Below are 57,322 nucleotides of genomic sequence, written 5' to 3'. Positions count from 1 at the left end.
TTATAGCACATCTCAAGTGCTAAACTTTTACAGACTCTGAAGCAATGAAAAATAGGACAGATCCTAATATTTTTTATATCTCCTACAAGGTTTTTTCATCCATTTACAGAAAATGTTTCTTTCAGGAAACAGGTAAAGGATTTCTGCTTCCAATATTACTAAACTCCTATCAGATCAGCCTTCCTGCAAATAACTATGAACACTGGAGGGGAAAATCTTTGAAGGCACTGGAGAGTAACATTCACAGATTTTGGAGGAGAGTCAACACATGGACGAAGGGAATTTCACAGGGTGAGTTTTCCATTTTTATAACTTTAAACCTGAGGACAGCCAACAATTGGCACCTGGCCAAAAACTTACATTCTCTGTGGCCTGAAGAGACAAAAGACAGAGTTTGGGAAAAGCAAAACTGCTATGAAGTGAGTGAGGATCCAAAAAAGGAGAAAGCCAGAGAGTGAACGCAAAGTTGGGGTAAATACTCTGCCAAAATTACTTGCTGAATCCTAAACCATAAATGAACAATTGTTCTGAAGAACAAAGAAGAAAAAGTGGAAAAAAAATTAATAGAGTGTTATGTACCTGTATGAGAAGATCAAAGTCTAGCATGTATGTAATGCAAATCCCAGAAAAAGAAGACGGAGAGGGAGACAGTAAATGGCTCAAAACTCCCCAAATTTAGTGAGAGACATAAATTTATAGATTGAAGAGATTTAATGATATAAATATGAAGAAAATAATGACTAGCCACATCACAGTCAAATGGCTTAAACCAAAGATAAAGGGGAAATACTGAAAGCTTCCAGAGATAAACAATACATTATATACAAGGAAACAATGATTAGAACTTTTACTGACTTCTCATCAGAAACTATGGAGATGAGAATATAGTAAAACATTTTTTATGTGCAGAAACAAAAATACTGTCAATCAAGAATTAGACCCAGCAAAAATAGCCCTTGATAATTAAAGGAAAATAAAGATATTTTCAGATAAAATAGGACTAAGGGAATTTTTCACCAGAACTTTATTATACTATATGCTAAAGTAAATTCTTCAGGCTGAAGAGAGATGATTCCAGAAGGAAAAATGGATGTTCAGGGAGGAATGAAGAATATCAAAAATGTTAACTATTTGACTCAGTATAAAATATTTTTTTTGCATTCCCTTAAAACACATATGACTGATTTAAACAAAACTATAAATTATCTTGTGATTGTTTAATGAATATAGAGGTAAAACACATGACAAAGGATGGGAGGCAGGCAAGTCTACGTATAAAGTGGTAAATTTTTTCACTGCATTTTATGTGAACAGATACAATGTTAACTTTAAACAAAAGGTACCATTGTGGACAAGGAAGGAAATTATTATACAGCATTACACAATGGAAGAAATAATACCAAGCACTCCATGTATAAACTGTTTGGTAGAATGATTGTGTTTTCTTCTTGAATTTTTTTATGTAGCTAGGCCATTCTCTTACTTGGTTAACCAGCACTTCAGGAATGGCACAGAAGAAAGGTCAGAGCTAAAAGTCCATTAAAAACAAAACAAAACAAAACAAAACAAAACAAAAACCAAAAAACAACTTCTAGGCTTTATCAGTCATTATAAAGCTTTTGGCTTTTTTTCAGAGGAGATCCAAAAGCAGAAGAGGTAGGAGATATGCCTTATCTTGCAAAAGATCTCTCTGATGTTCTGTTGAGAATAAACTGAAGGCAAGACTGAAGCCAGGAGGTTTGATTGAGAGGATGTTATAATAATCCAGGTGACTGATGGTGGGAGTTGGACCACAGTGACAGCAGTAGAGAGAGTTAAATATAGCTGTATTCTGGATTTATTTCAGGATGGTAACATATTAGTGAAATGAAGAAGTCTAGTTAGAGACCAGAGAGGTGGGCAAGATAACACAAGTTTAGGCAAATAGGAATGGGATGTTCAGCTGCCTTCAACCTTGGCATCTGAAACTGCTCAGACATTTCCTCAAGGACTTTGTCTAATAAGCAACTTCTTTAACCTTATCCAGCTACCTGACTATATGATAATTAAATGAATCGCTATTGCTTTATCTATTTGAAGATCTGTGTTATAGTTTCCCTTGAGAGGAGTCACACAGATCATTTCAAAGTCTATGCCAACTTCAGTTGGATCTAGCTGCACAAATAAATAGTGTTTATGTATATACATGCTGGACTATGTTGTACTGACTGTATGGTAGAAATATGGCAGCAGTTCCAAGGTATGCCTCAAATAGTACTGAAATGCTTCATGGAGAAAGGGTCCTTGATCCGTGATCTAAAGATGAAATCATACATGGAGAGATGGAAGCAGGAGAAGGTTTTCCAAGTGAACTCAACAAGGAGACTAGAACCATAACAGTTTCATGAGATACTAACACCCTTCTCTGAGCTTCAAATCTTCTTTATATTGAGATGAGTGATTTTCACTGCAGTGGGAGTTGGAGACTTTTAGTGGGAACTCCCTTTAAGGGAGAATGTCCCATAATTTATGGAGGATGGGTAGTTGGAAGGAGCACATCTGACAAAGATCCCAGCTTAAATCTAAAAGTATGGGTTCAGATGATTTACAAGGTGGTTCAATGAATGGAAATATAAAGTCAAGAACTTTTACTTTCTAAGGTCAAGTGGAAATGTTTAGCAAGAGTGGTACTACACAGTCTAAAGAAGGAGAATGTGATCTGCTATTTTTTAAGAAATTACTATGTGTGATGGGCTGATGGCTCAGAGCCTGGAGCCTGCTTCGGATTCTGTGTCTCCCTCTCTCTCTGTCCCTCCCCCATTCATGCTCTGTCTCTCTCTGTCTCAAAAATAAATAAACGTTAAAAAAATTAAAAAAAAATTACTATGTGTGAGATACTCTGCTAGGTGCTTTACACTGTTATCTCGTTTAATATCCCAAACAAGTTATCCCAAATACCTACAAGGAGTAGGTATTTTCACCCTCATTTTACAGATGAGGAAATCGAGTCTCTGTAAGATCATGTAACCGATCCAAGACCTGAAGCTTGGATTCAGACACAGGTCTCCCTGATGCTCTTTCAAAGTGCTAATGCTTTTTCCACCAGTCCTTTTTTTTTCCCCCAGCGGCCGAGCCCCTTAATTCAAAGTATTTTTCTCCTGTTTTGCCTTAAAGTGCATATAGATAGATAGATAGATAGATAGATATAGATACAGATATCTATAGACACATATATATGTGTCTATAGATATATATGTGTGTGTATATATATACATATATATATGCATACACACACACACACACACACACACAATGATAGAGATATGTGTTGATATGGACAAGAAGATAAAAATGAATTTGCTACTCATAAAAAAAGTTAAGTGTTCTGTAACTTAAAGCACATAAGATTTCATATCATTGCTTTCTTCTACCCTAACATCTAATGTGACATATTTTACTATTTTAAATGATAACTAGAGTTTACAAAGCACTTAGCCCCATAACAACATATAATGGATGTTTATGAAATTTCATTGTCTAGCACCTCCTACAATTTTGTTTTTACAATATATTGTTTGTCTTAAATGAGTTATTTTCTATCACTAATTATAACACAGATCCTTGGGAGGAAATGTTCTCCTTTAGAAGTTGCTGCTTCGGATTGTGGTTTCCAGGAGTATAGCAGGGTTAAAAAAGCAGGGACTGAACATAGTTTCATTTCAGAAAACATCTGGAAAAGAAATGTGATAACCAGCATTAAATTTCTCCAAGACAGTTCCTTCTGAAAGCAATGTAAGTTTCTTTCTTCTATGTGCACAGCTATCCTTGAAGTATATATCTTTGTCCTTAGGAGAGCACTCAGAAATGGGACTGCCATCTCTAGAAACACCCACAGCCACAAACTGCCACTTGTTCATATTTCTTTTTTACCACCTAGTTGTCCTTTCTTTCCACCTCCTTCATAAATGCCTTCTCATTCGCTGTCCTCTCTACAGATCCTTTTATGCTTGTTTCCCAAAGCCTTTAACATCACCTGCCCTTATAAGCTCTAGGTGATTTATGATTTAATTCTGCTCAAATTTCCATTCCATTCTCTGTTCTCCATTAATATGTTCAGCCTTAAGACAACCAGGAAATCACGTGCCCATCCTTCCTACATATTTTGTGAATAATGGCATTTTGGTTGATCACTTCTGTGACCTGGCTTCTTACATCTAAAGCTCTCCAAATGCCAGAGCTCATGCTCAGACGCTCTCATATTTTAAATATGTGCAGAAGCCCTATAAATGCAATGACCTCTTTCTTCCTCAGCTAAATTTTTGCATTAAATATCTTACTCCTTTTTCGTTTGTTCATAGATCTGCATCTACCAAAATCTAGCCTTCCCGTATTTAGGCATCTTTCCAGTTTTCATATTATTTTACATTATTGTTATAGCCATATTATAATGTTCCCATTATTGTTTCATTTCAGAACCAAATGTAATCCCGGCTGGCTTAACAACATTACCATTCACTTTCTCTAATGTTATCTTCCTTGTTTCAGGGAAAAACCTTTCTAATATAATTCAAGGTTTAACTTTCTATATTCTGGATGCAATGTGATTTTCAAATATTTTCTCCTAGTCTGTGGTTTGTCCTTTCATTCTCTTAACTGTTTTTTTTTTTCAGAGAAAATGCTTTAAATTTCAACATATACATGAATGTTTATATCAGCACTATTTACAATTGCCTAAACTTGGAAATAACCCAAATACACTCCAATGAGTGAATGAATAAATAAATGGAGGTACATCCATACAAAGCAATTCTATTCATCAATAAAAATGAATTAATTACTGTGTATTCAAGTTACACAAGAACTTGAACCTCAAAGGCATTTTGCTGATTGAAAAAAATGTCAAATCCCAAAAGACTACATACCATATGATTCTATTAATATGACATCCTGGAAAAAAATTTTGGAACAAAGTACAAATCAGTGGTTTCTACGGGTTAAGGGTAGGGTAGAGGTTCTGACTTATATTTTGTTTTAAAGTTTATTTATTTATTTTCAGAGAGAGAAAGAGCTAGCGGGGGGGGGGGGGGAGTGGGGAGAGGCAATCCCAAATAGGTACTGTGCTGTCAGTGCAGAGCCTGACATGGGGCTCAATGTGGGGCTTGATCTCACAAACCGTGAGATCCTGACCTGAGCTGAAATCAAGAGGAGCCCATCTCTTAACCTACTGAGCAACTGAGGTTCCCCAAGAGGTTCTGATTTAAAAAGTCAACAATGGGGAAGTATCTAGCATATTGCAATTGTGCTATAATCAGGTGAGATGGTAGCTACAAGAATCTATACATGTGTTAAAATTCATAGAACTCAATGCCAAAAACAGTGAATACTACTGTGGTGATTTTTTTTTAAGAGTAAGATACTAAACGCTGAAAGGAAATCAACTTTGACTCTACATAGGCATCTATCAGCCCCATCTAGTAGTTTCCTCCACATGGTTATAAAACCCAAGAAAGGAAGCACTGGCGTCTACACTAGCTAAACAGTTTACACTGACAATTGCAATTATGTTTAAATCAATTACCAGAAGTCATTCCAATTGAAAAATAAATACTTATGGGGCGTGTGGGTGGCTCAGTCGTTGAGCGTCAGACTTCAGCTCAGGTCATGGTCTCCTGGTCTGTGAGTTCAAGTCCCGTGTAGGGCTCTGTGCTGACCGCTCAAGTGACTGGAGCCTGCTTCAGATTCTGTGTCTCCTCTCTCTCTGCTTCTCCCCCACTCATGCTCTGTCTCTCTCTGTCAAAAATAAATGAACATTAAAAAAAATATTTTTAAGAAAAATAAATACTTACAACCATCATAATCATATAATTATTATACTATTCATATTAGAAACAATATGACAGTTTGACTAACTTAGGATGGTATCCACATGAATCTTTTTTTTTCTGAAGTCTTTGGCCTTCCACCTGCAGACTTAACAGCTGTGTATCTTTTACTAATTTCCCTTAGCCTGTTTCCTCTGGGTTTACTGTCATTTCCCATGTGCCTATTCCAAAATTCAATAATTTTATTTCCTTCTTTCCATCAAATTGAAAACTCACTAAGAGGATAAACAATATCTTAACATTCCTTTTGTATCTGCCACTTCACCTAATTCAATGCTGGGCACACCAAAGAGCTCAGTAAATACTAGTATTTGATTATTTACTGTATATGTCCTCTGTCACTAGATGACTCAGGGCACTTCTGGACCCTGTTCCCAGACTGGAACCTGGTTCTCTTCAAAATTTAGATTGGATTGTTCTACAACATATTTAGATATTTACATATCGATGTATGTTGGAGTCCCTTTAATTTTTAGTATTGTGTATCCGCCACACTTGAACCAGGGTCCTTACTAAAGCTGGTATTTTAATATTCTTATTATCATTAGCTAGCATTTATTGAACAATGATTCTGTGTCTGACATTGTGGTAAGCATTTTATAGTCATTATTGCTTTCATCTTGTTGGCTGCCTTCTGAAGTCTTTTCTTAAGAGGATGACAGTCATCCTGGTGGACATTTGAGTTATTAATGGGAAAAGCCTGAACAGAATAATCTGTCATTGGTCCCATTTGCAACTTTCCAAGCATCGTAATTAGTTGGCATAGACTTTTGAGTAAGGCACTGGTCATGAAAAGATAGATACAGATTTAGAATACAGGGCTCAGCTCTTTTTTTTTTTTTAAGCTTTGCTTTTGTTTTTGCATTTCCCCATTATGTGAACTCAAATGCACATCTCAGACATCGTTTTATACTTTTATTTATTCATTTTTTTCTTATATGACGTGAAAAACAGCACATGAAATTAATGGAGTGGTCGTCAGTCCTCATTTATAAACAATGATTTTTGTGAAATGTTTATTGGAACATTTAAGTGCCTAGCAGTTGATAAACACTTAACAATAGTAATTGTATATTAGTAAATTTCATATTGATCATCCAGTTTCTAACCTATTTATTCATGTAACCCATGGTAGTATCATAATGAAGGGATATTGAAACATAAAAATAATTACTGCTGAACTTGAAAATATCTTGGAAGAGTCATGAATTAGACAAGGGCTCTATTTCAGCTGAACTTCTTGGTATAGAAAAAGAATTACTACTTAGTAACATGAAAATCTGGAATTGGTGCTATCCAATATAGTAACCACTAACAGTATGTGACTGTTTAAATTGAAATTAACTAAAATGAAACATAAAAAATTCAGTTCCCATTCACACCACCCACATCTCAAACACTCAATAGCCACAAGTGGTAGTGGTTGCCTATCAGAGAACACAGATACAGAACGTTTCCCTTAGTGCAGAAAGTTCTATTGGTGCACCACTAGACAGTGTGCCTGAAAACACATAAATGAAGAGCTGTTGCTCTTTGGAGTAAATCTGTAACTTAATTTATAAAGTAAGTTTAAAATTGCTTAAATCTGGAATTCTGTTAAGTAAATTTTGGCTGACTAATAATTATACTAAAAATTTTGCAAAGTACTAAAGCCAAAATTAACTTCAGTAGTCACTAAATATATAGAGAGTACCTCATAACTAAAATATTTTCAAGGAAAATATTAAAACCTCAAAAGTTTCTAAGACTTCTAAGACTTTATACTGGTGTAAAAACTGTAAATCCAAGTCATTATGTAAAAATGCATTTTGTCCTGTAAATAAGAATGCTTAAATGTCACAAGAGTAACTATACATTTTTATTGTATTTTAAAAAATTTTTTAAATGTTTATTCATTTTTGAAAGACAGAGAGAGACAGAGCACAAGCAGGGGTGAGGCAGAGAGGGTGGGGTACACAGAATCGGAAGCAGGCTCCAGGCTCTGAGCTGTCAGCACAGCTGATGCAGGGCTTGAACCCACAAACCGTGAGATCATGACCTGAGCCAATGTCAGACGCTTAACCGACTGAGCCACCCAGGTGCCCCCATTTTTATTTTGATCAAAAATAATACTTTGCTATTTTAAAATTATCTTTTAAACTGTAAGTTAAATTCTTCTTCACTGATATAGTGAATTTTCCATGTCAAGAATTAAAATAATGTATATACATAAGCCCTTGCCAAAATCAGACATTTGCTATATTTGAATCTTGAGTAATGCAATATAATCTTGGATGTTTGATCATTCATTCAAATGGAGCTGAAATGTACCAATGCACTCTCTATAAAGAATGGCTTTGCTAAACAAATTGATTTCCCAAAATGATCTCCAAAGTCATTTTTAGCACTAAAATTCTTTTTTTTTAATTTTTTTTCAATATATGAAGTTTATTGTCAAATTGGTTTCCATACAACACCCAGTGCTCATCCCAAAAGGTGCCCTCCTCAATACCCATCACCCACCCTCCCCTCCCTCCCACCCCCCATCAACCCTCAGTTTGTTCTCAGTTTTTAACAGTCTCTTATGCTTTGGCTCTCTTCCACTCTAACCTCTTTTTTTTTTCCTTCCCCTCCCCCATGGGTTTCTGTTAAGTTTCTCAGGATCCACATAAGAGTGAACACATATGGTATCTGTCTTTCTCTGTATGGCTTATTTCACTTAGCATCACACTCTCCAATTCCATCCATGTTGCTACAAAGGGCCATATTTCATTCTTTCTCATTGCCACGTAGTACTCCATTGTGTATATAAACCACAATTTGTTTATCCATTGATCAGTTGATGGACATTTAGGCTCTTTCCATAATTTGGCTATTGTTGAGGGTGCTGCTATAAACATTGGGGTACAAGTGCCCCTATGCATCAGCACTCCTGTATCCCTTGGGGAAATTCCTAGCAGTGCTATTGCTGGGTCCTAGGGTAGGTCTATTTTTAATTTTTTGAGGAACCTCCACACTGTTTTCCAGAGTGGCTGCACCAATTTGCATTCCCACCAACAGTGCAAGAGGGTTCCCGTTTCTCCACATCCTCGCCAGCATCTATAGTCTCCTGATTTGTTCATTTTGGCCACTCTGACTGGCGTGAGGTGATATCTGAGTGTGGTTTTGATTTGTATTTCCCTGATGAGGAGTGACGTTGAGCATCTTTTCATGTGCCTGTTGGCCATCCGGATGTCTTCTTTACAGAAGTGTCTATTCATGTTTTCTTCCCATTTCTTCACTGGGTTATTTATTTTTCAGGTGTGGAGTTTAGTGAGCTCTTTATAGATTTTGGATACTAGCCCTTTGTCCAATATGTCATTTGCAAATATCTTTTCCCATTCCGTTGGTTGCCTTTTAGTTTTGTTGGTTGTTTCCTTTGCTGTTTTAGCACTAAAATTCTAAATCCAATTCCACATTTTTAAGAAAAATAAATTGTATGGACTTTTAGAAGGCTTAATGCTTAAACCAAAGTAGATGCAACTATTTACAAATGTAGTTCATCAGTCTATTTATTAAAGCAAGAACATTGATATTTCTATCTAGAATCATGTTAGCAATTAAATTACTGCATGTACTTGAAATCAAAAAAGGTTCTTTTCTGTATGATTCCTTAATGTACACGTTTAACATCATTTTATACAATTAATCCTTTCAGCCACACCCCAAAATAATGAGTTTTTACTGTAGTAGTGTATAAAAACAGGATAAATATTAAGGCAGATGACCATAATTGGGAGTATTGAGAATATTATCTTTTTTTTAACATTTATTTAATTTTTGAGAGACAGAGAGAGACAGAGCATGAACAGGGGAGGTGCAGAGAGAGGGGGAGACACAGAATCAGAGGCAGGCTCCAGGCTCTGAGCTGTCACCACAGAGCCTGACTCAGGGCTCAAACTCATGAACCATGAGATCATGACCTGAGCCAAAGTCGGTCGCTTAACTGACTGAGCCACCCAGGCGCCCCATTTAGAATATTGTCTTAATGAAATATATAATGAAAGTATAATGAAAATGAAAGTAATTTTGTCCGGATAAGGCAATCTGCAGAGTTCTCAGAAAACTGATGGTTACTTTTAAACTTTTCAAATGATTAAAACAAACAAAAAAGCTATTTTGAAGGAATCAATTAATAAAGCTAAGTTTGTTACATAAATTAAATATACATATATTTATAGTGATTTTTCCCCCAAATTTGGTTGTTGGAATAGCTATATTTTTTCCAGTTGAGAATGTTGATTTTAGTCAAAGAGAACAGTTTTAGGACATGATTTTAAAATTGAGTAGAAAAACTAATGAATGTGATTTCAAAGTCAGAAAATGGGTGCCAATAACTTTATATAACTGCTTATCTTTGCTATATTAAATGATTTCTTAAGTAGCATAATTTCAGAAAGGCCTATTGCCTATGTTATTATTTTAATGTCTATTACTTTTGTCAACTATGAGGAATTATCTTTATAACAAAAAAAAAAAGTCTATCATTTGTTTTTGGCTCTTTCTTAGGATTGCCATCTGTCTGCTTACATTGCCTACCACTATTTTATCCATTAGAATCCTTAGCGTATGCATCATGGTTATTTTAAATTTCCAGTGTGATGGCTTTTTTTTTAAATCTTTTACATTTTATTTTATTTTAGACAGAGAGCAAGTGCACAAGGAAAAGGGGCAGAGGAAGAAAGAGAGAGAATCTTAAGCAGGCTCCAAGCATCATGGGAGGCTTGATCCCACCACTCTGGGATTATGACCTGAGCTGAAATCAAGAGTTGGATGCTCAACCAAGGCCACCTCCCAGCCCATCTGATAATTCTAACATCCCTGCCACATTGTTCTGATGCTTGTTTCTGTCTCTTCAAATCGTGTTGTTTGCCTTTTAGTATGCCTGGTAATTTTTCTTCTTAAAAAAATTTTTTTTTCAATGTTTATTTATTTTTGACAGAGGAAGAGAGCACAGGAGCGTGAGTGGAGGAAGGGTGAGAGAGAGGGAGACAGAATCTGAAGCAGGCCCCAGGCTCTAAGCTGTCAACACAGAGCCCAATGAGGAGCTGGAACTCACAAACTGTGCGACCATAAGACTTGAGCCAAAGGCGGACACTCACCTGAGATACCCAGGGGCCCCAATGTTTTCTTGATAGCTGAACAGAATGTGCCAGGTAAAAGGAACTGCTTAAAGAGGACATTAGTAAGGTAAGGTGGTGGTAACTTGTGGGGGAAGGGGAAACAGTCTATAAATCCTGTGAGTAAATCTCAGCCTTTTAGTGAGCCTATCTATGCTCACTAAATTAGTCGAGCACACAAATTAGGTTTATTTGTTTTTTACTTTCCCCCTTGGTAGGACAGGAGGCTGGTGGGGGCTGCAGTTGGGTATTTCCCCTCCCTGTGGTCAGTTAGGCTCTAATAATACCCCAGCTGGTAAGACCTAGGTTAATTAGCTTACCCTGAGGGCAGGCTTTGTTAAGAAGAACAGAGCTCAGACTTACTTCAAAATGGTTCTTTTTCCCTTACCTATGCCACCAGTACAAGAGGATTTTACTCCATTATCTACTGTGGGAACCTGGTCAACTTTTTGCAGGTAAGTCTCACCATATTGTGGGGGTCCTATGACCGGGTCCCCCTGGAGTTTTTAACTCTCTGACATGTCCACACTGAGCCTCCACAGTTTGTCAATTACGTTCAAGTTTTCCTACCCAGTGCTTGTTCAAGTGGCGGTTTCTGCTTGTGAATCCCTAGTAAATCCTGACTCCTGAATTCTACTGTCTCTCTAATCTTGAAGAAAGAGGTTTGTGCTGTGTCCTCCCCTCTCTTCAGGATCCAAGAAGAGTTGTTAATTTTTCAGTCTGTTCAGCATTCTGCTTGTTAGGACACAGTGGTGACTTCCAAGTTCCTTACATGCCAGAAACTGGAAGTCAGCAGTTTATTCTGGATACCTAAAAAACTAGAAAGCGCTCATGTTACAGCAAATACTCAGTGCCCAGGAAGAGACAAGCCACACGCAGTCGGGGAATCAGGAAAACACTGTTTATCGCACACCGGTGCTGGCCCAGCAGAGTCACCTCCAAAGCCTGAGCCCAGAACCTTGGCATAGCCCTCCTTTTATGGTTGGGATGGTAGGGAGTTGTGTGACAAAAGAAAAAAGGGAGGGGGCACTTATCAGTGGTGCTCCGCGGACAGTTGGTGGGCAGTTGGTGGACACAGGAGGCAAGCCAGATTATAGAAGCCAAAAGCATGCAAGGGGAGTATCCAGCCTCGGACATCTGGCTGGCCCCTTTTATCTTGTTTTTACTGGTTTTTCTTCTCACTCAGATGTCAATTAATAGGAAAATGGATAAACAAGATGTGTCATATTCTAAAATGGAATACTCTTCAAAAAGAAAAGATAAAAAAATAATAACACGTGCATAGCATTGGTGAATCTGTGAACAGTATGCTGAATGAAGGAAGCTTTACTGAAAAAAAGCTTTACTGAAAAATGTACATACTGTATATATAAAGTTCTAGAATAAACAAAGCTAAACAAGGGTAGAAAAAAATCGAAATCATTCTGATGGAAGAAGAGGATTTACTGGTAACAGATGATGAGGTTCTGGGGGTGACAGTGGGGTTTGTGAGGTGCGGAGCCAATGACCAAGAAAGAATTCTTGAAGGTGTCTTTGGTGCAAAAAGGTGATTTTATTGAAACACGGGGACAGGCAGGAAGAGCTGCCCTGGGACCATGAGGAGAGACTGGTTTTATACTATGGGGCTGGGGGAGGAAAGTCCAGGGGAAGTTTCCAATGAGATTTTCAATGCTAAAGAAGATCACAGCATATTGGAGGCCTAGCTATTGTCAAGCTAAGGTTGTTTCCCCTCTAGCAAAGCATTAAGACAGTAGGGAGTTCCTGGAGAAATATTTTATTCTGCCAGCCTCAAATATTTGCCAATGGGCTGCAGGTGATAAGGAAATTTGGCTCTGTCTGCAATTTCCTTCTGCCTTTGTTTCCCACATCAAGAGACATGAGGAATCTTCCTGAGTAATGTTCTGTATCTTGATAGGGATTTGGCTTGCACAGATAAATGCATTTGTAGGTGCTCATCCCTTGGTATACTTGCGATTTGAGCATTTCATTGTATATAAATGTTACATTAAGATATAAATAAATATTAATCTCTAGTTGATATGCATGCTGAAGTATTTGAGGGGAAGTGTACAGATGTCTGTGACTCACCTTAAAATGCATAAATTAAAAAATAGATTGATGGATGAATAGAGATCTAGAAAGATAGTATGTGATAATGCAAGTATGAAACACAGGAATCCAGGTAGGGAGCATAAATAAATTCATTCAAGTTTTCTGATGTTTGAAATTTTCTTTCTGGAGTAAAAAAAAAAAAGGAATTATAGGAATATGATTACACAGAGCTTTGGCCTTAAATTTAGAAAAACTGAAGTTTAAATGCCACCTCACATCTATGAATTCATGAACAAGTTACTCTGACACTCGGACAACAGGGTTGTAAAGATGTTTAGCCAAGGGAAGACATTGGCCCTTAGCTTCAAATGCCTCACCACTCCTTGAAGTTATAATTCCAGGGATCATCATACTTTTAGAAAAGATTTTTTTGCAGTGACTTACAGTATTTGAACTTAGGGACCTCTACAGGTCTCTTTCAACCAGGATTTCATGTTTGGACAAGTCAATGATTCCCAACTGAATTTTTAATATTTTTTATGAATGGCTTCTCTACATTTATTTTTCTTTATATATGTGCACAACTTATTAATCAGGACATTACTCAACTTACTGCTGTGTACCCCCTCCACTCATTAACAAGATAACATGTCACACAACACTTTGAAAATGCATAGCAAAATTGTAGCAGCCCCCACAAAAAAGACCTAGGAAGTACATTTCTTAATCTAATACTTGATTTAAAATTTTTTTCTCAAGATTATTTAAGCTAACATAGCACTTTGAACAAAGAAGAAATCTTTGATAGAATATAGGAAACTCAAGTTCTGAAAAATAAACCACTTTTAAACCTCCAAAACAAGAAAAGAACTTTGAGATTTATGGACCAGCAAAAGACAATAAACAAAAAACAAAAAACATCATGTCTAGAATAGAGAGTTTTAGTTTTTTTTATGATTTTCTTCATTCATTCTAAACACTTAAAAGACTCTGACACAGGAGTGATGGCACAAAACTCCTTGAATGAGCTTACATGAGAAGGGCTCTCTTTATCCTTTGTCACAGTCATTGCCACCATCAATTATAGCTTCTTACACAGTCTCCAAAGAGAAAGAGCCTACCAGGGAACACCAACACATCTGGGAAACACTGAAGATTTGGCATGAGAAAACATTTAATTTTTGCTGCTTTCTATCAGAAGGGATTTTACAGCAAAAAGTAGTGTAATAGATGTACTTAACATAGTCATAAAAAAGGTTTAAATTTGAGATTGCTTATCTTTTGGAATGAAGCCTTAGGGGAAATAATGGAGTAGTTTTTTATACTATGACTTTTAGGAATGTTTTAATAATGAAGAGATTTGATTAGCAAACTAAATATGGAGAATATAAAGTTCATTGTCTTAAAACACAGGAAAATTCTGTTTGGATACATCTTTTAAAATATTACCTTTTGAGTAAACCCGATTTCTCTGTATCTTAAACAAACTACCTCAAAATGCTGACATTTTGAATTTTATTACAATTTTTATCTCTCCTTTCTCTTTGGTGCTGAAACAGTAAAACATTTCTCTAGTTTTGTTCTTTAAGCTAAGCTCCACTTTTCATTTGAATTTCTGTTCTCAGATGTAATAGAATAATAAATGTATATATAAACATGTTCATGTAAAAATAAACAAGAAAAGCTACATTCGTATATATTTCTGGTTAATCTAAAGGTTGTCTTCTTAAAAGATCCTCCTCTAAGGTTTTTATCCGTACAGCTAAGAGAGACTGCTGTAATACAGAATGCCATCAATGCATTTTTCCAATGCTAAATGATTCTTCATACAAACAAAAGAAGGAAAAAGGGGAATATAAAACTTTCAGTATGTGTTGTGCACATTAACAACATATCCTAAAAGAAATTCAATTATGAGTTACATTAGCTTCTTCTAGAACAGTAGTTCTCAACTGGAGGTAATGTTTGCCCCAATTTGGTGAATGTCTAGAAACATTTTTGGTTGTCATGATGGGGGCAAAGGGATGCTTACTGGCATACAGTGGGTAGAAACCAAGGATGCTGCTAAACATCCTACAGTGTACAGGACAGTCTCCTAAAACAGAGAAGTATCCATCCCAAAGTGCTGTTAGTTGCCACAGCTGAGAAACCCTGCTCTTGAAAAAGAAAATAGGGCACCTAAGTGGCTCAGTTTGTTAAGCATCGACTTTGGCTCAGGTCATGATCTCACATTTCATGAGTTTGAGGCCCACATCAGGCTCTCTGCTGTCGACACAGAGCCTGCTTCAGATCCTGACCCCCTCTCTCTCTACCTGTCTCTCTCTCTCTCTCTCTCTCTCTCTCTCTCTCTCTCTCCCCCTCTCTCAAAAATATATAAACATCTAAAAAAAGGAAAAAAGTCAAAGTCCAAAGCCCATGTAGTCCATTAAATGTAGACAATAAAACAATTGATGAAGGTGGTAGCATACATAACAATCTACAGTTTCAAATTCTACCAGTTCCATTTTACATTCCCACCAACAAGTATACAAGGGTCCCCTTTTCTCTGCATCTTCACCAGCATTCCTCTTTTGTCTTTTTGATAATAGACATTCTAACAGGTATAAGGTAATATCTCATTGTGGTTTTGATTTGCCTTTCCTTGATGATTAATGATGTCAAGCATCTTTTCATAACTATTGGTCATTTGTGTGTCCTCTTTGGAAATATATCCATTCAGTTCCTTTGCTCAGTTTTTAATTGAGTTATTTGGTTTGTTTTTGTGTTTGTGTTTGTATGTGTGGTGTTTTTCTGTTTGTTTGTTTGTTTGTTTGTTTGTTTTGCTATTGAGTTATATGAGTTCTTCATATATTTGGATATTAGCCCCTTGTTAGATATGTGGTTTGCAAACATTTTCTCCCATTTCGTAGCTTGCTTTTTCATTTTATTGATGGTTTCCTTTAAGAGTTTTACAGTTTCAGCTCTTACAGTCAAGATTTTAATCCATTTGAATTAGACTTTAAGATAGGGGTCCAATTTCATTCTTTTGCACGTGAATATTCAGTTCTCCGAGCACCATTTTATGGAAGAGAGTATCCTTTCCTTGTTGTGTATTTTTAGAGCTGTTGTCAAAAATTAATGGACTGTATATGCATGGGTTTATTTCCAAGTTCTCTATTCTGTTCCATTGATCTGTGTCTGTTTTTATGCCAACATCATACTGTTTGGAATACTATTGCTTTGTAATATAGTTTGAAATCACTGCAAGGTTTTGCAGAGGTCCTGGTAAGCCCTTGGCCATTAGTAATGAAACAGTAGTGATAGTCATTCTCCCAGTCAGCCTGCTCCACTGGCTTCTGCAGAATCCATAGAATCCACAGCACACATGGGGCATGAGAACCTTCGGGGATGATGGGAATCCTGGTTGTAAGGACCTACTGCCTCTCTGAGATGTCAATATGGGAAAATGAATCATTCCCAAACCCACAAACCTCTACCCCTTCCCAGTCCGTAGGCAGTTTTCCTGTCTCTCTGTGTTCAGTAGCCTTCCCTCTAGCATCTCTTCTTCAAAAGGCTTAGGCTGTGGGGGTCCAATTTCATTCTTTTGCATTTGATATCCAGTTTGTCAAACACCATTCATTGAAGAGACTATCCTTCTTTGCTTTTGTCAAAGAAGAGAAGAGCCTTTGAGTTCAGGCCCTTCTGCTTTACATCCTTGCCAACTCCTGAGGCAAGATATCACCAAGACTAGCAAGCATGCTTAAACTGGAGAGGAAAGAAAACTACATACTCAAATTAATATTTTAGTAGATTGTCCTTTTACACATAGTTTATTTATGACTTCAGTATGTGAGCTATAACTTTAGTATGTGAGCTTCACCAGGTGTTAAATGCAGATTTAGTCACATCAATATTCAAATCGCAGAGTTCCAATTACCCACCTGCTAGGCTATGGGAAATTCAGGCTTTGTCATTAGAAACCCAATCTTGTGTGTACCTGTGCTAACAAATCAGAACTGTCTTCGCTGTCCCACAGTCATGATAACTGAGCTCTACAGCAGATCTGGAATTCCACTGTCCTCTTCCTTGTTGTCACACTACAGAAACGGTTGCCAAGAGAAGCTTGAAATCTACTACATCCAAGTTGACAAATGTAGTGCTACCTTTGAGATCACTGTGACTGTGGTTACTAAGTAGAAAATCTATTTTATTGCTCTTGAGAAGAAGAATGAATCTTCTGTGTTATATTTAATAGAGGTAGGGAAGTTATCCTGTTGTTTGAAATACAGAATATTCTGGTGACTAATGAGAACAGCTTTTCCATTAGTCGCCAGAGCAAACCAAACTGAGATTTCAAAGCTCAGGATAGGACAATTTCGTGGAGTGGCTCTGCCCCATATTGTAGACTACTTCCTCTGGCTCCAGCACCACCAACAATGCCACAACAGCATTTCAACAAAAATTTCTCAAGTAAGGAGATAAAGAGAGTAAAATTGTCAAAAATCAGCTCTGTAGTTTTAAGTAGACCTAAACTCTGCTAACCAAGCCTCTATTGCTGGATTACCAGACTCCATTTTCCCTTTTTCTCTGCAAACTAGCATTTGTTGGAGCCCCTTTAACCATCAAATTGTCTGAGTCCCATTGATGAACAGAGGTTAAAACTTTTTCCTTTTCTTTGAGTTCTGTGACCTCTGTGTATGGTAGGAGATGCAAATGGGTATTTGGAATTGGAGCACCACCAGAAGTTACTGAGCCATAGCACATTACGTTCTGATTTAAAGAATCTCTTTCTGAGTAGTGTTAAATCAAGATGCCTTATAATTAAGGCTCTAACTGGTTTCCAAAGAGAAAAATTCATACAAGAAGCAGCCATTACAGAAGATTATTTTAATAAAGTTTATTTTTGTCGCAATTTGCTGGTTATTCAACTTTTTTTCTACATACCTTGCCCCAGATTCATTCTTAGCCCTTCTTTATGGTCTGCTCTATGATCCAAGATGCTGAACACTATGGAAGGCATCTGTGGATTACATGTGGCCAGCTGGCTCCCATTTGTATTTGGCCGAGTGGAGACCTCAGTAAATTAGAGGGTGCTAGAAAGAGGTGTGTGTATTACACATTCTTCATTTTGTCTAAAATGTGTTTCTTGGCAGTGTTTTGCATCCCCTCCCCTACTACGGTTTCTGTCCTGCACTCCTTGTCTATGAACTGTCGCTATTATTGGACTAGTAATGATGTATCTGCGTTTCTAGTCTCTAAATTCCTCAGCTTCTTTGTTGGTTGACTTAATCTTGCCATAATTCCTGAATTTCTATATTCATTAAAGTCTCATATCATCCAAGTTTGATTCTATTTCTTTCTAGGACTCTGATTGTTACAATGGCTATTCTGTTTGTTACATGTATTATATGTTTTTTTAATCACTATATTCATGTTATAATTTAGTTCTTCTCAAGCTACCGTAATAAATGAAACTTGCCATAAACAGCATTTATCAGAAAAGGGGGGAACTCACTGCCACCTGCTACCAACAACATTACAATAGCTATGGCTTAGCAGTTAAAGGATTAGCTTCCATTTTACTGAGATTAATAGGGAACATGAATAACAAGATCTCCTTAAGACTTCCTATGATATAGAATGTTCACTAATGCCAATAAAATTAAACTAATCTTAGCACTAGATCATTTTGCATGGACAGCCATTTCCACTGCTGATGTGCCTGTCTTATCACTGTGTTATTTTCAATATATAGCAGGGCTGGAGATTTACTAGACAGTTTACAGCACCAACAGGTTATGCTGAGCTCAGCAGTGTTGCCAAGCAAAAAGAAATATTATATGAGGGCAGCATTTGTTCTAAACAAAAAATCCAAGCATATTTCTTCCTTATTTAAATTTGCTCATGGAAACCATTTTCCACAGGTAAGTGAACAGTGAATGTGTTTGCAATGTGCTATTGCATTCCTACCCGGTGCAGAAAAGATGGGAACCATGTTTTCATAAATAAAAAGTGACAGGCCATGTCATTGCCCTCCTTTTTAACTCTTCCCCCCATGAGTGTATGTGCAATAGGGAAGGTTCTGCTTCACACCAAGCCAGGGAATTGAATATTGATGGAATTTGCTGACAGTTAGTGGATGAACATTTCAGCATAGAACACAAAGGTCATGTTTGCTCTAAATTCAGTATGTTTAATTTGATTTGGCTAGTTAATTATGAATATAGTGCTTGCAAAGGTAAATCAGGTAAAAAAGAACCACAGTACAAGGAATCCATAAACTATTTAATTTTCAGCCACGTTCTCTCCAGTTACACAACTCCTTTGGTATGGGGTCCAAATTTAAAAGTTAATGTAGCTTACTTTAAAAGAAAATTTGGGTGTACTATTAAATCATTTGTAAATGTCTTTGATAATTTATAGACAGCATAAACTAAGGAGTAAAAGGAAAACCGTTGTTGAGACATGATTCCTTAAGTCACCAAAAATTTATTCTGTGTGTCCTGCATGAGTCAAAATCACAGTAAATTCTGAATGCTCAAATAAGTCATTGCATTACCTCCACTGCTCTCAGGACTTTTTTTTTCACTTATGCTAATTGTATGCAAGGTCTTAGGCAAAACATTTGCCTCATTACCTAGACCTAGCATCTACAAATTTATTTTAAGGATACCAGCCATCTCAGGGAAGAAATATAGTTAGGGGTCTCCCTATCTTTCTACTACAATGAAATAAATTTATAGAAAATAAATAACTTTATTAAGAAAGTGGCTACAGTAAATCCTTGAAGAACATAAAAGTAAAACCTGAAAGAAAATATAACTTCAGAGTTACATAAAAATCATTTTGTAGTTGGGATGCATAGTTTAAGAATTTATTTTTATAGATGTAGAGGCTAATTTAAGTCATCTATTATATAATCAGATTATACATAATAGTGCTGGACACTCTAAGGGACACAAAGATTATAAACCACCACCACTCAGAAGGCTGTGCTTACAGAGATAAGATATATTCATATATTCCCACAAAGATTAAATGCCTGACAGTATACGACAATGTGTGATAGTATACTGCTGTGAGATGATGTCTTCCTTTAGGTTTTTAAACCATGTGTTCACACCGTTGATTCAGTATTGGTATCAGCCTCTCCCACAACTCTTCCTAGAATGCCACAGCCCTTCAAATGCTGCTCAACTCTCCTTAAGGCTGTCCTTACCTTCTCCAGTGAAAGTAAGCCCTCTGCATGACAGCTTCTGCTGTTCTCAGCTCAAAGATCTTATAGCAATGTTTTGATCAAGCAAGGTGAGACTGTGACAATAGTAGAGTGTTTCTACCCTGAGCACTAAATTCCAAAATGGAAAGAGAAAAAAAGAAGTTTTTTTCCAACTTTTTTCCTCTTTTTTTATATTTTTTATTCTTTTTTAAAGTTTATTCATTTATTTTGGGAGAGACAGCAACAGTGGGGGGTGGGGGGGGAGGGGCAGAGAGAGGGAGAGAAAATCCCAAGCAGAGTGCACACTGCCAGTGCAGAGTCCGACACAGGGCTCCAACTCACAAAACTGCAAGATCATGACCTGAGCTGAAAGCAAGAGTTGGACACTTGACTAAACCACCCAAGCACTTCTCTCTCTCTCTTTTTTTTAAATTTAAATTTTCTATAGCTGACAACTGCTGGCTAGGTATTACTGACAATTCATTTTTAATACTCTGCTAACATATAGTGTGAATCTATACACTGAATTCATTTTTAAAAATTTTATATTTTGTGATCAAAAGTGAATAAGGCTCCTGTTATAGAATAGGTTACACATATATTATTTAACTTAAATTCTCCCAACAGATCATATTGTGGATGAAACTGAGGTTTGGTTTGGAGACCTACTCATGGTTTCAGAGGTCAAAAATGACTGGGCATAGATTCAAATCCAATCTCTCAGTGGAAAACATGGAATTTTTTTTTTACCACTCATTGAGTCAGGGTTTATGATTTTATCCTGTTATTCTGGGGGGATAGAGACTGAAGACCCAGATATAATCATAGCAATGCTGGAAGGTGATTTTCTTCATGGCCTCTTACGAAGGATTATATACTGGTAGTTACCATGACAAAATGACAACGTAAAATAGAAATATGTTCAGAATAATATAGCCTACTGGTTCTTAGGGAAGAATAAAATCAACAGCTCTGAATATGTTTGTGAGTTTATAAACAGAAATAACACACAGAAAACTCTAGGCTTTGTTTTTGTGTGTGTGTGTTTTGTTTGTTTGTTTGTTTGTTTGTTTAATGGAGTAGAGGTAGCCAATAAATACCAAACACCTGGAAGCAACAGGAAGTGATAAGTCTCACCTAAGGTTGTTCCTCAGGTTTGAAAGAAACCCACAATAAGTTTTAAATCCTAAAGAAGAGGAACAAGGAAACATCTGGTGCCTAAGAACATAAAAGAATTGTCAAAGTTCATAGAGTTGGAAGGGTAATATTCCCAAATGATGTAAACTTTATTAGAAAATAAAGTTATGTGTTAGTCATAGGCTGAATACTTATGTTAGCTTTTTCTACACATCTCAATAATATTATCTAAAATAAGAAAAGTTAATATTTAATATGCCCTAGAATTTACTAGATTTTAGTTACGTATAACTTAGAATGCATTGAAAGAACACATAATTGCATTATGAAATCTATGGGTTATTTTTATATTTTTCCCAAAAAGTAGCAGCATTCCCAGTGTTAATTTTAGAAAAAAGTGTGTATTTTCTCAGTCATTTAACAAATACTTACAAATACTTATAAACTATGAGGAGTACTATGTATGTAAGTTAAATTTAAATTCATTTGAAAAATACAATTACATTTTCTGATATAAGAGCATGAATCATCAATTTTATTTGTGAAACTCAGATGCCACCTATTGTTTAGAAAAATAAATACATCATTTTTGTTAAAATTCTATTTTTACTACCAATTTTCATGTCTCTGGAGAAATATGAACACTGTACACCTAGAACAGAAGCTGGCTCTCCAACTGTACAGAATAATTAGCGGTTTCGAGGACATAAAAATATTAAGTGAAGCTGTGATATTTAATATTAGGTAGGAAGAAGTAAACTATTCTTAAATACCCATATCTTCAGAGGAGTACATTTTGCCCTAGTAATTATTTTTATATGTATATAGTTTTTACTTTTAGATCAATGTCATTTCATATGCAATTGTAAGAAATAATAGAGAAATATTATTTATGCTTTAGTCTGTTTTCCCCCATACAAAAACTAAACTACAAATAACCAGGATATTGACATTGGTAGGGTCAGGACATATACTTTCATCGTCACAAGGAAACCTGTGACCATTTTATAGCCACACCTGCTCCCTTATTACCTCCCACCACCTCCTTAATCCCTTGCAATCACCTATCTGTTCTTCAATTCTATAATTTTGCATTTAAAGAATGTTATATAAATGGTATCTACCATACAATATGTAAACTTTGGGGACTGGCTTTTTCACTCACCATAATTATCTGGAAATTCACCCAGATTGTGGTATGTATCAATAGTCCATTTTTGTTTTATTGTAGTAGTACTTTATTGTATTTATTTGTTTTATTGTAATAGTATTCCATGCTATGGATATACCATGGTTTGTTTAACCATTCACTCCTTGAAGGCCATCTAGGGTATTCCCAGTTTGTGGCTATTACAAATAAGGATACTATTAACATTTGTGTACTGAGTTTTGTGTGAACATAAATTTTCATTTCTCCGGGATAAGCTCCCGGGAGTGCATCTGTCGGTTTGTACAGTAGTTACATATTTATTACTTAAAGAAACTGCCAAATAATTTTCCAGAGTGGCTGTACCATTTTACATTCCATCATGATGTGTGAAGGGTCCAGTTTCTCTGTATCCTAACCAGAATTTGACACTGACTCTGTTTCTTATTTTAGCCATTCTGATAGATATGTAGTGGTATCTCATTATAGTTTTAATCTGCATTTTCCTAATGATGTTGAAAATCTTTGCATATGCTTATTTGCCATCTGTAGATCCTCTCTAAAAGGTGTTTTCGTGTATTTTGTCCCTTTTTCTAGCTGGATTGCTTTATTTTTATAATTTTTTTATTCTCCAGTTTTGATAGTTCTATATATATTGTAGAAGCTTCTAGTGTTTTGTCAGATATGTAATTTGCAAATGTTTTCTTCCAGAATTTGTCTTGTATTTTTATCCTCTTAACAGAGCATAAAGCAGGGCCTTTCATAGAGCAAAAGTTTTAAATTTTTATCAAGTCTACTTTATCAGTTTTTCCTTTTATAGACCATCCTTTTGGTGTCAGGTCTAAGAACTCTCTCTAGCTATTGAGCCTGAAGATTTTCTCTTATTTTTGTTCTTTTTAGAAGTTTCATTGTTTTATATCTTATATTTAAGCCCATGACCTGTTCTGAGTTTATTTACATGTCAGATGTGAAACTCAGGTCAAGTTTCATTTTTTTGTCTGTGGATGTCCAATTGCTCCAGCACCATTTTTTGAAAAGGTTATTTTTCCTCCATTGAATTTCTTTTACAAAATTGCTTCGTCAAAAGCCAAGCATATTTGTGAGTCTATTTCTGTGTTCTGTCTTCTATTCCATTGATCTGTATGTAGATCTCTCCACCGATACCACACAATCTTGACTACTGTAGAAATAATAAGTCTTTAAATCAGGTAGAATGATTCTTCCCACTTTATTCTTTTTCAAGAATTTTCTAGTGCCATTGCCTTTGCAAATAAATTTTAGAATCTTGACTATATCTACAAAAAGTCTTGCTGAGATGTCGAGAAAATTGCATTAAACCCACATCTACTTTAAGAGAACTGTCATCTTTACTATAAGACTTCTAATCTACAAACATATTGTGTCTTTCCATTTCTTGAGAATTTTTTTTTATGTTTCATCAACATTTTGTAATGTTCACTGTACAAGTTCTATACATGTTTTCTTAAGTATTTCATTTTTTCATTGTTAGTATGTGGAAATACTGATTTTTGTATGTTTATCTTATTCTTGCAACCTTGACAAACTCACTTATTTTAGCAGTTCTTTTGCAGATTTCTTCAGATTTAATACGTATATAATCATCTCATCTGAAAATAGAGACAATTGTATTTTTTCCTTTCTAATCTTTATGCTTTTTGTTTTCTTTTCTTGCCTTTATTGCACTGGCTAGAACTTCTAGTACTGTGTTGAGTAATTAAGTCATCTGAATCAGAATTTTCTTTGTGGGAATGTGTTTAGCTATATTAGGCATCTAATAGATGTCTACTCATATATTTCTCCTTTAGTGAGCTTTAAAAATTTTCTTTTTCTTTTCAGGAATTTGTATATTTCATCTGTGCAATTAAATTTATTGAAAGCTGCAACATTATTCCATTATAATCCTTTTAATGTCTGTAGAATCAATATTGATGGTCTTATTCATTTCTTTTTGTGTGTGTCTGTGTTTATTTATTTATTTTGAGAGAGAGTGAGAAAGGGGGAGGGGCAGAGAGAGAGGGAGACAGAGGATCCAAAGTGGGCGCTGAGCTGACAGCAGAGAGCCTGATGCCAGGCTCAAACCCATGAGCCGTGAGATCATGACCTGAGCCAGTGTCAAAAGCTTAACCGACTGAACCACCCAAGCACCCTAGCCTTATTCATTTTTTATTTTTATTTGCAACTTCTATTTTCCTGATCATTTTGGCTTTAGGTTTAGTAATTTTAGCTTTGCTGAATTGTATTGCTATTTCATCAATTTCTGCTCATGTATTTTTTTCTTCATGCTTTATGTTTTTTCCTAGTTTAAGGTGAAATTTTAAAGCATTCACTTGAGACAGTTCTTTTAATATAAGCATTGATAGCTATAACTTTCTAAGGACTGTTTTAGTCATTTTGCTAAAGGTACTTCAGAAGCATTCTATACTTTTTTACAGGTTCTCATTTCATTTTCTTTTAATTCAATATATTTTCTAATATACCTTGTGATTTCTTTGAGATAGGATTAATTAGAAATATGTTGTTTAATTTCAAAATATTGAGGGATTTTCCAGATACATTTTTATTAATTTCAAATTTCATGTTTGTCATAGAACATAATTTTAATATTTCAGTCTTTGTAAGTCTGTTGAGATCAGTATTATGCTCCCAGAATATGTTCAATGTGGGTAAATGTTCTATGTGCACTTGCAAAAAAAGACAAAACAAATGTGCTTTTCTGTTGCAAAGTGGAGTGTTCTATAAATGTTAATTATGTCAAATTGGGTAATAGTCTTTCCATATGCTTGCTGATGTTTTTGTCTATTTGTTCTATAAATTAATGAAAGAAGAGTGTTTAAGTTTGAAACTAGAGTTGTAGATTTGTCTCTCCTTTTAGTTGTATCATATCAATTTTACTTAATGTATTTTGAAGCTCTGTTACTATATACATACATGTTTAGGGTTGGATATTTTCTTCATTATATGAACCCATGTCATTATGCAATGTCCTTCTTTATTCCTGGTAATATTTCTTGTTCTAAATCTATTTCATCTAATATTGATATAGCTAATCTAATTTTCTTTCAACTAGTGTTTATATGGCATATCATTTTGTTTCATTTTTAATCCCTCTTTGTCCTTGTTTTAAAGTAGGTGTTTTATTTTTTTATTTTTATTTTTTTCAATATATGAAATTTATTGTCAGATTGGTTTCCATACAACACCCAGTGCTCATCCCAACAGGTGCCCTCCTCAGTACCCATCATCCACCCTCCCCTCCCTCCCACCCCCCATCAACCCTCAGTTTAAAGTAGGTGTTTCATAGATAGTATAGAATTGGATTTTGCTTTTTTGTCTGATAGTGATTTTCTCTGCCTTTTGATTGGGTGTTTAGAACCTTTATATTTAACGAATTATTGATATGTTTAAATTTAAATCTGCCATATGTTACTTGTTCTCTACTTATCCTCACTTTTTTGGGGCCTTTTCCCTCTTTTCCTACCTTCTTTTGGAATGACTGCATATGTATTTTTATGACATCTTATCTCCACTATTGACTTTTTGGTTAGATTATCTATTTTTTTAATTTTGTGTTTGTTCCTAGATATAATACACACACACACACACACACACCCCTCATCACAGTCTTTCAATAATGTTATACCGCTTCACATATAGCATAAGAAATCTTACAATAGTATATTCTATATCCCCTCTTTTTTTATTTGTATTTATTTTTAATTTTTTAAACAAAAATTTTTATGCTTATCATTTTTTGAGAGAGAGAGAGCGTGAGTGGGGAGGGGCAGAGAGAGAGAGAGAGAGAAACACAGAATCCAAAGCAGACTCCAGGCTCTGAGCTGTCAGCACAGAGACCAGGGTGGGGCTCAAACCCATGAACTGCGAAATCATGACCCAAGCCGAAGTGGGATGCTTAACTGACTGAGCCACCCAGGAGCCCCATATTTCTCTATCCTTTTCTACTTTGCATCTCAAATCAAGATATTCACAAGCTGTATTCTTACCTGGTGCTCAGGGGTTTCTTCCAAGCTCATATAGATGCTGAAAGAACTCAGTGGTTAGTGTCTTTAAGACTAAGGTCCCTATTTCTTGCTGGCTCTTGGTTAGGGGATGCCCTCAGATCCTAGAGGCTACTCTCACGTTCTTGCCACATGGCCCCCTTCATCTTTAAAGCCAATAAGAGGATTTCCCTCTCATCAAATATTTCTCATACTTACATCTCTGACTTCTGTGTCTGACCTCTAGATCTAGATTTAAATGACTCATGTGATTAGATCAAGCTCAAAAAGAATAAGCTCCCTTTTGCATTTAAGGTAACATAATCACAGAAATGCTATCTTACCATATTTACACATGCCATCCACATTCAGGGCAGGGGTCACTTGGAGTCATCTTATTAATTCTGCCTATCACGCAAAGCATGGAGACTCATATAAGGTAAAACATAATTCTTAAAGAAGAAAGATAAGAGACTTTCAATCCATAACCTCTCCATTTAACTAAAAATCTCACTGGACAGTAAGATGTTTTTCATCTTACAGTGCCATGTCTACCACATGCCTGACATATAACAGGAATTCAGTAAGTATTTGTTGAATGGAACCCCTGACTTCTCTTTGTAAATAACAGAAGTCTAAAGTATCTGTTGATTAACATTATTCTCCAACAATCTCAATTGCCTTAATTGTTCAAGTCAATCAGGTGTCCTAGATTACACTTGTAGGGGCTTACTGGTTGAATACTCCAACAAAATCCCAAGTGAAATCAGTTTCTAGTAAAAGAAACACAACCCTAATCACTATTTCCCTGCATTGTGAGAATTGTAAGTATGAAAGATGCAAAAGGAAAGCATCAGTCATCACACATGTATATGTGATGTAAGTCTATACATTAATATAGTAATCAGGAAGTAGGACCTATGGAGCACTTTCTTGGTTTCTGACAGATGAAATCAGAGAGGTGATGTTTCTAGATAGCTGACACATTGCAACCATTTCTGTTGTCTCTCAACTCATTTTTAATCCCATCTTTCTTTTCTTCTGAGAAAACTTTTAATACCCTTTTCCATTTCCACTTTGTCTAGTTGCCTCTTTTCCCAGCTCCCTCTGTTTCTTCTTTGCTACTGCTTTCAGTCTCTTCATTATCCTTTCTCTCCATGTATCCTTCTCCACTCTCCCTTTCTCTTCTGTCTCATTAAATCCCTTGTTCTTCTCACCGCTATCCTATCTACTGGTTCACCTCCTCTCCCTGACTAGTACTTGTTCTCTTAAACAATTGTTACTTGCTTTTTTATAAATTAGCTTTTCATTTTCTGTTTCTGAATACTAAGTCTGTAATAAGAACAATATGTTGCTTTATCTATGATGAGTATACATATCTCTAATATCAGTATATAAGGACAAAGTGAAATATTAAATATTTTTATCTTATGTAATCTGAACTCTTATACACAAATAGAAATCACACATTGCACCAGAATGTCTCTAATCAGTTTCCATCTCTATATACACCCATACAGAACCCTCTTACAAAGCTGAGCAGTACTTATATTGTCCACTAGATGGCAAATGATCACTCAAGGAGACTGACAATAGAAAAAAGATCTTATAGAATTAAAGATTTGTTATAAAGAAAAGTCAGATTTTTTTTTTTTACAAGTACGGTAAGTACCAAATAAAATATCCTAAAATCACCTTAAATCTTTATCCAGGACAAAATCCTTCCAAATTCCTATTTATAATTATTTATGAATCAGAAACAAAGCAAAAATTAAAAAATAGAAGTAAGTTTATAAGGAGGAAATGTTTCTTAGCTATAGGGACTAAATAAATGGTTCACAATTATTCATCATTTAAATAGAAATAAATAAAATGAAAAGGTACCATAAGCAGCTCTGTCAGTAAAATGGTCTAGGTTTTAAAACACTGTAATCACTTATAACTTATGTCTAGAAGGGAAATATGAATGATCATATATAGAGGACATATTTAAATAACATAATAGTTTAGTGAAGGATAAATATATTACTAATGAGGGTGGAGTTCATTTCTACAAGGAATTACCAATTTAAAATCTATTGAACCAAATCAAAATCATCTCTACATTTATCATATGCAATAAAAAATGACAGGTAATACATCAGTAGCCCTAATATTCCAGGTATTCATGCAATTCAATAAAAAAGTGTGACTACATCAAACTAAAAAGTTTCTGCACAGCAAAAGAAACAATAAAATGAGAAGGCAACCTACAGAATGGCTCAACATATCTGCAAATCATATATCTGATAAGGTGTAAATATCCAAATATATATAAAGAACTCATACAACTGAAGATAAAGAAAGCTAACAATCCACTTAAAAACTGGCCAGAGGAACTAACTGTACAAACAGTTTTCCAAAGAAGACACACAAATGGCCAACAGGTACATGGATAGGTGCTTGACATACTTCTCATCAAGGAAATGCAGATCAAAACCATAATGGGGTATCACCTCACACCTGTTAGGATGGTCACCATGAAAAAGTGCCTTTCCACAACATTGTAATTTACAAAAGGAAAAAATATATGGTTAGGGTAAGGGTCTTGAGATGGGAGATTATCTTGGACCCAATGCAAATAGTCTCCTTACATGTGAAAAAGGGAGGCAGAAACCTAGAAAAGGCAAGGGGACAGATTCTCCCAGAGAGCCTCCAGAAAAGAAAGCTGGCATCTCAATTTTAGCCCTGAGAAACCCGTTGGGGACTTCTGATCTCCAGAACTGTGGGGTAAAAAAATTGTGTTGTTTTCAGCCACTGTGTGGTAAATTATGACAGCAATAATAAGAAACTAATGCAATTCCAAGGGCGCCTGGGTGGCGCAGTCGGTTAAGCGTCCGACTTCAGCCAGGTCACGATCTCGCGGTCCGTGAGTTCGAGCCCCGCGTCGGGCTCTGGGCTGATGGCTCGGAGCCTGGAGCCTGTTTCCGATTCTGTGTCTCCCTCTCTCTCTGCCCCTCCCCCGTTCATGCTCTGTCTCTCTCTGTCCCAAAAATAAATAAACGTTGGAAAAAAAAAAAAATTAAAAAAAAAAAAAAAAAAGAAACTAATGCAATTCCTTAGCAAAGAAATATCAGACATTTCTTTTAAAGTAAGAAAGTGATTGCCTAAACTTGAGTAAGATTTGCTTAATATCTCAGAAAATACTGCAGGATAAAAAGCACTCATCTTATGGAACACATAATGAAAATTCCTTGTAGCTGATAAAATAATTATTTGTGGAGAAAGGCTTGATTTCTTGATAATGTACTTAGGTGAGTACATTTTAAGTGAGATATACACTCTGGAGCTGACAAGTTTTTTTGCAAGTTTCATGGGCAAGAGGAAAAACATTCTGCATCATAAAAGAGATGGATGGTGGAGTGCTGGGCTGAGCTGCTCTGGGTCAACTAGGGGAGGGGAGGGATGTAGAATCCAGGAATAGAACCCAGAGTATGTGTCCTGGGAACTGGGTGAAGGAAATGCCAGAAGCTGCAGGGCCCCTTCTCCATTTCTATACTGATCAGCTTTTTGCTGGGGTAATAAACCATCTCATAGTCTCAGTGGCTTAAACAGTAAATAATATGTCTCACTCATGAGTTTTGGTGGTGGTTCTGTTGGGCCCAGCTGGGTTCCCAGTAGCAGCTAGACTTGGGTTCAGAGCTGCACGATGTGTGTTTCATGCTGAGACTCAGGCTGCAGAAGCAAGCCTGTCTAAGCATCCTGTTCTCACAGAGGATGGTAAGAGTGCAGGAGGGTAATAGGCTTCTGTTAGAGGAGAGCAACTTGTCACTTCAGGGAGAAGAGGGTGAATGTTGGCTGAACAACACTCCAGTCCACTGTAATCCCAGAACACTTCAGTCAACTAGGAAACTAATGGTGAACCTGGTATCATTTGAAATGTGGTAAAAGCCATAGTGTATGTTGAGTTTTGCATTAAAGTCTGCACAGGACTGAAACAGTAAGCCCAAGGGAATATGGAAGATAGCAAAAGAAAAAACTGGGTTAGTATTACTTCTTTAACCTAAAGGAAAAGGAAGGTGAACCTCAACATTCTGATAAGCAACATTTCTCTCAGGTACTGTACTGAATAATTTCATTCTCGTGTATTTTCTCAGGCTTGTGAAATAAAAGGGGGGAAAAAAAAACTCAGAAAGGTTAAGAATATTGCCCAAGTCCCTGTAGTTTGTATTCCATGATGGTAATTCGGGAATGTATCATTAAGGAAAATTGAAAAACTAAGTCAATGGGCACAAGAAATGACTCTAAAAATAGAAGGCTAGAAAAACACAAAAAGATGGCAACCTCTATCAAAATTGGGAAGGACGGTTTTGCATGGAAATGAGGTTAAAACAAGCTGTATCAGTAGCCCAGGCGAAGTCATGGTCCATGGATTTCTGGAAGACAGCAGTGCAGCCTCAGACCCCAGGAGACTAGCTGGAGCCAGCAGAAGCTACAGTTTTAGAGAGATAGCCAAGGAAACAAATTCAGAAGAGTTTGTAGTGGAGGTGAAACAGGGGCACTACTGGCCCATTAGAAATACCTTTGAGGGGCACCTGGGTGTCTCAGTCAGTTAAGTGTCCGACTTCAGCTCAGGTCATGATCTCACAGTTCACGAGTTCAAGCCCCACATCAAGCTGTGTGCTGACAGCTCAGAGTCTGGAGCCTGCTTCAGATTCTGTGTCTCCCTCTCTCTCTGTCTCTCCTCCCTCTCGCACTCTTATCTCTCTCAAAAATAAATAAACATTAAAAAAAAAAAAAGTACCTTTGAAAGGTAGAAAAATGTGCCCTTTTTTCCTTTGTCACAGACCTGTGTCAAAGTACGTGGTTTGGCCATTCCCACTTGTTTCTTCCAAGGAGGCAGTGTAGATCTGCACAACCTTATGCCATCGTACTAGTTTGGCTGGGATAAGAAGGGAGAGATGGAGGTTAAGGACTTCAGTTATAGAGAAGGGTATTCCTCTAAGCTGTCCACACGAGTGAGAAAAATAGCCTATTTATATGGCTGTCTAGTCGAGATTTAAATATTCACCTAATGTTGGATAGTTTGTTGTTAAACTTCTTAAAGGAAGAATAAATGTGCTCTATCTTAGATATTACCAGACACAATAAAAAGTAATTCACAATTTGGCAACATTCTAAGATTTTAAATACTTAGGAGAAGTCACAACAATGAGTCACAATTAAATCAAGTACCACTGCACTAAACTTGCACTACAAAATACTGTTTCAGAGTATGCATTTTCCTGAAATGGGCAGTCAACATGAATTCAGTTATAAAATATACAAAATTATCTATTCTGTCTAGTTTTTTATTAGATGTCCCACATCAAAATTCCACTCAACCTTCAGGACCTGATTCAGATCCCAGGCTAACCTTGGTCAAGGTTCCACAAATAATATTAAATGATCCTGATTCGTGGGTGTTTTGCTTGTGCCTCTATTGTGGATTTTTTTAAAATTTTATTAATGTTTATTTTTGAGAGAGAGATGGAGAGAGGGACAGAGTGTGAGCAAGGAGGGGCAGAAAGAGAGAGACACAGAATCTAAAGCAGGCTCCAGCTGTCAGCACAGAGCCTGTGATGCAGAGCTCAAACCCACAAGCCATGAGATCATGACCTGAGCTGAAGTCGAACGCTTAACTGAGTGAGCCACCCAGTCATCCCTGTGCCTCTATTATGAATTAACTTTTATGATTATAGTTAAGTTTTGATTAGAAAGCCTAGAAAAGCTACTTATCCTTCAAGCCCAGCCCAAAAGTTCTTTTTTATTTGAAATCACCCCGACCATCCATAACCTACTTTGTCACTCCCTCCCTCTAGGCTAATATTAGAGTACACATCATGTGACCCTTACTAACTTATATAGCTGAGAAAGAATTTCTTTAGTGGTGGGGGCTAGAAGGGTCGAGGTTAACTAAACATTAGTGAGCTCATTGAAGGCAGAGAATGTAAGATATCTTTTTCATCTTTGCTCCTCTGAAATAATATAGAGCCTAGATCAGAGTTTCTAAGCCTGGGAACTATTGACATTTGGGGCCAGGTAAGTACCTGTAGAGGGTTGCCCTGTGCATCGTGGAATATTTAGCAGTATTCTTCTTCAGTCTCGACAGCCAAAAATATCTCCAAACATGGCCAAATATTCCCTGGGTGATAAAATTGCCCTGGTTGAGAACCACTGATCTAAACCATTGTGGGAATTAGTGTGCATTGACTTGATGTCAAGAATTATCAAGTTTTGTTCTCCACCTTACATCTTCCACATCATGTAGCACTAGAAAGGAGTTCAACAAATGTATTCAAATGAATAAATAAATCTTTCCTCTGAGCCATTAAAAATAGGGTTTACAGAGATGGTATGTTTTCATCTATTCATGAAAGAGACAGTATGGAATATTGGCTAACGAGGCAAGTTCTGGAGTCAGATTGGGTGGGTTCAAATGTATGTCATATGAGTTTATATACCAACTCTCAGCTTGCCAGTACAGTAACCTTGAGCAAGTCATTAAACTTTGCTGCACCTCAGTATCCTCACTATCAAATGTTGATACAAATAGTATTTAGCTCAACAAGACTATGTGAAGATTACATGATAAGCTATGCAAAACACTTGGAGCAGTACATGACAAGAATCAGTTATTATGTATATATTATGTGCATATATCAGTATACTGTATAATACAGTATAATGTATGTTGTCTATTACAGAACATGTATCAGTATACTGTATAATACAGTATAATGTATCTTGTCTATTACAGAACATATAGACATATACAATCATTTTCAAAGCAACACATAATAATTGGTATAAAAAGGTTCTGATATCCACCCAGTGGATTTTTTTTTTTTTTGTATGCTTTGAGTGCTACGTACTATTCTTTGAAGATTTCTGATTTTAGGAGCACACTGAGGATAGATTAGGGATTGGCATTCTTCATGGCCGGGAAGCTGCTTACTGAAGGCTCCTGTGGAGATGGACTGGGGTCTGTGATTTTGGCAGTTACTTCTGGTGGGCCAGTTTCACATTAAGTTCTGTGTTCACACTCCCATCTGCCACCCTCAAGTTCTTGTTTAAACAGTACATCCTGCTTTTTACCTCTGATCCATGGAATTAAGGAGAAGTTCTGTGTCCAAAGTTGCATTCAAGAATTTAAAAGGTAGATAGAAGCAGAGATCATTATTCAAATGTTTATCCATTCATTTGACAGACATTTATTGAGCATTTAGTGTGGCAAATCTTGTTATGGAAGTTGAGAATTAGCCTGGAACAAAGCATTCAAAAGTGGCTGCCCTCTCAAAGCTTACTTTACGGTGGCAGGAACAGCACTTCGGGAAAGGAGAGCAACAAGGTCAGAGGCTATGAGACAGGAACATGCTTAGTGCATCAGGGAGCCACTGAGAAACCATGGTGGCTGGAGCTATGTGAGCTTGAGTAAGAAGAAGGACCTGCGGTAGAGAAGTAAAGGGTGGAGTGTGAAGGAGGAGGTCACAAATTGCACAGGCCCAGGTCATTATAAGAAATTCAGCTTTTACTGCAAGGGAGTTAGGAAATCATTGAAGTATTTTTATCAGACAAATGATACCATCTGAAGGCCCTTTAACTGGATCATTCAGGCTGCTGGGTTCAGAATAGACTGGGGCAAGGTGGTGTACAAGAGCAGGAGCATGAAGACCAGTCAGGATTCTCCTATAAAGTACTAAAGTAAAACTACAAATGAGAGAAATGATGTTGGCCTATGCTACATGGACAGCAGTGGTAAAGTTCTGCATGTATTTTGGAGGCAATACATTTAGATTTTGCTAACTTATGAGCTAGCTGATGTGGCCATTGAGAAAGGGGGAAGTCGAAGATGATGCTAAGACTTTTGACCTGAGCAACTTTTGACCTGACTTTTAAAGAATGGAGTTACCTGTTTTTAAGTAAGAGAGTGACAGAGTGGAATGTCAGGTAGAGATGTGAAGTGTAACATTCATGTAGGAAGTCAGTAGGATTCGTGGTCCACCCTGACAATAGGAGTTGTTACTGGAAGTAGGGTGACATCCAGCCCCATGGCACTCACCTAGAGTGGGAAACAGACTGTTGTGCTATCTCCCTGGATAAGGGGAGAAGCCGATTGCAGTGGACAGCTTGTGGGCCCAGAGACCAGGGCTACAGCATAGGAGATGGATTCCAGAGGTGCGGAGAATAATGGTGCCATGGACAATGACTGTGGGGCCCCAGGCCACCATGTGAGAGAAACAGGGCATCTGGGTGGAGACATGACAGAGGAGTGAGGAGTGAAAAGTCCACTTGCCCACCACAGAGTCCCACTGGAAGGGGAAAGGGGACAGCAAGTCCACTCAGCATGGAATGGGCAACAGCCAGCAAAGCAAGGCCGAGACCCAGCTGGCCAGCTTCAACCCCTTCACACTCAGAATGAGTTCATGAAGGTTGATCTGCCAGATTGAAGGCCTCGCTGAAAGAGATCTAGGCCCTTCTGAAGGAAAAACAGGTACTCTTTTTCTTGTGTATGCCCAGCGCTCTGACGCAGCAACACGACATGTTGAGGAAGAAGAATCTATAGGCAATAGATATACTAGTCCAGAATTCAGGACAGGGGACCAGATTAGAACTCTCAATTTTGGAGTTGATAACGTATAGATAACCTAAAGCCATGGGACTGAATGAGAGAGATCACTCAGAAGGGAATATGGATAGGGGAAGAAATCAAATGAATTCTGGATATATTTTGTAGTTAGAGTTAACAGGATTTGCTGGCAATTTAAATGTAGGTATAAAAGATAAGATTCAAAGATGACTGACTCCAAGGATTAAGGGGGGGGGCACAAAATGAAGCTATTGATGGACTGACCCTGGGGTTCTCCAATACTGGAGATAAAGAGGAATCAGCAAACCGAGAAGGAATTGTTATAAAGGAAGAAATCAAACTAGGGAAGTGTGATATCTTAGAAGCCAAGTGAAGACAGTGTTTCAGGGAGCAAGTAATGGTCCTTGAAACCTGTGTCAAATGCTACTGGATTAATATAAAAACTGAGCGATGACAATGGGATTTCACATGCTAGAGATCATGGTCAATCATACTTAAAGCAGTGTTGGTTGAGAGAGATGGGAACAAAAGAAAGGTTGCTAAGAGAGTGAATCTTAAAAGTTCTTAATCACAGGAAAAAAATTTGTTGTAACTTTGATGACAGATGATAAGTAGAGTTACTGTGTTGATCATTTTGCAGTATATACAAATATTGTTGCAGGATTGTTTTACCTTAATACTCAGGATTCATTGTCTCACTACTTTGAAGAATGAAGAGGTGGACCCAAAATGAGCAGCAGGCAAAAGTTTATTAGAGTATAAGATTGGAAAGGAAGAATAGTATTAAAACTCTCTTTACAGAGAGGGGGATATTAGAAAGTGAATGCCCATCGATTGTAGGCAAGGGTCCTTGTTTTATAAGGTTCAGGTCAACCCCTCCCCCCCCCCTTTTCCCTTTCCCCTAATTCCTTCTCAGGTCCTAACCTCACTGGCTTGATAGCTCTAGGTTCTGGGTGGTCCTTTCCTGATTGGCTCATTTCCTTTGTATGAGGGATGGTCTATGGCCATATCATTCCTTGTGGGTTATAGGTCTTATGGTCTACTACTTATTTTTAGTCAGGTCTTTTGTCGGATCCCTGAGGGGAACCTTAGGGGAAGTAGGTGGTGTGTTACTTTCTCAAGAGGAGCCTTACACCTGGGTGGGCAGGGTATGCTGTGGTCAGACACTCCCAACTTTGTTCCAAAATATGTCTTTATCCACCCAGGGATCTCAGGTCCTAATCCTTTTCCTCTCTGCCTATTTTATCCTATCTTTTCCTATCATAATATCAATTCATTATGTTGTATACCTGATACTGATATACTGTTTTATGTCAATTATAACTCAATAAAAAATAGTTAATGATAGGAATTGCTATGGGAACAGAAGAAGAAAAATGATATAGAGAGATTATAAGAGTATAGACAACTCTAAAGAGTTTTGCTGCAAAGGAGAGAAATGAGGCAATGAATGTTGTGGAGGAAGGTGTGGTCAGTTTTGTTTGTTTTTAGTTTGGACAAATATTAGTATGTATTTATGCTAATAAGACTTAGTTAACAGACAAACTTTATAGACACATGAGAAAGCAAGAGGTTGCTGAAGCAATGTCCCTGGGCAGGCTACAGAGGATGGGTTCCAGTTCACAGGAGAAGTGCTAGCCTTTGCTAGAAACATGGATATATCATCAATATGAACAGAAGAGAAGGTAAAATATTTTTTGGTAAGTAGGTGGGTAGATGTCCTGGGAGTGTAGAAATTTCTTTTGTGATTAATTCTTTTGTCTAAATGGATCAGGATACCAGGTCATCAGCCAAGAATGACTTTGGAGAGAAGATAATGAAATGGTTAAGGAAGGTGTGAGTATAAATGAATCGGAAATATTTGAGGATTGCTGGAACGTAGGGCAATCTTCTTAAGGTGAATCTTCATGAACTAAAGGTGAGACAAGACAATGTGGCTTTGTTTTCTCCTTCAGTCACATTCAGTGACTCAAGAAAGAAAAGTTTAGATGGGAGTTTTAGATTTACCCAGGACTGTGGTTTAGGCAGCAAGTAAGAAAAAGATTGAGGGCAAACATGAAGGTATAAGCATTGGAGTGATAATAATGATTAACCATGGAATTTAATCTCGTTAAGTAGGGAAATGTGGACACAAAGTGCAGTGGTCAAGGTCAGTGAAGGTTGCAGAATTAGTGCACTGTAGGTGCAGTGAGTTGGAAGGATTTTTGGAATTTTGTGATGTGAAAAGGTAAGCTGGAATATGAGAGGTAGTGTTGAAAAGTAAGTTTGATATTGAGATTATAGAAGGATCTCGGTCACTGTTAACTATGTGTTAGATCCCGTGAACCATGTGGATGAGGGTGGGGGATAGGCTGGAGGGCAACGTCCCTGGAGAAGATCCATCCCCACCACAAGGAGGGTAAATCTCAGCTTTCAAGAGTTTAAGTCATTAGGTTTATACTTGAACGAGAAGGGGTTATTTCTAAGAAAGTTGGTAGGTTTCTGCCAAAAGGCTTTTGATCTACTAGTAAGACTGACACTGTAGCAGTCAAAGATCTTAAGTGAGAGTCTGGGTTTGGGCGTCTACAACACTGAATCCTGGTTGTCGCTCAAGGTCCTGGGCGTTGCCAGGCAACTGAGGCGCCTGCGTTGCCCCAGGCAAGTGGCCCAACCCCTTTGTCTTTGCCCGCTTCCTGTCATTGGTTCACTTCCTGTCTCTGGCTGGCTTGGACTCCTGGAGTGGGGTGAAGACCTGCCCAGACGCAACCTCAAGCCAGGGGGTCCAGGCCCCAGGGGCAGGTCGGCGGGTTAGGAGTGACCGGGACATCCTGGTCCAGCTGAAGGACTGTCTCCTTTGCCACCATGAAGAAGCTTCTCACCTTCAGGAGAAGGAAGGATGAGCCTCAAGGCCCCTCCTCGCACCTGCCTGTGGCCCAGGCCAGTACCCATCACCCCGCCCAGCCAGGCTACAACCTTCGAGATAAAGATTTAAAGAAACTTCACAAAGCTGCCTCGGTCGGGGATTTGGAGAAGGTGAAGGAGTACCTTCAGCTCAAGAAACGTGATGTGAATGTACGGGACAGACAGTACAGGTGACCAGACGGATGAAGGGCAGTGTGGAAGGGAAGCTGGGTCCACTGGGTCCTGTAATCAGGAGCAGGACTTGTCTGGGCTCCTTCATGGGTTGTCGCTACAGGTTTTCCACAGTGGAGAGGTCAGGTAACCACTGACAGAGGGTCACGTGCCCAAATCCAGCTTGTTATTTTGTTTAATGCTTACCTGGATATTTGAGGGCATCTGTGCCTTCCCTGATTGCCACCACTTACCCCGCTGCATTAATCTACATCTGGCATTTCACCCTTTACCCAAACTACTGTTTTTAACTTGATACATATATATTGTCCTAAGCCATCCAAGATTTAGCATACTACTAATATACTAATAGGAAAAGAGTAGAGAGACCTCTCAGAATAGTGGTTGTTAAGATTTTAATATCTTGAGACAGCAAAACAATTGACTTTAATGTGGATCTCTGATGATTTTTTTCAATTGCAGAGTCTCTTGAAAAAGTCCATCAACAACCACTTACTGCAAAAACAAAATTAATTTTATATATTAAGAAACATAGAAGTTATGTGTTTGACATTAATAACAAAATATATACTATCTGTGCCTACCTTAAAATCTTTGGGGGCATTTTCAAGTTATAGGGTATGAAGAGCATTATTTTTCACCATAAGTGGGGAACTGGAAACTATGGTTCTTAAGATTTATGTCAGTTTGCTGATAGTATTATGACCTTTGACAAAAACAGAGTTATCTAAATTTATCCAACTTTTATCGTACACCACCCCATTCAATTACTTTACAAGGTCATGGATAACCTCAAAATGACTTCATTCAGTGGTCAATTCTCAGTCTTACCTGGCTCATATCTCAGCCAAGTATCTTCCATGCCCTATAAGTAGTATTCGAAATATTGACTTGTCTTTTAGGACACTTGGTTCACCTGGCATTTCTCCTACCTCTGTGAACACTGCTTTTCAGACTCCTTTGCTGATTTCTTTTCCTCTCCCTGCCTGGTAAATATTTGAGGGCTCAGAACTTGAAACGATTCTGTCTCTTAATCTTCACTTGCCTGGTGAAGAGAGATTATCTTTAAATGTCTATATTCCAATGCCTTCCAACTTTTTATCTCAAGCCAGACCTCTTCCCTGAACTCTGGACTCATATACAAATACCTATACTTCAGTGTGGATATCTAATAGCCTGTGGTGGACTGGTAAATGTTTAATAGCAAGCTCTGAGGTGAGGGTGGGAGTGGAGCTAAGGGAGGAGAAGCCCTGATTTCAAGCTACCAGTGTGATGTCATTTGGCTTGAATAGTTCCTGAAAATTTAGTAATTGATTTGTGAGAGCCACTGGCTCCACCACTCACTCTTTACAAATCTCAAGCATCCCCAAACGGCGCTTCCATTTTCCCTCCTTAGAGCTTCATTTCTCTTTCTAGAAATCCCAAATTCTTTCTTTCAGTTGTTTGGCCAGAAACATTCTTGCCTCCTGGAGTCATTCTTGACTCTTCTCATTCTTTCATACCACCCATGTGATTTTGTTGGCTCCACCTTCAAATTGTATCTAAAATCCAACTATTTCTTGCCACCTTCACAGTTACCATTCTAGGCAAAACCTCCATCGTATCTTAACCAAAATTGCTGCAATGGCAGTAATTTGTTTTTTGTCTTTTAACCCTTTCAATTTATTCCCAACACAGTAGTCAGAATGATCCTATAAAATGTATGTAAAATGAATCATTCCTTGCCTTAACACTTCCCCTGGCTTTCCATCTCATTAAGGATAAAGGCCAAAGTCCTTCCAATGGCTCATTCAGCCTTATATGATATTCACTCTCACCCTATTCTCTCTCTCATCTTACATCCTATGACTCTCCCTTTCCTTCATATCCAGCTTCCCTGGCCTCCTCAGTGTTCCTCAGAAATGCCAGAAATGTTAGGACCTTTGGACTTGCTGTTCCCTTTGCCTTGAGTGTTTTCCCGCCAGATACCCACATGGCTTCCTCTCTTACTTCCTTACAGTGTCTATTTAATAATCACCTTATCAACAAGGGCTTCCTTGGCAGCTCTATCTATAATTATAAGTTCTCTCCTTGCTGACATTTCCTGTCCTTCTTCTCTGCCTGATTTTTCTCTTTAGCACTTAATACTGTCTGGCATGCTTTTCTATTTCAAGCTTTTTGTTTACCTTTTCCACTAACATTTATGATCCATAAGAGCAGGTGTTTTTGTCTGTTTTGTTTGCTGCTGGATCCTCATCATCCAAAACCCTGCCTAGCCATAGTAAATGATTACTAAGACATTTTTATGATGAAGGTATGCATACATACATACATACATAGGTATTTTTTTACTCATTATAGTTAAATTTTCCTTGAAGTGAAACCAGTTAAATATTTGATCTTCAAGGCATTTGCACAGCCTTATTAGTTCAGTAAAAAGCAATTAATATAAATTTTCTATAAAGATCAATAAGTACCTGAAGCAAATACCTTAAAAGTATATGATCTGGCATGTTCTTGGGTATCGTAACTTCTCAAACTAAGACTTATCTCTAATTTTGTGTTCTGTCATATTGATATAGAACCCCTTTGCACCTGGCCTGTGCTAATGGATATTCAAATATTGTATCTCTCTTAATTGAGAAACAGTGCGAAATCAATGTCTGCGATGGTGAAAAAAGATCTCCATTGACTAAGGTGTGTTAATTTTTTCCTTTTCAATTGAAATGCAGTTGAGTTCTTCTAGTTAACTTGGGTTGGATTTCATCTTTTAAAATATAGTACCACACGTTAGTTTAATATATCCTGGATAGTAAGTTGGTTACTCACTTATTCTTGTTGTATTGACAGGCAGTACAGTGCGCAAAGCAGGACTGTGCTACTATTCTTCTGGAGCATGGTGCATACCCAAATCTGGTAGATTTCGATGGCAATACTGCTCTCCATTATGCTGTCTGTGGCCACAGTGTCTCATTAGTTGAAAAATTGCTTGAACACAAAGCTAATCTTGAATATCAAAATAAGGTAGTGTATTAAAAATAACATATTTTAGAAATCAATGGAAAAAGGTATTTATTGCAGATGATTTATGTCTGTTGAAACACATGTTATATGAAGCATGAATTTTCCAAAATGAAATTGGGGAAAAGGAGAAGGAGAATAAGATGATGAAATACTGATAAGGTTTTCTTTTTTAAAAAATCTTGGTCCATTTCATGTTAGACTATAATGCTGACCTCCAAACAGCATTATGTTTAACAATGATAACTGTTCAAAAGCTTATATCAAATGAGAAATATCTGATTTCCCTAGAAGTGGATATTGGTTAAAAATCATAAGCCTACATTTTTTTTCCTGTCTTATTTATATACTCATAGATAATGAAAATAGGGTTGACATAGAAAATCACTTACTATACTAAAAGTAATCCAACTCTCCTATAGAGATGAGGGGGTTTGTTTGTTTGTTTTTGTTTGTTTTTTTAAAAAAGCTTCTTAACACTTAAGTTCACTGATATTTTGTCTCCATGACAGCCCAAAATAAATGCCCAGGCTTGGAAGTTTAAATGAAATTCTGTGGAAACTCAAGCGTAATATTATGACGTGTGAATTGATGGTTTGTAATATTTACATTAAATACGAGGTGCTTATCACTTAAATACTCCAGGCTTCTCTTGCCCACAATTTGAATTAAGCCTAAAGTAGAAACTTTAATTTTAATTTTTACTGACCCAACTCCAGTTTGTTTTCTTGGTCTCTGAAATCATATTTTGTTATATATCAAAACCTTTTCAAAATTAAAGTATATATTCAGAGGTTTCTTATTAACACACTTATCTTTTATTTTTATTTGTCTTTTATTTTATTTATATCTAAGTTAACATATAGTGTAATAATGGTTTCAGGAGTAGAATTTAGTGATTCATCACTTATACATAACACCCAGTGCTAATCCCAACAAGGGTTCTGCATAATGCCCATCACCCATTTAGCCCATCCTCCCACCCAGTATCCCTCCAGCAGCCCTCAGTTTGCTCTCTGTATTTAAGAGTCTCTTATGGTTTGCCTCCCTCTGTTTTTATATTATTTTTCCTTCCCTTCCCCTATATTCATCTGTTGTGTTTCTTAAATTCCACATATGAATGAAATCATATGATATTTATCTTTGACTGACTTATTTCACTTAGCTTAATACATTCTAGTTCCATCCACGTTGTTGCAGATGGCAAGATTTCATTCTTTTTGATCACAAGTAATATGCCATTGTATATACACGCCATATCTTCTTTATCTATTTGTCAGTCAATGGACATTTAGGCTCTTTGCATAATTCAGCCATTGTTGATAGTGCTGCCATAAACATTGGGGTGCATGTGCCCCTTTGAATCAGCATTTTTGTATCCTTTGGATGAATACCTAGTAGTGCAATTGCTGGGTCATATGATAACTATATTTTTAATTTTTTGAGGAACCGCATAATGTTTTTCAGAGTAGCTGCACCAGTTTGCATTCCCACCAGCAGTGCAAAAAATCCTCTTTATCCACATCCTCGCTAACATCTGTTTTCTGAGTTGTTAATTTTAGCCATTCTGACAGGTGTGAGGTGGTAACACACTTATATTTTAAATTAAACCTAAATCTAAAATGTATATAATAAAATGCAAAAATATTAGTACCATAGTTTAAATAATCATTTTGAAATAAAATTTTCAGGATGGGTATACTCCACTTTTACTTGCCGTTACTGAAAAGAATGCAGAAATGGTAGAATATCTTCTGAAGAAAGGGGCAGATGTGAATGCTTCAGATAAGAATCAAAGGTATAATAAATTCTAAATAAGAGCATATAACTCTAGCTACTTAATAAGATGATATATGTGTGTGTGTGTTTATATATATATTTGTGCCTATATGTTTATGCATTTTGTGATATTGATAAAAGATCTGGCCATTTATTTTGGGCAAATTACCTAGATACCCAGGATCTGTTTTTTTCTGTAAAATCAAACAGTTGGGCCAGATTACTAGGTGGTGGTGGTGGTAGTGGTTGTTGTTGTTATTATTATTATATTACTTATAACATTAGAATTAGAATCTTACACAGAACTCAATCTCTAAATTCTAGATGCTGTAGTTAAATGAGGCAGAGGACCCAGAACCCCAGAACCCCAGACATGCCCCTCCCTAGCATTTGAGATTTTTGAGATTTGGTTTCCAGGGAGCAGGGATTGAAAACCTTTGAGCTAGCTGCTTCCTAGAGACTCTTCTATCTTTAGACTCCATGATATAATCTGTGACTGATAAACCTTTTTGAGTAGATCTGCTCCACTTTTTACATTCTTGCCCTGATTCTTTTCCTGATAGAGATTCTACATTTGAACAGTACATTTAGAAGACTAACGTTTAAAAAATGTACAAGACATGTCTAAGATCCATAAATACACATTTATGTATCTCTCTTGCTCCAGAACAGCCCTTATGATTGCTCTAAGTGATGAACCAACAAATTTAGTCAGTCTTCTTCTTCAGCAAGAAGTGAACCTATCTTCCCAAGATATTTATGGATTCACAGCTGAGGACTATGCTTCTTTTAATGGTTTTACTGTGTAAGTGGTACTGCATATCTTTTAACAGTTGTATGGGATTTGATCATAAGAACCATGAGCCCCCAAAGTAAAAAGCTGGAATGGGCTCTGTAGTGGGGGTAACCATAATAGGAACTCTGGTCCCAGGGACCCAGGGATCCTTGATTTCACCTGGTTGTGGGATCCAGTCAATATAAGAACTACAAGTGGGCCGAGTGTACAGCTTCACTCCCAGTGGTATGGGAATTTGAAGTCTGTCAGGACAGTGATTTCAGCAACTAGTGACATAGCCAATAATAAAACATCTGTGTAAAAGCGTTGGGCAAAAGATGATTAATCTACACAAGCCTCTTTCAATGTTTTTATGCATTAGTAATATATATATATTTTATTCAAGCTTTGAATATTGTTGTTATGTCAGCTAACTTTAGTTTGATAAGTTTTCAGAATTCTCATTAACCTATATATTCTCATTAATCTAAAAGACAAAACTTTTGAGATAATGGGGGAAGATGGTGGCATAGGTGGATGCTGGGCTCACCTTGTCCTGCTGATCACTTAGATTCCACCCACATCTGCCTAAATAACCCAGAAAACCGCCAGAACACTACCAGAACAGACTCTCTGGAGCCAAGCGTAGACAAGAGGCCCACGAAAGAGGGTAGGAAGGGCAGAGAGGCAGTGTGCGCTACCCGGACTGGTGAGAGGGAGCCGGGGCAGTTGAGGGGCAGCCCACCTGGCAAGGCAGAGCCCCCGAGTCTGACTTGCAAAAGCAGAGGGGCTGGACTCCATGAGTTCTGACAGCCAGTGGGACTTAACATCTGGAATGTTAAAAGTCAACAGCTCTGCTCAGAGAGCGGATTTCAAAAGAAACCGGGTCTGACTGAGGCCCACCCACCAACACAAGTTACTCTAGACAGCACAGGGGAAGTGCCCTGAAGTTTGGCACAACCCCAGGGACTAACCAAAATGACAAAACAGACTCTCCTTAAAAGAAACTCCAGGGTGTAGTGACACCGAATGAATTGATCAAAAAGGATTTAAGCAATATAACGGAATAAGAATTTAGAATAATATCATAAAATTAATCGCTAGGCTTGAAAAAAGTATAGAGGACAACAGAGAATCTATTGCTACAGAGATCAAGGGACTAAGAAATAGTCATGAGGAGCTAAAAAAAAAAACGCTATAAATGAGGTGCAAAATAAAATGGAGGCGACCACAGCTCAGATTGAAGAGTCAGAGGAGGGAAGAGGTAAATTAGAAGATAAAATTATAGAAAAAGAGGAAGCTGAGAAAAAGAGAGATGAAAAAATCCAGGAATATGAGGGGAGAATTAGAGAACTAAGTGATGCAATCAAACGCAACAATATCCGTATCATAGGATTCTAGAAACGGAAGAGAGAGAAAGGGGCTGAAGGTGTACTTGAACAAGCCAGAGCTGAGAACTTCTCTGATCTGGGGAAGGAAAAAGGCATTGAAATCCAAGAGGCACAGAGAACTCCCTTTAGACATAACTTGAATCGATCTTCTGCATGACATATCATAGTGAAAATGTCAAAATACAAGGATAAAGAGAAAATTCTGAAGGAAGAAAGGGATAAACAGGCTCTAACTTACAAAGGGAGACCCATAAGACTAGTGGCAGACCTATCTACTGAAACTTGGCAGCTAGAAAGGAATGTCAAGAAATCTTCAATGCGATGAACAGAAAAAACATGCAGCCGAGAATCCTTTATCAAGCAAGTCTGTCATTCAGAATAGAAGGAGACATAAAGGTTTTCCCAAACAAACAAAAACTGAAGGAATTCATCACCACCAAACCAGCTCTACAAGAGATCCTAAGGGGGATTCTGTGAGTGAAATGTTGCAAGGACCACAAAGTACCAGAGACATCACTACAAGCATGAAACCTACAGACATCTCAATGACTCTAAACCCATATCTTTCTATAATAACACTGAATGTAAATCGACTAAATGCTCCAACCAAAAGACATATGGTATAAGAATGGATAAAAAAACAAGACCCATCTATTTGCTGTCTACAAGAGACTCATTTTAAACCTGAGGACACCTTCAGATTGAAAGTGAGGGGATGGAGAACTATGTATCATGCTACTGGAAGTCAAAAGAAAGCTGGAATAACCATACTTATATCAGACAAACTGGACTTTATTTTTTTTTTATTTTTAAAAAAAAATTTTTTTTTCAACGTTTATTTATTTTTGGGACAGAGAGAGACAGAGCATGAACGGGGAAGGGGCAGAGAGAGAGGGAGACACAGAATCGGAAACAGGCTCCAGGCTCTGAGCTGTCAGCACAGAGCCCGACGCGGGGCTTGAACTCACGGACCGCGAGATCGTGACCTGGCTGAAGTCGGACGCTTAACCGACTGCGCCACCCAGGCACCCCAAGACAAACTAGGCTTTAAATTAAAGGCTGTAACAAGAGATGAAGAAGGGCATTATATAATAATTACAGGGTCTATCCATGAGGAAGAGCTAGCAATTATAAATGTCTATGCACCAAATACGGGAGCCCCCAAATATATAAAACAATTAATCACAAACATAAGCAACCTTATTGATAAGAATGTGGTAATTGCAGGGAACTTTAATACCCCACTTACAACAGTGGATAGATCATCTAGACACAGGATCAATGAAGAGACAAGGGCCCTGAATGATACATTGGAACAGATGGACTTGACAGATATATTTAGAACTCTGCATCCCAAAGCAATAGAATATACTTTCTTCTCTAGTGCACATGGAACATTCTCCAAGATAGATCACATACTTGGTCACAAAACAGCCCTTCATAAGTATAAAAGAATTGAGATCATACTATGCACACTTTCAGACCACAATGCTATGAAACTTGAAATCAACCACAGGAAAAAGTCTGGAAAACCTCCAAAAGCATGGAGGTTAAAGAACACCCTACTAAAGAATGAATGGGTCAACCAGGCAATTAGAGAAGAAATTTAAAAAATATATGGAAACAAATGAAAATGAAAATACAACAATCCAAATGCTTTGGGATGCAGTGAAGGCAGTACTGAGAGGAAAATGCATTGCAATCCAGGCCTATCCCAAGAAACAAGAAAATCCCAAATACGAAATCTAACAGCACACCTAAAGGAACTAGAAGCAGAACAGCAAAGACACCCAAAACCCAGCATAAGGAGAGAAATAATAGATATCAGAGCAGAAATAAACAATATAGAATCTAAAAACACTGTAGAGCAGATCAATGAAACCAAGAGTTGGTTTTTTGAAAACATAAATAAAATTGATAAGCCTCTAGCCAGGCTTCTCAAAAAGAAAAGGGAGATGACCCAAATAGATAAAATCATGAATGAAAAATGGAATGATTACAACCAGTCCCTCAGAAATACAAGCAGTTATCTAGGAATACATTGAAAGATTATATATCAACAAACTGGACAGCCTGGAAGAAATGGACAAATTCTTAAGCACCCACACATTTCCCAAACTCAAACAGGAAGAAATAGAAAACTTGAACAGACCCATAACCAACAAAGAAATTGAATTAGTTATCAAGAATCTCCCAACAATCAGAGTCCAGGACCAGATGGCTTCCCTGGGGAATTCTACTAGACATTTAAAGCAGAGATAATACCTATCCTTCTCAAGCTGTTCCAAAAAATAGAAAGGGAAGGAAAAATCCAGACTCATTCTATGAAGCCAGCATTACTTGATTTAGGATTTGATCCTAAACCAGACAGAGACCCAGCAAAAAAAAAAAAAAAAAAAAAAAAAAGAACTACAGGCCAAAATCCCTGATGAATATGGATGCAAAAATTCTCAATAAGATACTAACAAGTCGAATTCAACAGCATATAAAAAGAATTATTCACCATGATCAAGTGGGATTCATTCCTGGGCTGCAGGGCTGGTTCAACATTCGCAAATCAATCAATGTGATACATCACATTAATAACAAAAAAGAAAAGAACCGTATGATCCTGTCAATTGATGTGGAAAAAGTATTTGACAAAATTCAGCACTCTTTCTTAATAAAAACCCTTGAGAGAGTCGGGATAGAAGGAACATACTTAAACATCATAAAAGCCATTTATGAAAAGCACAGAGATAATATCATCCTCAATGGGGAAAAACTGAGAGCTTTCCCCTTGAGATCAGGAACAGGACAGGGATGTCCACTCCCACCATTGTTGTTTAACATAGGGTTGGAAGTGCTAGCATCAGCAATCAGACAACAAAAAGAAATCAAAGGCATCAAAATTGGCAAAGATGAAATCAAGGTTTCACTTTTTGCAGATGACATGATATTATACATGGAAAACCTGGTAGACTTCACCAAAAGTCTCCTAGAACTGATACATGAATTCAGCAAAGTTGTAGGATACAAAATCAATGTACAGAAATCAGTTGCATTCTTATACACTAATAAGGAAGCAACAGAAAGACAAATAAAGAAACTGATCCCATTCACAATTGCACCAAGAAGCATAAAATACCTAGGAATAAATCTAACTAAAGATGTAAAAGATCTGTATGCTGAAAAGTATAGAAAGCTGATGAAGGAAATTGAAGAAGATTTAAAGAAATGGAAAAACATTCCATGCTCATGGATTGTAAGAATAAATATTGTTAAAATGTCAGTACTTCCCAAAGCTATCTACACATTCAATGCATTCCCAATCAAAATGCACCAGCATTCTTCTCGAAGCTAGAACAAGCAATCCTAAAATTTGTATGGAACCACAAAAGACCCCAAATAGCCAAAGGAATTTTGAAGAAGAAGACCAAAGCAGGAGGCATCACAATCCCAGACTTTAGCCTCTTCTAGCTGTAATCAGTCTTAGAGGCTTTAGCCTCTAAAGCTGTAATCATCAAGACAGCATGGTATTGGCACAAAAACAGACACATAGAGCAATGGAATAGAATAGAAACCCCAGAATTAGACCCACAAACGTATGGCCAATTAATCTTTGACAAAGCAGGAAAGAATATCCAACGGAAAAAAGACAGTCTCTTTAACAAATGGTGCTGGGAGAACTACAGAAGGATGAAACTAGACCACTTTCTTACACCATTCATAAAAACAAACTCAAAATGGATAAAGGACCTGAATGTGAGACAGGAAACTATCAAAACCCTAGAGGAGAAAGCAGGAAAACACCTCTCTCACTTCAGGGGCAGCAATTTCTTACTTGACACATCCCCAAAGGCAAGGAAAGTAAATGCAAAAATGAACTATTGGGACCTCATGAAGATAAAATCTTCTGCACTACAAAGGAAACAATCAACAAAACTAAAAGGCAACCAACCGAATGGGAAAAGATATTTGCAAATGACATATCAGATAAAGGGCTAGTATCCAAAATCTGTAAAGAACTCACCAAACTCCACACTTGAAAAACAAATAATCCAGTGAAGAAATGGGCAGAAAACATGAATAGACACTTCTCTATAGAAGACATCCAGATGGCCAACAGGCACATGAGAAGATGCTCAATGTCGCTCCTTATCAGTGAAATACAAATCAAAACCACACTCAGATACCACCTCAAGCCAGTCAGAGTGGCTAAAATGAGCAAATCAGGAGACTATAGATGCTGGTGAGGATGTGGAGAAACGGGAACCCTCTTGCACTGTGTGTTGGGAATGCAAATTGGTGCAGCCACTCTGGAAAACAGTGTGGAGGTTCCTCAAAAAATTAAAAATAGATCTACCCTAGGACCCAGCAATAGCACTGCTAGGAATTTCCCCAAGGGATACAGGAGTACTGATGCATAGGGGCACTTGTACCCCAATGTTTATAGCAGCACTTTCAACAATAGCCAAATTATGGAAAGAGCCTAAATGTCCATCAACTGATGAATGGATAAAGAAATTGTGGTTTATTTACACAATGGAATACTACTTGGGAATGAGAAAGAATGAAATCTGGCCTTTTGTACCAACGTGGGAACTGGAGAGTGTGATGCTAAGTGAAATAAGTCCTAAAGAGAAAGACAGATACTGTATGTTTTCACTCTTATGTGGATCCCGAGAAACTTAACAGAAGACCATGGGGGAGGGGGAGGAAAAAAAAAAAAGGTTAGAAAGGGATGGAGCCAAACCGTAAGAGACTCTTAAAAACTGAGAACAAACTGAGGGTTGATGGGGGGTGGGAGGGAAGGGTGCGTGGGTGATGGGTATTGAGGAGGGCACCTGTTGGGATGAGCACTGGGTGTTGTATGGAAACCAATTTGACAATAAATTTCATATTAAATAAATAAATAAAGACAAAACTTTTCATGTATGAATATGCATTTCTAAATTTTAATAGTCAATGAGAGGGGCACCTGGGTTGCTCAGTCAATTGAGTGTCCAACTCTTGATTTCAGCTCAGGTCGTTATCCCAGACTTGTGGGCTCAAGCCCTGTGTCTGGCTCCGTGCTGAGCATGGAGCCTGCTATGGAATCTCTCTCTCTCTCTGTGTCCCTCTCCCCAGATCACACACTTTCTCTCTCCCTCTCTCTAAAATAAAATTAAAAAAAAAAGTCAATGAGGAAGTAAGATACAATGAACAGAAATTTACTTTATAGCTAATGAAATTAAACAATATACAGTATATTTTCCTTATAATTTCATTTTAAGGTAAAATTTTAATTTTACATAGACATTTTTTTCTAGTTTACTGTTTTCCTATTTTTCTTCCACCTACTTATTCACATTTTAGTAATACCTTTTAACCATTAATTCCATATGAGCATCTTAGGAGTGGTGGAAAAAGGAGAGAGAGAAGTAAATATATATATAATTATATATATATATTTATATATTTATATGTATGTTATACACATATACATATATATGTATATATATGTATATTATATACATATATACAAATATGTATATTATACATATATATTATTTATACATATATTATATGTATATTTATATGTATATTATATATATAAATATTTATTCAGATGTTTATTTTTAAAGTCTAAATTGAACTTTAGAAAGTAAATATATGAAATTACATATATGAACCATAATTGAATATAATACTTTCTTTGCAATATTGGACATGTGTACCGTGTTTTACCTTGGTTTAAGCAAACCATATGCAGAAAAATTTAAATAAAGAGAAAAATTACTGATGAATATCTATTCTATGAAAGGATTCTTCTTTTTTATAAAAAGAATTCCTGTTACTTTTAAATAGGGAATTTTCCTCATCATTTAAAAAGTTTGGGTAAATGCAACTAGGATATATATATATATATATATATATATATATATATGTATGTTTAAAATATACATTAGTCTAAAAACAATACATATATATCTAAAATAACTTGTTTGCATCTGTAAATCTTGTGAAGCTCTTATTGGCTAGTCCGATGGGAAGGAAATCTTACGATCTTCATTCATCTCCCCCAAATGGTTTTGCAGAACATTCTTTTTGTAGTTTACTCCATCATTAATTTCAGAATAAATAGAAGCATGTTGACCATGGAATATTATCCTCTCAATTTTATTTTAATATGTTCACTATTTAAAATTCTAAGCATTACATCATTTCTTTTTTTTGAGAGGTAAAAAGGAAGAGAGGTAATTTCCTAATGATGAAGCAATTACCTTTAGGATATGGGAACTATGAGCATTCAATAAAAATTGCAAATAACTTCTAAGTTGCAATCGAATTCTCCCTGTCCTCTTTTCTGCTTTTATTCCTCTTTTTCAGTGGGAACTAAGCTCTCTGTAATTGTGACTTTTGTTGTTTAGATAGTTGTTGCCTATCTACGGTATTTAGCACATGGCTTCTGCTTATTGGTATCACTAGTTAGCTCTCTTCTTGGTGCACATCTATGGCTTAGTAAAAGTAGAAGCATAGAGAATGCTTTTCATATAGTTTTTTTTAAAAAAAACTAAGCGAGACTGTCAAATGAGAGAATTATATTTAGCTATTTATTTTACAATTGGCTTTAACTCACATTGGCACATTCATTTCACTGAAATTGTGAAACCATATGTCTATTAATGAATAACTAGGTCGGCTCTTTTCAGGCATGGAGAAAAGATTTATTACCTGCTGGATATGTTTCAGTCAGTCCCTGAATTAATTGTCTTCACTTTGTCAATTTACTGTTAAGCCCAAGTCTGATGAGTTGAATTGTGTCCTACCTCTACCCCCCACCCCCCACCCCCCACCCCCCACCCCCCACAAATCATGTCCTAACCCCTAGTATCTCACAATCTGGTTGATTGTATTTGGAGAGAGGGCTTTTAAAGAAATGTTAAATTAAAATTATTGTGCTGTAGGGTGGGTCCTAATCCAGTTTGACTGGAGTTCTTATAAGAAAAGGAGATTAAGACATAGAGACAAGAATGGTGCTTGCTGTCAGAGGGGCGACTTTTAGCAACAGCACAGTCATCTATTAGCCAAGGAGAGAAGTCTGGAACAGATCTTCCCCTTACAGCCCTCAGTAGAAACCAACCTTGATCTTGGACTTCCAGCTTCCAGAACTATGAGACAATAATGTAAATACCACCAAGTCTGTGGTATTTTGTTACAGCAGCCCTAGCAAACTAATACACCAACTATAACCTAAAGCTACTTTTTATACCTTGCTTATGGTTTATTTTGAGAGCAGGAAGTAAAGAAGAAACAGAGAATGGGAGTATGAGAAATAAAAATGGTGTCTGTAATGGAGTTGGCTTAAAAGGAGGCTTCAGGTCAGCAGTGAATGTGTAGCATATTTAAGAAGGCATTAGCTAATGTCTAACGTTTTGATTTGGTGATTATATATTATGAATTTAATTGACTATTTATGAATTCTGGAATTTATATATATTTTCTCTTTGTTGATAGATATTATCAATTAATTGCCAATTATGGAAAGGGGAAGAAAGTTAAACAGGTATCTAACTCTAAAGATACAATCTTGGACACTACATTTGATACAGAAGAACTGAAGGAAGGTAAGAAGATACAAACTGAACAAGTAGTTTTCCTTAATGGTTTTCATTTGTTTGCTTTTTAGGAAGGGATACAGCCTTATCAAATAACATTTAAATTTGAAATAGAAGTTCTCCTATTTTGAAATATTAAATATTTTTAAAAACTGTTCTTAAGAAAATTTGTAATTAAAATATTCTGATGTGTTGGCTAAAAATGTAAAGAGAAACTGAATGATTAAGGTAATTTCCATTCGTAGTCTAGTTATAAAAAAAAAAATGTGACTAGTTGTAATAATGATGACTAGTTATAAAAAACAAATTTTTAAATAAATACAAAACTATTAGTAAATTTTAAATTTTATTCTAAAAGTGCATCAGGTAAATACAGTTGCAAATTGTTAATATAATATCTATCTAATATCACATAAAACTTAAAATTAGGTAACAGTATTTGTGAAGAATTGAAAATACCATGCATCTATGAAAACGATTTTTGGTTCTTATTTTAAAAAAACAACAAACATACATAGTTTTGGGATTTTTTTGGTTTTTTTGTTATTGGGTTTTGTTTTATTGGTCGATATGTCATACTTTGACTTTTTTTAATCAGATGACATAAAAATTTTTAGTTATTCTCTGTATTCACCAATAGCCACACTCCTCCCCTTCCCTTCACCTATAGTATAAAAAAGAAGAAAAAGAAAAGAAAACTTAAGGCAGAGAGGGAACCTGATGGCAATAGGTGGTCCCATTAGTGTCACAACTATTCAAACACTCTTTCTTCATCGCCTCAAATCTAAAGTATCTAAGTTATGATACTTAGAGCAGTGCGTGGTCCTACTGCCTCTAGGTGAGAGAATTTCCCTGAATTTTCCTTATAACTTAATGTCACACACTCAAGAAATTTTGTTTCTTTGGGCCCTTGTTCTTCATCCTAATGTGCTCCTCTCCTACCTCTCTCTATCTTTTTTATAATGTTCACATAGCTGTAAGAAGTAAGGAATTTCTGTGATTTACACTTCATTTCTTTAGGGAAATAAAGCAGTAGAAACTTAGAAATACCACTCTTATATTTTGAGTATCTCCTGAGGCTAAACAATTAAAAACACCCCTCCCCCCACATCCTTTTATCAATGGCAATACATGTTACAGTTTTTAGTGAAATGTTAATCTTTATGTCTTGAAGCATAATGGAAATATTAGGTCAAGAAAATTGCCAAAAGACATTGCAAAAGATGGTGAACTTTAAAGTTTGTATTTCTGTCAGATTCAAATGGGGTAATTTAATTATGCATTTTTAAAAATGACCATGAAATGAAGAAATATTATAATTATAATGTATAAATTATAATTGTTTTGTAGCTGAGGCATAGACTTTAAGAAATATACTTGGGAATGAAAATATCTGAACATAAATGAAGACATTACAAATATTACTTGTTTTCTAGACATGTAACCTCATTTCTACAAATCCTTTGCTGCTGCCTTGAATTAGAAAATCATTTTGAAAGAACAACTAAATGAACTGTCACAGCATTTCACTGACTACTCATTTGAAGAAAAGTTTGTTAAACAGAGCAGTTTTTGCCTTAGAAGATGTGGAGAAGTTTCAAAAGACAAACATCTATATCATGAACTGTCAGTTGAAAGGATACAATTTGTGTTCAGCTTATAGGCAGAAAAAAATCTTTTTAGTCATAGTTTTGAATGGGATATTCATAAGAGGAAGCTTTGCAATATATTGTGTTAGGTATGCAGTAGAGCATTTAAATAAAGCAAAAACAAAGAAGTAACTGATGTATAAAAATAGAGGAAATTGCAGCTATAGAGGAAGAAATGATAAATAATCCTGTGTAAATGGAAATTCTCTCCTATTTACAAGTACTTTCACTAACAAAACCTTTTTTTTTTAAATTTTTGATAAATACTGCAATAATACATATCATGAAAATTTGGGTATTACAGAAAAGAAAATAAGAAAATGAATCACCCATAGTGTCATCACCCAAACAAAATATCTGTTCATTTTTGGCATGTTTTGTAGTCTTTTAAAATCTGCTTGACTTTTTTTTTTCCTCAAAGGGAATTTACAGTTTTACATTTTTCTTTTTAAAAACAATACCTACTACATAGTTTTCACTGTGTTCCATGTCCTACCTCCAACACATCCATCACAGTGTAGCTTCAGGGTTCTTCCCTGGAAGACTCTTCCTTGAGTTGTCTGCTGGGATGCTTCCTCACCTCATATGGGACATCAATGAAGTCTTCTCTGGCTGCCTGGCCATTCTGTCACTTACAATGTTTTAGTTTCTATTCCTCTCCCCCTTGCCTTTTGGATTGCAAGATCTGTGAGACCTTGAACTTTTGGTTCATAGTAAATCCTCACCACTTGTAAAATGTCTGGTGATAGGAAATATTCAGTTCCAAATACAGGCATACCTCATTTTATTGCACTTTGCTTCATTGCACTTTGGAAATATTTTTTTGCAACTAGAAGGTTTGTGGTAACCCTGCATCAAACAAGTCTGTCAGCACCATTTTTCCTGCAGAGTTTGCCTACTTCATGTCTCTGTGTCACATTTTGGTAATTTTCATATTTCAAACTTTTTCGTTATTATTATATTTGTTATGGTGATGCGATCAGTAATTTTTGATGTTACTATTATAACTGGCTTGTGCCACAAGCCACACCCACATCAGACAGCAAACTTAATCGATAAACATGTATTTTGACCACTCCACCAAACCTCCTGTTCCCCTTCTCTCTCCCTCTCCTCAGGCTTCCTTATTCTCAGAGACACAACAGCATTGGCATTAGAACAATTAATAACTGTATAATGGACTCTTAAGTGTTCAAGTGAAAGGAAGAGTCTCAAGTCAGTCACTTTAAATCAGAGGCAGAAATGATTATGCTTAGTGAGGAAGGCATGGTGAAAGCTGAAATAGGCCAAAAGCTAGGCCTCTTGTGCCAAATAGTTAACCAAGTTGTGAATGCAAAGGAAAAGTCCTTAAAGGAAATTGAAAGTGTTAATCAAGTTAACTTAATATGAATTAAGAAAACAAAACAGCCTTACTGCTGATGTGGGGAAAATTTTGGCAGTCTGGAGACATCACCAGACACAACGTTCCTTTAAGTCAAAGCCTAATCCAGAGCAAGGCCCTATCTCTCTTCAATTCCATGAAGGCTGAGAAAGGTGAGGAAGCTGCAGAAGGTAAGTTTGAAGCCAGCAGAGGTCGCCATGAGGTTTAGAGCAACTAGCCATTGCCATAACATAAAAGTGCAAAGTGAAGCAGCAAGTGCTGATGTAGAAGCTCCAGCAAGTTCTCCTGAAGATCTAGCTAATAATAATTAATAATAATTAGGATGATTCATGAAGGTGGCTATACTAAAAAACAGATTTTCAATGTAGAAAGAACAGCCTTGTATTGGAAGAAGATGCCATCTAGTATGTTCATAGCTAGAGAGAAGAAATCAATGCCTGGCTTCAAAGCTTCAAAGCCAGGCTGACTTTCTTGTTCTGGGCTAATGCTGGTGACTTTAAGAGGAAGCCATTGCTCACTTACCATTCCAAAAATTTTAGGGCCCCTAAGAAATATACTATGTCTACTCTGCCTGTGCTCTATACATGGAATAACAAAGCCAGAACATTTCTTTACCACACGGTTTACTCAAAATTATAAGCCCACTGTTGACACCTACTGCTCAGACAAAAAGATTCCGTCAAGATATGACTGCTCTTTGAAAATGCACCCAGTCATCCAAGAGTTCTCATGGAAATGTGCAAGGAGAATAGTGCCTGTTTTCATGCTACCATAGCATCCATTCTGCAGCCCATGGATCAAGTAGTAATTTTGACTTCCAAGTCTCATTATTTAAGACATACATTTTTGTACACTTTTGTGAGGCTAGAGCTGCCATAAGTAGTGATTCATCTCATGCGTCTGAGCAAAGTAAATTGAAAACCTTCTAGAAAAGGTTCATCATTTTAGATGCCATTAGAACATTCGTGATTCATAGGAAGAAGACAAAATATCAACATTAAGAGAAGTTTGGAAGAAGTTGATTCCAACCCTCATGGATGACTTGGAAGGGAAGGGTTCAAGACTTTAGTGAAGGAAGTAACTGCCGATGTAATAGAAACAGCAAGAGAACTAGAATGAGAAGTGGAGCCTGAAGATATGACTGAATTGCTGTAATCTCATGATAATGCTTTAATGGATGAGTTGTTGCTTCTTATGGATGACCAAAGAAAGTGAGTCTTTGAGATGAAATTTACCCCTGGTGAAGATGCTATGAAGATTGCTGAAATGACAACAAAGGATTTAGAATATGGTGTAAACTTAGTTGATAAAGCAGCAGCATGTTTTGAAAGGATTGATTCTAATTCTAAAAGAAGTTCTTTTGTGGGTAAAATGCTATGAAACGGTATCACATGCTACAGAGAAATCATTTGCAAAGTCCATCGATGTGGCAAACTTCAGTGCATTATTTTAAGAAAGTGCCATTGCCATCCCAGCCTTCAGCAACCTTTACCCTAGTCAGTCAGCAGTCATCAGCACTGAGGCAAGACCCTCCACCAGCA

General features: G+C 36.8%; 1 protein-coding gene across 2 annotated transcripts; it reads left to right on the top strand.

Annotated features, from left to right (window-relative positions):
• Positions 1 to 37,842: 37,842 nt before the first annotated feature.
• ANKRD7 (ankyrin repeat domain 7) lies at positions 37,843 to 54,563 on the top strand. 2 transcript variants are annotated; one of them, XM_047849569.1, is made up of 7 exons: positions 37,843 to 38,225; positions 40,788 to 40,902; positions 41,056 to 41,229; positions 42,918 to 43,024; positions 43,673 to 43,810; positions 52,651 to 52,760; positions 54,188 to 54,563. In XM_047849569.1, exons 1-7 carry the CDS (start codon positions 37,996 to 37,998, stop codon positions 54,193 to 54,195), a joined length of 882 nt encoding a protein of 293 aa, XP_047705525.1. In that variant the 5' UTR covers positions 37,843 to 37,995; the 3' UTR covers positions 54,196 to 54,563. The 2 variants fall into 2 exon arrangements, with proteins under 2 accessions (XP_047705525.1, XP_047705527.1); XM_047849571.1 differs by lacking the exon at positions 43,673 to 43,810.
• The last annotated feature ends 2,759 nt before the right edge of the window (positions 54,564 to 57,322 follow it).

The sequence above is a fragment of the Prionailurus viverrinus genome, chromosome A2 (assembly GCF_022837055.1).
Source record: "Prionailurus viverrinus isolate Anna chromosome A2, UM_Priviv_1.0, whole genome shotgun sequence".
In the NCBI taxonomy this organism is placed as follows: domain Eukaryota; kingdom Metazoa; phylum Chordata; class Mammalia; order Carnivora; family Felidae; genus Prionailurus; species Prionailurus viverrinus.
Note: the sequence above shows the minus strand (reverse complement) of the source record. Positions and strands in the feature narration are given on the sequence as shown.

Coding starts and splice junctions, on each gene's coding strand:
- ANKRD7 (XM_047849569.1), top strand. CDS start 37,996: ATGAAGAAGCTTCTCACCTTCAGGAGAAGGAAGGATGAGCCTCAAGGC. Junction 41,230..42,917: donor ATCTTGAATATCAAAATAAG/GTAGTGTATTAA, acceptor TAAAATTTTCAG/GATGGGTATACTCCACTTTT. Junction 43,811..52,650: donor TCTTTTAATGGTTTTACTGT/GTAAGTGGTACT, acceptor CTTTGTTGATAG/ATATTATCAATTAATTGCCA.